This window comes from Impatiens glandulifera, chromosome 5 (genome assembly GCF_907164915.1).
Source record: "Impatiens glandulifera chromosome 5, dImpGla2.1, whole genome shotgun sequence".
NCBI lineage: Eukaryota > Viridiplantae > Streptophyta > Magnoliopsida > Ericales > Balsaminaceae > Impatiens > Impatiens glandulifera.
In genome coordinates, this window is record NC_061866.1 from 4,830,252 (window position 1) to 4,902,340 (window position 72,089).

The 72,089-nt window shown below is 29.4% G+C and overlaps 6 protein-coding genes across 6 annotated transcripts in view; 4 read left to right on the forward strand and 2 right to left on the reverse strand.

Moving 5' to 3' along the window:
* The window catches only part of LOC124939749 (aquaporin PIP2-3-like), a 963-nt gene extending 669 nt beyond the window's left edge, over nucleotides 1–294 (forward strand). The window contains exon 2 of the mRNA XM_047480189.1: nucleotides 1–294. This exon is cut by the window's left edge and continues 263 nt beyond it. Within this exon, the coding sequence (XP_047336145.1) occupies nucleotides 1–279 (279 nt within the window). The 3' untranslated portion in view covers nucleotides 280–294.
* Nucleotides 295–12,119: 11,825 nt separating this feature from the next.
* Nucleotides 12,120–13,215, reverse strand: LOC124938218 (aquaporin PIP2-3-like). The gene is made up of 2 exons (XM_047478618.1): nucleotides 12,884–13,215; nucleotides 12,120–12,808 (listed from the first exon to the last, which is right to left on the reverse strand). The coding sequence occupies exons 1-2, from the start codon at nucleotides 13,170–13,172 to the stop codon at nucleotides 12,264–12,266; spliced, it is 834 nt and encodes a 277-aa protein (XP_047334574.1). The 5' UTR covers nucleotides 13,173–13,215; the 3' UTR covers nucleotides 12,120–12,263.
* Nucleotides 13,216–21,849: 8,634 nt separating this feature from the next.
* Nucleotides 21,850–23,017, forward strand: LOC124938368 (probable aquaporin PIP2-4). Its single transcript, XM_047478791.1, has 2 exons — nucleotides 21,850–22,195; nucleotides 22,271–23,017. Exons 1-2 carry the CDS (start codon nucleotides 21,919–21,921, stop codon nucleotides 22,831–22,833), a joined length of 840 nt encoding a protein of 279 aa, XP_047334747.1. The 5' UTR covers nucleotides 21,850–21,918; the 3' UTR covers nucleotides 22,834–23,017.
* A 15,104-nt stretch (nucleotides 23,018–38,121) lies between these two features.
* LOC124940470 (serine/threonine-protein kinase-like protein CCR1) lies at nucleotides 38,122–41,104 on the forward strand. Its single transcript, XM_047480993.1, has one exon. The coding sequence runs from the start codon at nucleotides 38,425–38,427 to the stop codon at nucleotides 40,765–40,767; it is 2,343 nt and encodes a 780-aa protein (XP_047336949.1). The 5' UTR covers nucleotides 38,122–38,424; the 3' UTR covers nucleotides 40,768–41,104.
* An 11,602-nt stretch (nucleotides 41,105–52,706) lies between these two features.
* LOC124940298 (probable E3 ubiquitin-protein ligase LOG2) lies at nucleotides 52,707–54,473 on the forward strand. Its single transcript, XM_047480807.1, has 4 exons — nucleotides 52,707–52,826; nucleotides 52,915–53,503; nucleotides 53,587–54,088; nucleotides 54,183–54,473. Exons 2-4 carry the CDS (start codon nucleotides 53,067–53,069, stop codon nucleotides 54,324–54,326), a joined length of 1,083 nt encoding a protein of 360 aa, XP_047336763.1. The 5' UTR covers nucleotides 52,707–52,826; nucleotides 52,915–53,066; the 3' UTR covers nucleotides 54,327–54,473.
* Nucleotides 54,474–54,785: 312 nt separating this feature from the next.
* Nucleotides 54,786–58,409, reverse strand: LOC124938052 (dnaJ protein P58IPK homolog). Its single transcript, XM_047478419.1, has 9 exons — nucleotides 58,161–58,409; nucleotides 57,396–57,561; nucleotides 56,636–56,837; nucleotides 56,400–56,560; nucleotides 56,220–56,313; nucleotides 55,924–56,136; nucleotides 55,734–55,814; nucleotides 55,314–55,532; nucleotides 54,786–55,228 (listed from the first exon to the last, which is right to left on the reverse strand). Exons 1-9 carry the CDS (start codon nucleotides 58,288–58,290, stop codon nucleotides 55,055–55,057), a joined length of 1,440 nt encoding a protein of 479 aa, XP_047334375.1. The 5' UTR covers nucleotides 58,291–58,409; the 3' UTR covers nucleotides 54,786–55,054.
* Nucleotides 58,410–72,089: the final 13,680 nt, after the last annotated feature.

The window sequence follows — 72,089 nt, forward strand, 5'->3', positions numbered from 1 at the left end:
CCTAAGAGAAACGCGCGTGACTCACACGTTCCGGTTCTGGCGCCGCTTCCTATTGGATTCTCCGTCTTTATTGTTCACTTGGCGACGATCCCAATAACCGGCACCGGGATTAACCCAGCTCGGAGTTTTGGGGCGGCGGTGATTTATGGAAAAGAAGCTTGGGATGATCAATGGATCTTCTGGGTTGGACCCTTCATCGGAGCGGCCATAGCAGCTTTCTACCACCAAATTGTTCTTAGGGCGTCAGCTATTAAATCCTTGGGATCATTCAAAAGCTGATTGATGCTTATCTCTATGGCAGCGAGTGTTAACGTCGGTTGCTTTGAATAATTGTCTATGGCGAACTTTAAGTTTACTATAACGGTAAAATCAAGTTATCTTGAGGTGGGGAAGATATATGGGTCATTTTTTTCCATTGATTTATAATTAATTTTCAATGTTGGTTCTTGTTTTCAAAATTATTATTGTTCACTATTATTATTTTTTTTGTTCATTTACAATTAATTTGTGACATTTAGAACTGCAGTGTTTAAGATTTCATTATTATTTTTCACATATATTCATATTTTATCATGTTTAACTGAAATTGCATTAATTTGTAATTTTTTAAAAGGAGAATGATTTTTTTTAATACTTCATATGTTTATACATAAAATTTATATAACCCATTAAAGTACTTGTGAGATAGAATGAATACTTACATATAAAAGTCAAATAGGAGAAAGACACAACTTAAATCGTTACACTTTGTAGGTGTATAGATACTTTAGAAAATATTTGATTTAGGCTCAGGTTAAATCTAATTGCGGAAGATTAAATTTAGGAAACAAGATCAAGCAATCCAATATGGAAGGTGTTATATTATTATGATGCTGAGAATTAATTACTCATGATTAAATATGATCTTTATAAATAAAATGAAAATTATTCCTTACATATTAATTAGTCCATATTATTTATATATATATATATATATATATATATATATATTTAAATAGGAAATAAAACTATAATAATTGAAACAGTGTCATGTTTGTAAACTTTAAAATATATTATAAAAAAATGTTAGTAACTAAAACACATTAATATATTATTTATGAATATAATAAATTTTAATTCCCCTATAGAAGTATTAGTTTATTTATTTGTGAATAATTATTATTATATTTAAAATTATTATCCTATTTAATAAGTATTAACTTTAAATTTAGTATTGAGGCATAGGCTAGTTATTTTAGATCAGATATGAATTGACAAATAAATGGATAAAATGTGTATAAAATATTTTATGTAAATAGAAAGAAAAAATATTATGAGTAAACGTTAAAAATAGAATGAATGTTTTTTCTCACGTGTAACCAAGTATTGAACTTCTAAATAATATTTTTTCCAAAGACGTTATTGTTCTATACACTAAAAATATGTATTTTCCTTATTTTTTTATTTTTTCAAACCCTTGCCCGAATTTTTTATTTTTTGTGTGTAAGATTGTTTGAGTGTTAGTTAGGTGTTCAAGAAACTTTTAGCAATCTTTAAAAGGAATTTAAGGCTCACTATAAGTTCTCAATTTGTCTTAATTTCATTTATAAATTTCAATTTGAAATATTTGAGTTTTGTATATTTTATTTATGATATATTTTTTTGAAATTTATATTGTTGATTGAGATTAACTACTAACCTAATTTAAAATTGGAAATTGGAAAACGGATTTGTTGTTCTTATTTTTTTTACATTTAGATGCCTTTTGAACCATTTTATAAAAATAAAAAATAATGTTTTTAATAAAAATAAAACTTTTGGTTCATTTTTAAATATTTGTGTCCCTGATTTAAAACTTAAAAAATCGTGGGTTGATTTCTTTATAATCATAAAATTAATTTATGAATATAATAAATTTTAATTTCCCTTATTTTTTCATTTTTTTCTCACATTCAAAGTAATAGTTTAATTATTTGTGAATAATTAATAGTAGGAACTTCCTAATATTCAGAGAATAGCTTTTAGGTTCTTCTAAACCTTACTTACTTTTGCTCTGGAACATGAAAGACTTTCAGTCTCGGAGCTGCTCTGTCTTCTAGTCGATTGTTCTGTGGGCAGTGGAGACGCTGGAGGTGTTTAAGCAACTATTCCTACTAATGTGGAATACCTAGTGCTCTCAGGTTATCCATTTATCTTGCTGTCTAGTGGTACTTTCTGGAGCTTTGCTGCCATCCAAAGCATGATTTCTGGAAATGTTTGTGGAAAGGTTGAAGTGAGACTTGTGAAGATAGTGTGAGTTACTCATATGTCTTAGGATTTCAGTCCTTTGTAAGCAAGCTTTGAGGAGCGTAGCGAATTCTGTTTACTTATTTAATTCATTTTAGATCTCTTTCCTCCCCTATAGAAGTATTAGTTTATTTATTTGTGAATAATTATTATATTTAAAATCATTATCCTATTTAATAAGTATTAACTTTAAATTTAGTATTGAGGCATAGGCTAGTTATTTTAGATCAGATATGAATTGACAAATAAATGGATAAAATATGTGTAAAATATTTTCTGTAAATAGAAAGAAAAAATATTAGGAGTAAACGTTAAAAATAGAATGAATGTTCTTTCTCACGTGTAACCAAGTATTGAACTTCTAAATAATATTTTTTCCAAAGACGTTATTGTTCTATACACTAAAAATATGTATTTTCCTTATTTTTTTATTTTTTCAAACCCTTGCCCGAATTTTTTATTTTTTGTGTGTAAGATTGTTTGAGTGTTAGTTAGGTGTTCAAGAAACTTTTAGCAATCTTTAAAAGGAATTTAAGGCTCACTATAAGTTCTCAATTTGTCTTAATTTCATTTATAAATTTCAATTTGAAATATTTGAGTTTTGTATATTTTATTTATGATATATTTTTTTGAAATATATATTGTTGATTGAGATTAACTACTAACCTAATTTAAAATTGGAAATTGGAAAACGGATTTGTTGTTCTTATTTTTTTTACATTTAGATGCCTTTTGAACCATTTTATAAAAATAAAAAATAATGTTTTTAATAAAAATAAAACTTTTGGTTCATTTTTAAATATTTGTGTCCCTGATATAAAACTTAAAAAATCGTGGGTTGATTTCTTTATAATCATAAAATTAATTTATGAATATAATAAATTTTAATTTCCCTTATTTTTTCATTTTTTTCTCACATTCAAAGTAATAGTTTAATTATTTGTGAATAATTAATAGTAGGAACTTCCTAATATTCAGAGAATAGCTTTTAGGTTCTTCTAAACCTTACTTACTTTTGCTCTAGAACATGAAAGACTTTCAGTCTCGGAGCTGCTCTGTCTTCTAGTCGATTGTTCTGTGGGCAGTGGAGACGCTGGAGGTGTTTAAGCAACTATTCCTACTAATGTGGAATACCTAGTGCTCTCAGGTTATCCATTTATCTTGCTGTCTAGTGGTACTTTCTGGAGCTTTGCTGCCATCCAAAGCATGATTTCTGGAAATGTTTGTGGAAAGGTTGAAGTGAGACTTGTGAAGATAGTGTGAGTTACTCATATGTCTTAGGATTTCAGTCCTTTGTAAGCAAGCTTTGAGGAGCGTAGCGAATTCTGTTTACTTATTTAATTCATTTTAGATCTCTTTCCTCCCCTATAGAAGTATTAGTTTATTTATTTGTGAATAATTATTATATTTAAAATCATTATCCTATTTAATAAGTATTAACTTTAAATTTAGTATTGAGGCATAGGCTAGTTATTTTAGATCAGATATGAATTGACAAATAAATGGATAAAATATGTGTAAAATATTTTCTGTAAATAGAAAGAAAAAATATTAGGAGTAAACGTTAAAAATAGAATGAATGTTCTTTCTCACGTGTAACCAAGTATTGAACTTCTAAATAATATTTTTTCCAAAGACGTTATTGTTCTATACACTAAAAATATGTATTTTCCTTATTTTTTTATTTTTTCAAACCCTTGCCCGAATTTTTTATTTTTTGTGTGTAAGATTGTTTGAGTGTTAGTTAGGTGTTCAAGAAACTTTTAGCAATCTTTAAAAGGAATTTAAGGCTCACTATAAGTTCTCAATTTGTCTTAATTTCATTTATAAATTTCAATTTGAAATATTTGAGTTTTGTATATTTTATTTATGATATATTTTTTTGAAATTTATATTGTTGATTGAGATTAACTACTAACCTAATTTAAAATTGGAAATTGGAAAACGGATTTGTTGTTCTTATTTTTTTACATTTAGATGCCTTTTGAACCATTTTATAAAAATAAAAAATAATATTTTTAATAAAAATAAAACTTTTGGTTCATTTTTAAATATTTGTGTCCCTGATATAAAACTTCAAAAATCGTGGGTTGATTTCTTTATAATCATAAAATTAATTTATGAATATAATAAATTTTAATTTCCCTTATTTTTTTATTTTTTTCTCACATTCAAAGTAATAGTTTAATTATTTGTGAATAATTATTATGGTACTTAAAATCAGTATCTTATTTAATAAGTATTATCTTTAGATTTAATATTAAGGTATAGGCTAGATATTTTAGATGGATAAAAATTGAAAAATAAATAGTTAAAATAAGTGTAAATATTTTCTAAAAATTGACAAAATATTAGGAGTAGTGGTTGTTTCTAACGAGCACGTTAGACATAGCGCAAATGCCATTTCTCCCTGGTAACCAAGCGTTATTGTTTAACATGCCAAGAATTTTATTTTTTTCCTAATTTGTAAGAAATTTAGGTAGCGACTTTGTAGTCACAAACTGACTTTTAAACCATTCCTCAATTTGATTTAATTGTCTTTCAAAATTTTCAAAGAGATATTAATGAATTAACATTTATCTATTAAAAGTCGGAAAAGTCGCTTCTTCAGGGCATACATTTTTAAAGCATAAAATAAGAACTAAACGACCTCCTTTCGAAATCATTTTGGTTTTCTAAATAGGTAATTTACCTTCCATATATATATATATATATATTAAAGTTAAATATTACAAAATCGGATGGTGCACTTGAAGCAACCCATTATTTTGCGACGAGAGTTGTTGAAACATCTAACACTTAGGTCGGATGGTATGATCTTGTCTCGGGGTATACATATTTTCTCAAGAGTCCTCCAATAACATATATTGAGAGCGAATCCATTATCTATTAATATCATTGGAACGGTCTTTCCCTCCATTTGCACATAAATGTAGAGGACTTTGTCATGATTTGTTTCGGCTAATGGAAGATCCTTTTCTTTGAAGCCAATCATGTTGTGTTATGAACTAGCATATATGATCCCTACTAGTTCTTTAGGGGTGGTGTTGGTAGAGACGTTAGCCTTGTTTAACTCATTAAAGACTGATTTCCTGTGCTTCATAGAGTATATCAAGATTTCCTAGATGGAAATGTTAACATTTGTCCTTTTCAGTTTATTGAGGAGGTTGTCTCCTAGGTTAAGAGTTTTGGGCTCATCTTCTCTTCTGGTTCCTATAGGAAGCTGGGAGGTGGATGACACATTGGCCAGGGTGATTTTTATGAAACTGGGTTAGAAATCTGTTCCACCACGCGTTGTTGTGATGTCTATCGGGGCATAAATGTGGATAGTCATTTTTTATGTCCGCCACTTAGAAGTCTCACCAAAGTGGGCTTTGGACTTCTCTTTGGGTTATGGATCTATCATGTTGATCTCTTGTTCAGTGTTATGGATCAGGTTCAGTAACATATTAAAGTCAAAAAATGCTTCATCAATGGTAAACATGTTGACTTTGTGATCCGGTAGCGGATTCTTTGCTATTTCTTGCTTGACGTTCACATTTTGATCGATCAAGTCCTAGAACAGATGTTTGAGGGCACTACAATTGTCGGTAGTGTGACCCTTTTCTTTGTGATAGTCACACCAAGCGTTATCATACTTTTCCAAGAATGGTTGATCTATTTTTGGGAAAATGAGTTTGACGAGATTTTTTTCTTAAAGAATCTTCATTACCTAACTTAAAAGCATCCTTAGATCGTCAAAGACTCTAGGGGGTTTAGGTGCCTTTGGAGGTGTAGCCTTAGTAGGAGTAGTTGTGTTTACTTTAGGATGTGGATACTTACTTGGGCTCGCCTTTTGATGCGATTGCTCCTACCAGGTAGTGGCTACCTATTGTACTGGTGTTTTTTCCTTTCTCGGGAAACGACTTAAAGGTGGGGTAGCTTTGACTGTTTTCCTTCTTTTCCTTCCTTCTCGATAGCATGATCGAGGTTAATGCCAATTTTTATAAATTTCTTCATAGTTTGGAAAGTTTAACAGCGAGTCCAACAGAATATCGTCAGGTAACGTTTTCCAAAATCATATCGAATTGTTATTGTTCGCTCGGGAGGGAATCAATTTCCTCGGCGATAGCTTTCCAATGTTCGATAAATAGGGAGAATTTCTCATTTTCTACCTATTTGATTTTCTTCAACCTCTTTTTCGTTCGAGGTTGAGATGCATTGAAAAGTGTTCTATGGACGTTGCAACCAATTCTTTTATGCTCTATAGATAGACTATCTTTTGTTGGTGATACCAGCGTAGAGAAGCATCATCAAGATATTAGGGGAATAGTGGAGAACAATTGGTTCTCCAAGTCGTAATGAGGTCATTGCGGAAGCATACATTTTGAAAAAAACGGACATATCGCTTTTTCCTATGTACTTAGACAGTGCTAGAAGTTTGACACATACCAAAATAACTACTCGTTCGATAGATTTTATAGCGTCTTTCCAGTCATGGTGTTCTTCAATGATTTTGCCCCTAAGTAACTTGTTTAGTTGGGCTTGAATTTTCACCTACATGACTTGAACTTGAGCCATTTTGCGTTCATATTTCATTAACAATGTTGATCAAATGCTGGAATTTATTTTTCCTGTGTTCTTGGTGGGTTGATTACCACCTCATGTTGTACCCATGTAGTTTGTCAATATCCTCTTCGGATTCTTCATAGAGAGAGACTTCTTCTATAGCTTGTTGACCAATAGGACGGGTTTAATGGGGGTGAGCATAACTAGGGTTGTCTGGTTAGGAAATTGAGGAGAAGGGTGTATGTTTTATGATGTAGACGGAATTTGTTGATTAGCTAAAGAAGTTGTGATCAATGTGAGTTGCTCTATTATAAGCTACAAAGATTCCTTCAAAAATATCTATAAACTCGGTCGTCGAGACCATTTCAGGTACGGAGGGGTCTCCGGCCATCTAGTGGCGTATAAACGTCTGGTTTTTGGATCTCTTTCTATGGACCTTGTCACAGTCGTGGACTATTGCGATGATAAAGAGGTGAGGGTTTGTAGATGTAACTAAGTACAAATGCAATGCATATACATATAAAATGAATCCTAGAGAGTGAACATCTCTTTTTGTGATTCGATTAAACAAACATAGGGTTGTTGTATTCATACACTCGTTTAGTTTGTTACAGACATGACTCTCTTATTGATATTTTATAGAGAGAGTCTAAAAGAGAAAATGTTTGGGATTACAGACTAATAGTTCTATTGTAGCTTGTTCCTACACTATAAACTTCTTCCTCTTCGTCTTTCTTGGATCTCTTGTATTCGTCAAGAATGACGGTCAGATAGTTCTTTTGTTTTTTGGAATACCCATTTGAGAGGCATTGTGTCATTTCTTGTGGTACCTCGTATAGGCCTTGTGATCAATCGACTTGTCTATAGCAATGGTGTTTCCCATATAAGGGGGCATAAAATTACGACCAACCTATTTGTAGAGGTCGTGACTATAGTAGAATGTGATCCATTCCAAGCCTATAAGTATGATCATGGGTATCATCCATCATGTATGTCATTATCTTGATGGGGTACCATGAGAGTATATCCCTTACTTAATCGTCACTTTTTACGAGGGGTCCGGGCGAAGCTTTCTTCATTCTTCGATATTGAAGAGAGGGGGATAATACGTCTTTGGGACATACGGGTGACAAGCGTCCAAAGACGTATATAGAGGACTAGAGGTGAGCCTATTTTGCTCATAGAAGAGGTTAAGAATGAGTCGTACAAACCCATCAATGTTTCAGCCAAGATGATACCAGAGGGGTCTTTGTTTCCCTACGCATGTGCTATGCTACCTCCATAATTTTGGATGATGGCTTATGATCTTCTAGAGCCATGAAGAAATGGACCAACATGATTGTCATTGTTATTAAGGAGGATCCCATGGTTACAGGGACTTGTACATTCTTGATTTTCATTTTTGTCCATTTCTATAAGTCAATGACATTGTTTTTTAGGATTGTTTTGGATGTTGTTTTTGTATATCAATATTCCTCTTGTAAGATCTTCCTCAGAGACATGGATTTTACACACATTTTAGGTGTAGAACGTTTTTATTATCCACCATTAGGATAACTCTAAATTCTTATAAGTTAGGTATACGACCCTTTCTCTTATGTAATAAACTCGTCCCGTGTGGGCCCATCTTCTTTGAATTTGGATCATGAAGGTGAGGTTTATTTTGAAGTTTGAGGGTCAGTCCGAAAATCCCATTATTCCACTCATTTTTGTGGAAGTTTTCAACCCATGGGATTAGCTCGACATCCGTCAGTATGGACATTGTTTATGATTGAAAATTCAAAATATTTACAATCCGTTTGTTTTGAAGAGGAAGGAACATGCTTAGAATACTCACTTAGACTATATATACATACACATAATACATATATAGTAGTCACATAAGTGGTTGTAGTGACGAGGTCTTTTGGTTGTCTAGGCATGAAAAACAACCGGCTTGGTGATAGTAGACAGGTTTTTTTGTTCTAAGGGTGGAATGATAAGAGAGTTTCATTCACCGATAGTGGAGGGGGTTAATCCATACCATAAACCATGGAATATCTAATCAATTGGGAATTTCCCCCCACCTCCATAATGTTTGTGTCATATCGGACGACTCATCATCAATAGATGGGGTCGATCCTGGGTATTCTAGTTTTTCCTCTCGAAACATCACTCGGTTTGTAGCAAGTTGTCATTCCACATTGACAATATTTGTACATAGGTGTAGAAGTATCAATTCTGATCGAGTACTTCTTTGCAAAAAGAGGTTGATGTACCCTTTACACATAAAGGCTTTAAAATTAGGATAAAACTTATACGTCTTTTAAGGTGTTGTACCTTTTAAGACAAACCTATTAAGTGTTTGAAAACGTGATATAAACGTTTCAAAAAGCCAAGTTTATGTTTTCAAGTTAAATATTTAATCCCCAATAGAGTCACTAGAAAGCTGTAACACGCGAAAAACCCCATAACATCAAGTTTCATGGAAAGCTCGAGGTTCGAGAAGTTCAACATAGTTTTGCGTGTTAGGAATTTTCTCTTAAAATAAAACATTATTTTAAGATGCCATTGATTCCTGGAAACGTTTTAAAATTAATTAATTTCAGGGTTCAATTTTAAATAATTTGGGGATTTATCAAACTATAATTTGATCTTAAAAAATCCATTAGTTTAAATTAATTATTAAACGATTAGTTATTTTGAAACAGAGTCGCCAATTGATTTTAAGAAATCAATAAAAATGGATGTACGTATACAAACGTATTTTACACCAGAGTTTCATTTGGTTCGAAATTTGTTGATACTCGGAAAAGGGCTTTCGTGATATGTCCTCCGTTCCCGTTAAAGAACGATCTCTACTTTATAAACTTGTTTTTTTATAATAAAAAATTAGTTGTATAATGTTTGAGTTTTTAACCGATTATTCTTTCGGTCCTAGTCATGCTTCTAGGTTTAAGTCTTATTTAAAATATTAAAACAACAATATTAAAATTTTGGTATCTATTTTGGATAATCGATATGGAGGATTATACCTGAAGAATATCAGTCTTTTTTAAAAATATTAGGGTTTAGAAATAAACACCAAAGAAGCCTTTATCGGAATATTTTGTGGAAATATCCCAAAAATATTTAAAATGCATTTTCTTATTTTTTCAAGATTTTTAGCAAATGATTTGGAGTATCGCACCCGACCGAGAACTCCTAAATCCAAGACTGATGACTTACATCTATGACCGAGAGATTTGACTGAGAATTCTGTCACCCGACTGAGAATTCTAGCCAAGAAACGAAAAGCCTTAGCACCCCAACCGAGGGACTACCACACCCCGACCGAGAATCCTGAACTCGGACCGAGGGTTTTCTAACATAGGATCGAGGGTTCTTAGCCCTCGACCGATAAAATTCACCCAGACCTATGACACCGGTCCTAAGGCCTATTTGGTTCCTATTAACAAACTCCAAACTTATTTTTATAATTTTGGATAAATCATTTTCTAAAAATCTCAAAACATTATAAAATGATTTCAAAATATATTTGGAATATTTCCAGAAAAACTAATTTGACTAAGGTTTGTTTAGGATATATTTTTAAACCATAATGCCTTCTAAACAATGTTCTTCGGGTATTTTTCCTCACTAGTCGTCATTAGTAACAGGTACCAGCATTTAAATTATTCTTAATACAATTATTTAAATAACGCTAAATCATACGCATGCCTAGAACTGGAAGAATAATCGGTTAAAATAAAACGTTTTATAGCCGATTTTCATTAATTTTTCACTAGGTATTTTTAAAATTATCACTTTGTCTTTCATTTTTTAATTTAGTTAATGAATTATTTATTGTTGATTTTGTAGGTACCCATACACTTCATTGTATATGTTTTCAAATTATTTTGGTTGATTTGCTCGGTTGTTGGTTGCTTTATGAAAATATTTAGATAGATGCGTGATTTTCTATCTCTTGTAATGTAAATATTGATTGTTGATATATTTTTGAATTGATGTGTAATTTATTTTTCATAGGATTATGTATTATTAATTAATTTGTACATGTGATCGATTAAAAATTGTCAAGTTTTGAAATCTTGGGACACTCTTGTGCTTATTTTGAAAAGAAAAGGTAATGTGAGGGAATTAATTTTAAAGTTATTGAAAATTTAAAGTTTAAAATTGAGGCTTTATTGACGGCCACATAACTTATTAATTTGGGAGAGATTGAGATACTTAATGGGAAGTCGTCATACGCCTTCTTTATATTTTTTATATTATTTAACCTCACGACTAGAAAGTTGCCAAATAATTTAAAATTTTATAAAATTAAAAGATGTGAGTTCGACGTTTAGTTATGTGTGAGAAAGAGTTTTGTAGACAATATGTCCATAACGCCTCGCAGGTCTCTAATAATTAATTTTGATCCTTTTTCAAATTTCTTCCGCTTTACATTTTATAATTTTTCATTTTAATATTTTAAGGATTGCATTAGATAATAGGGAAGGAAGAATAAAGAGATAAACAAACCTAGAAGCTCGGAAAAATAATCCATAAACAAAGTTTTTCTAAAGGATTAGATATATTTTATTATAATTTATTTTATTTTATTTTTGTAAAAAGAGCCTAACTCAAATATGTTCTAAATTTATAAAACCCTCAAAGGCGTCCCTATTTTAATTGGTGTCCTACTCCTATTTGAACTTGTTCTATGTAATTAATAGTTAGGATTCTTTCCATCTTAACTATCTTGAATGATGCAGTCAACAAATTTAAAAATCAAACATATCTAATAAATCAAACATATCTAATATTGAAAAATCATTGATTTATATATATTTATATATATATATATATTAAATATATAATGAAACTAGGATGAAAATATATATTTATTTATTCTTCATATTTATAATAGTTATTTTTTTATAATATTTATAATTTTACTCCTAAAGCATGTTATATATATATATAGTATTATAAAAAAATAACTCTTATAAATATGAAGAATAAATAAATATATTGGTGAGAATATATCTTGAATTGTGTTTATCAGAAATACCGACCATTCGATACATAAAAACCGTTCATAACTATACAACTTAGATTTTAAGTTGAAAATCCTGACACAAAATAGAATTGAGATCCCTAAATAAAACCTTAACCAAAAGCACTTACAATAAATTTTATAATTTTAATGTTTATTTTAAATTATAGGCTTATATTTTTTAATTTTTTTAAGAAAAGAGAAAATAATTTTGTAATCAAGAACCAACCTTGGAAATTAATTATAAACAATTTGAGGTACATTATTGAAAAAAAAAAAAAAAAAAAAAAAAAAAAAGTAGCCCATCTTCTCTCGAAGACAACTTAATTTTACCATGTAGTGAATTTACATACAAATACGTACAATTATTGAAAACAACCAACATAAAAACTCGCCGTAGACACAATTTTGTAAGCATGAAGAAGATCGATCAGCTTTTGAATGATCCCAATGATTTAATAGCTGCTGCCCTAAGAACAATCTGGTGATAAAAGGCAGCTATGGCCGCTCCGATGAAGGGTCCGACCCAGAAGATCCATTGGTCATCCCAAGCTTTGTCTTTTCCGTAAATCACCGCCGCCCCAAAACTCCGAGCAGGGTTAATCCCGGTGCCGGTTATTGGGATCGTTGCCAAGTGAACCATGAAGACGGCGAATCCAATAGGAAGCGGCGCCAGAACAGGAACGTGCGAGTCACGCGCGTTTCTCTTGGGGTCGGTTGCAGAGAAAACAGTGTAAACAAGGACGAAAGTCCCAATAATTTCTGCTCCAAGTCCGGTGCCGGTGCTGTAGCCGGTGGAAAGTCCGTTGGCGCCGCCGCCGTATTTGACATAGTGAGCCTTCTGAAAGGCCTTGACCAAGCCACAACCGCAAATGGCTCCCAAGCATTGAGCCACTATGTACAGTACGGCTCTGATCAAGGACACCTTACGAGCCAAGAATAGACCGAATGTGACTGCTGGGTTTATGTGCCCACCTGTAAAATTGTATTTAATTAGTTTTAGACAATCTTAAGGAGACATATATAGTTTTGAAATGAAATGCGACTGACCGGAGATGCCGGCGGTGCAGTAAACGAGGACGAAAATCATGCCGCCGAAAGCCCAGGCAATGCCGAGGATGCCGACGCCGCCGCATTGGTCGGTTTCGGATTGGCTTTTGTAGCCGATGACAGTGAGGACAGTGATGTAGAGGAAAAGCAGAGTGGCTACAAATTCGGCGATGGTGGCTCTGTATAATGACCATTTTGTTAGCTCCTCTAGGTCAAACAGGGGTGCCGGCGGTGGGTCTTGGTAGTCCTTGGCGCTGAATTGATCTCCAACTTCGACGTCTTTACCCATCTCTGGTTTTTTTTCTTTGAGGAAGGAAGAGAAAATGCTGAATTAAGTAAGAGTTATGGGTTGAGTGAGAATCAATGAATCATAAATGATTCTATTTATAATACTTTCCTTTACCCACTCTTCTATTCTAGAGCTATCTTTCTAAAACATTTAAAATATAATAATGTAAAAATAAAAAAAAATAAAAAAGTTAATTACACTGTTCAGAAGCAGACAACCATGAGTGGGGTGGCTAATAGAATAATAATTATTGTTAAAGATTAAAGATATAGGGCTTGTTTGATTCCCTCTTCTATCCTATCCTAAATAGGTAGATATTCTCAGCCGAATTGAGGTCCGAGTCCATCATGCGGCAAGTTCTGCGTTTAATCCGTTGTCATATTTTTGGTTTAATGTTGGTTATTTGAGTTTTTTTAAAATAAAATAAATAATTTATTTGAGTTTTTAATTGATTAAAATCACTATAACAAATTTTTTTATTAAAATTTTAAATTTTATAAAAATAAATATATTTTAATATTTTAATTAATTAGTTGAGATAATTAAAAATAAATAAATGTGATATATAATTTATGAGTAAAAATCCAAAAAAAAAAATGAGATCAATCATAAAGATGACCATGATACCCATAAACGTAATACCCTGAATATTTCTGATCTGGATTGAAGATGGCAATTTAAATTGGATTTAAGTTAGAGATAAAAATACAAATGAAAATACTTTTGGGATCGAATTGACAGATGAGCAATGGTTGATAACTGGCCCAAAATTCTTCATCAATTCTTACACAAAAATAACATATATAATAAAATGATCCAAAAGAATATTTAAAATTTCTTATTCTTCTAAATCTTATCTCTAATTTTAAGTTTAATAAGTTTAATATTACTTCGTTTTCAACAAGATAGAGTAAAAATGTCATGTTACAAAGTATTTAAGATACTTATAAAAAATTGAATATACGAGATATCTCGAGAATGAAAATTGAATACGAGGAATCAACGGAGATAAAGATTGAGAATGAATAACTATATGAATTTTGGGGATAGATAATAGCATATGGTGTTGCCATCACTAATCAATCCACGTCCACCTTAACTATTATTAACAAAAAAAATTATTAATGCAATTAATATTAAATTCCTTATCTCATAAATAATTGAAATGATTATTCTTTAGCCGAAGCTGATCATTGATTAGGTTAAGTCATGGGGTGGCTCCTCTGACCTGTTGGATGGACGGTGTTTGTGTCATTATCTCTTTAATTATTTATGTTTATTTTTATTTCTTTCATTTTAATATTTCAACATATTTAGTATAATACGAAACCAGATCATATTTTAGTTTTTAATATGATAAGTCAAATTAAAATGAATTATTATAGAATTATATTATATAGAATAAAATTATCTTTTTGAGTGGATATATATCCTCTCCGGTCTTCACCTCCCCTTTCTCTGGCAATATTGATAATAAGGACGGTGTATGTGATGTGACGTTTCATCTGATTTTGAACTATTATTTTAAAATAGAAGAAACACAATTAAATATAAATAATTTTGATATATTTTAAAATTGTACAAATTATTAATTTTATATAAGGTTTGATTATGCTCATTTATAAAATGGCCAAACAATCATAGCACACATCCAAAATTCATATTACCGCCCCCATTATGGAATTTAATTTTTTTATACAAAGACTATTGAAACTTTTATTTATCTGAGGATGATATATGAGACGACAATATTGTTATTTATAATTTTAATTTTATTTATATCTTAATATTAATAATTATATCCTTGTATTAATATAATTTATTGTTTATAGTTACAATAATAAATGTGTATGTGTCGTACCATGATTTTAATTTAAAATGTTATTAATAAAAAAAATATGGCATTATAAAATTATTCTGACCTATTGGTAGCCCATAAAATTGGTTAAATTATAAAATATCATTTGATTTTATACAATTTTAGTATTAGATATATAAATTTAAACAACTTTAACAAAAAATTCTAAACAGATTAAAAATATTAGTTCATGCTAAATAATTATAAAGGTAAGTTATAAGAATAAATTGAATCAAAATATTTCTACCAACTAAAAATATAAAAAATGTACATCCTTTTTATAATTATTCTTAAAATAAAAAGAAGAAGAAAATTACAGTAACACATATTTGAACTCATAATCTTGAAGACTTTAAAGTTATAATAAAATCAACATAATGTTTCTTACTCAATTTTTTTTTCTAATTTTATTTGAGTTAGAGATCAACCAAAATTATTATTACTTATCCAAATTGATTATATATAAATGAATACTTAGGAACTAACATGATTTCAATTTCATTATAATTGTTTAAGTAGTAGAACTTGTAACTTTTGATTTTGTATGAACCACTTTTACCATGATCGTCCAATTCAATAACAATAGATTTTCTGGAGCCTTTTAGAGCTCATTTAATTAAAGAGTTTTTGAGATAAAACCTAATTTTTATTTCAAAACTTAAATATCTTATTAACAATCAAATTAAATAATTTATTATTTAAATATACCAAAACTACTATATGGCCTTGTTCTTGTCAGATTTTTATTTTAATCCCCACCCATTCACTTTTCAAATCAATTACTTCTTATTCAAATCATTTCCAAAAAGACAAAAATACTTTTTTATTTTAAATTTATATATTTAAATATTAAATATTTAGATTGAAAAAATGAAAAACTATCATTAATTAGGAAGGTAAATAAAGAAAGAATGAAATTATTATTTTAATATTAAAATAGTACGTACGGTCTTTTGTAATAATTACTTTGGGTCCAAACTATACCTATAATTTTATCATTTCTTTAAATTATCATTCTCTCCCCTACACTATATCATTTAAAATTGAAAGATAAATTAGTCTTCAAATTTTAAAAACCAAATTTTTTCTAATTTTTACCAAACAATAATTTTTATAATAAAACTCAGATAAAACCCAAAAAAAACTCATTTCCTCAAACAAACCCATCATAGGGCAGCCATAAGTATATTCTATCATAAGTTTATTTTGAGGCAGCAAATATCAAGTCTTTGGGATCATTCAAAAGCTTCAATATACAAACTGAATGAATCTCTCTAGGTGTTTTAAGTAAGATTGATGATTAAAGGTTTTAATTAATTGTGTCACTGCAAATCAAGATTGTCTTGTGGTGAAGATGGTTGCCTTTATTTTCCACATTTATGATTGTATCATCTATATTACCTTGTTGACTCACCTCTTTTACTAGTTTGAGAATTGAAATTCATTATAATTTTTTTTTTCAGAAACGGAAAAGTAATCTTATTAAAAAAGTCTAAAAGAAAATTCACATAAAATTAAGGAGAGAACAAATAAAGAAAATGTGGTTTTCTTAATAGTTTTTATTATAAAAATAATGTATTGAATAAAAATGTAGATAATTTGTATTTTTAATGAATTAAATATTATTATATATTACTCAGATTATTTAATAAATTGAAAGATGATATATCGAATCATCATTACTCATGTGATTGAAACAGACAATCTGATGCAATAAGATTTGGGTAAAAACAGAATCCAACATTATAATATGATCATTTCACCTTTTTTTCTTCTTCTTAATTCTTATAAATTATAAGTTTAAATTTAATATAAAAAAATAATTAATAAATAAATAATAAAATATAATATTTACAAAATTAAAATTAACCAGCGATGATTTATATATCAAATTTTATAAACAATTTATAAAATAAAACTGGCAAATCAAGCAATTTTTCAAAAGTTTCTACAAAGATGAATTCATTTGAGTTCTTGAACGACAAAGGTTGAAATAGAGTAAGTCGAACGAACCAATTAAATAGTCTCGGATGAATCTTTATCAAATATTCTGAGCGACATTTAAAAATATCCTTAGTTGAAAGTCAGTAAACAACGCCGGAAAAAGTCATGCCAACTGAAAATTGATCATTTACATATATAACCGAAATAATCTGAAATTCATACACATCATGGGAGGATATTTGTAAGAGATTTTCCATATAAAAGATCAAATCTAGTAACTCTTTATTAAAAAAAATAAAAAAATAACTTCAGATTCGACTATTTAATTTCAATTGCTACTAAGAATGGAACGAATACGAACTCAAAAAATGATCACCAACAGAATCGGAGGATATGATCAACAAACGATCCACCAGCAATTGAGAGTATTATTCAGATTATAAATATTTGAAACAAAAAAATCGATTCGACTAAACAAGATGTCGGGCCGAACGAAACACAACATCAACTCAAATCTGAGTAATGGAAAGAGAAACAATGCATACGTCGATGCTATAAAAGTCATCGAAAAGGTCAAGAAAATTTGATTTCTCAACTTCTTTTTCAAAAAATATTTTTCTAGATAAATGAGAATGATATGTCATTTTCAACGTAATATATATATATATATATATGAAAACTATGAATTTATAATTTTATGATGGTCATTTACCGAGCCTTGTTCATATTAACCGGGTTATTTTAATAATTTAGTCGTTTATTTAATTTTTTTTAATTGAGATTATGAAAATTTGAATTATTTATTGAAAATATTGAAAATATATTAATATATATTATATAAAATGTATTTTAATATTTTTTGTTAATAAATTAATTAATTTGATTGATGATATATATATATATATATATATATATATATATATATATATATATATATATATATATATATATATATATATATATATATATATATATATATATATATATATATATATATATATATATATATATATATATATATATATATATATATATATATATATATATATATATATATATATTGAGATTATTTAAAAGTTGTTTATACAACTCAACCCCGAATAATCACATAATATCTAATAATGGGATTATCAAGATAGAAAAAAATGGGTTTGGTTTATGAGTTTTGGAGAGAAAATAACTTATGGGTATTTGGGTATTAGAAAATGATGAAGTTTGAAAATATCAATTTAATTAGCTTTTCAATGATTAGAAGATGAACAAGGTTGAATTGACTCTTTGTAAGAAGTGATTGATAGTGATAAAGTTGAAGCCACAAAGATGAGATCTAAAGTATTTGGTTTTATAATGTACATTGTATTTAAAAGTATGTTTTTTGAATTTAGTTTTGCTACTTATGTTACTACTTTTGGGTCAAATAATATATTTGATTATAGAAACACTTATTTTTATTATTTTCTTAGTTTAATTTTCTATAAATCGTCAAAAAACCAATTAAAAGGTATAAAATAAGAGAACATTTGCTCTCACCTCTTATTATTTTATTAATCATGTTTAACACAATACATCATTTGCAGAGTTTGACATCAAATATTCTAACATAGAATTATTCACAAGTAAATAAGAATTAAACACCCTAGTTGCAATATTGTATGGATTGACATAAAAAAAAATGAAGTTTGGTTGTGGCCAATTATATATATTTTTTAAAATCATCTATTTAATAAATTAATAAATGTTTAAACACACCTAAACAAAAACATAATATGAAAAAATAAATAAGTTAAAAAATAAAATAAAAATAAATAAATACAATTAATTGGCTCGAAGGCTAAAAAATAATAAGGTCTCATACACATTCAAAAGTTTTCCAAATCTAATTATCGACATCGTATAATAATTTTTAACTAGTAGTTAAATGTTTTTCGATTTTTTCAAATGAGATAGTTCATCATAAAATTATAGAGACAGAGATAGTGTAAGTCTAAACAAGTTCACATATTTTTTTGGTCGAAAATATAAGTTAATTTTAGAGAGTGATCAACTCTATTTTTTCTTTTTAAAATCTATGACAAACTACATTATTAAATATGGTCTCATTATAAAAATGATTCAAAGAGGAAAAAAGGAATATTTATTATCGACAATTCATGAATCATGACCGTCCATTCATTGCATGATTGACAAGTGGCAGAATATCTACCACAAAACCCTTCATTTTCCAATTTCGACAAAAAAAAACGTTTGGAAATTATTTGCCTAGGAGTGATCTAATGGACACGTGGAATAGTATTAGTGGACAAATTCATAGGAAGAGAAATTTGAGTGCTCTTTGTTGTGGTCTAGGTCGGATGGACGGTGGAAATCGTCGTCCTTTTCTTTTTCATTTTTTCTATTCAATTATTTGTTTGAGTTGATAATACAAATAATTAAGTTTATTATTAAATTGTAATAATATTGTTTTCCCTTAAATTTATTGTAATAATAATAATAATAAATTAGAGAATATATATATATATATTTAAATAAGACAATATTGAGATTGGGTAAAACAAAAACCTATAAACTAAAGTTTAAAAATTATATTGGTTTGGTGCAGATGACGTGGCATATTATTTTTTACAATTATAAGTAAATTTGAGTATCAATTATTTTTTTTTTGTAAACAAGTTGAGAAAAGAAGGATGGTCCCATTATTATCAAATAGAATCTATGTTCAATTTGAGAGTGTAATTTATTTATTTATTTTTTATAAATTGAGACCAGACGTGTTAACTTAAATGAGAAAAGGAATATTACAATTCAAAAGAAACAAAAGTCACATGCATAAGTTAGGTGTCTATATGGGTGCATCATTTTCAAGGTTGGTATAATTTTGTCTTATAATTTAAGCAATTGATAATTAAAAAAATATATATGTTTTTTAAAATTATATAATAAATATATTGAGAGTCTAAATATATGATGATAATAATAATAATAATAATATATATCATGTTTTAGGATTTGTTTGATTGTACTTATAAACAATAATAAATTTTGATGGCGTAATAAATTATTATAATAATTTTTGTAAACAAGTTAGAGTGTACAGTATGTATAAACTCAAATATACATGAGCGTTAAAGAATAAACTAAATGATTTAGAATAACTAAAATAAATAAATTAAAATGATTAAATTTATTAAACACAAACAACATTAACTATTTAAATAAATGAAATATATCAAATATACACTAACTCTAACGAATAAATATATTAAATATACACTAACTCTAACGAATAAGTTGTCTATTAACTTAATATGTTCCTATTTAGTATTTTGGTTAATAAACTAATAAAAACTTTTAACAAAATTTTGAATTATTTCAAATTAACAAGTTATAACCATTTAATTTTATATAATGATTATTATTTGTATTATTAAAGTGTGTTTTAGCGATAAATATAGTATAGTTTTTAAACTGGTTCGGTCGCGACCGGACCTGCAAATCCGGTGAACCCGTAGCAAAATCAGGATTGATAAAAAAAAACATAAATGCAATCAACGTAATTAAAGTCGGCAACCCGTAGGTTGGACCAGAAATCCAGTAGCCTTCATCCTATTTTTTTTAAAAAAAAACTTATTTTCTTTCTCATTTATCACTCTTTCATTTCCCATTTCCCCGTTTTTTGGTTCTCATTGGGTTTACCTATTTATAGTTCCATGTAGATAGATTATCGATTTCTAGTTCTAGACACTGAGAATGATAAACTCTTTCATTCACCTCAAGCTCCACCTTCTACCCGAACTAGCTAATTTCGTTTTACTAGACTAAAAAACGATTTAATATGGCATTGTAAGTTATAACTTAAAACTAGTTCTTCTCAACATAAGAGTATAGTAAAAAATCGGAGGTTGTAATTTGATTTTGTCCATCACATAATCTAATTAGTCTCTTTTATTTCAAATTCTTTGAAATTCTTGTATCATTTTCTTTTTAAAATTTTGCTTATTTTGAGGTTCATTTTTCATATAGTTGATGACAGTAGTTTGATGAATATATTGTAATTGCGAAATAATATTTTGAATTTTAATCTCTATTTTGACTATTATTGTATAAAAAATTTGATAATTTTTTTTTAATTTTTATATTATTTTATTATTAAATGAAACTCACTAGTGAACCAGTTAATCCATAGTTAATCCATTGATTGAACTAGTAATTCAGGGGGCTGAGTTTCAAAACTATGGGTAATATAATACAACAACTACATTTTCATTACAAAATTAGAATAAAATTTTGTTTAAAAAGATAAAGATGACAGGTTAAAAAAAAATAGATGATAGTAGGGTTAAAAAAGATAACTATTCATATAAGAAGTGATAAGTACAAATTAAATATGTATACAAATAAAAAAAAATTACAGTGGAGAACAGTAAGTGGGCATGCCAGTAGCACTAGCACCGTCCAACACTTATTGGCCTCATTTTAAATGTTTTTTTTATTTGTTCGAGAATTCGTGGTGTCAAAGCAATCAAAGAAAAAAAAAACATTATTATTAATAAAAAAATTCTTTTACATACATGTGTTCTAAACAAGAGTTTGTTAAATTAAGTTTTCACAAATTTTTAATTTTGGATTTTATTATGTCATATACTATGCTTAAACTATTTCTCTGTCTTTATTTTAATAATTTATCTCCTATACAATCTAAAGGGATAAGTCTGACATAAAAATCAATATTTTTTAAATTTTATAAAATTAAATTGAATCAATCTAGTCATAGAAAGCAAAAAAAGAAAAGTTTGTATAGATTGGGGGCGGTGGTTAATACTTAATACAGGGACAGCACAATGCTTTCTCTTCATCTATAAATAGACACTAAAAGATTTTATCTTTATCACTCAACCATCACCAATTAATCCCTTTTTCTCTTTGAAAAAGAAGCAAGATTTGATCATGGGTAAAGACATTGAAGTTGGAACCAAGGATTACCAAGACCCACCGCCGGCACCCCTGTTTGACCTAGAGGAGCTAACAAAATGGTCATTATACAGAGCCACCATCGCAGAATTTGTAGCCACTCTGCTTTTCCTCTACATCACTGTCCTCACCGTCATCGGCTACAAAAGCCAATCCGAAGCCGACCAATGCGGCGGCGTCGGGATCCTCGGCATTGCCTGGGCTTTCGGCGGCATGATTTTCGTCCTCGTTTACTGCACCGCCGGCATCTCCGGTCAGTCACATTTCATTTCAAAACTATACATGTCTCCTTAAGATTGTCTAAAACTAATTAAATACAATTTTACAGGTGGGCACATAAACCCAGCAGTCACATTCGGTCTATTCTTGGCTCGTAAGGTGTCCTTGATCAGAGCCGTATTGTACATAGTGGCTCAATGCTTGGGAGCCATCTGCGGTTGTGGCTTGGTCAAGGCCTTTCAGAAGGCTCACTATATCAAATACGGCGGCGGCGCCAACGGACTTTCCACCGGCTACAGCATCGGCACCGGACTTGGAGCAGAAATTATTGGGACTTTCGTCCTTGTTTACACTGTTTTCTCTGCAACCGACCCCAAGAGAAACGCGCGTGACTCGCACGTTCCGGTTCTGGCGCCGCTTCCTATTGGATTCGCCGTCTTCATGGTTCACTTGGCAACGATCCCAATAACCGGCACCGGGATTAACCCTGCTCGGAGTTTTGGGGCGGCGGTGATTTATGGAAAAGACAAAGCTTGGGATGACCAATGGATCTTCTGGGTTGGACCCTTCATCGGAGCAGCCATAGCTGCCTTTTATCACCAGATTGTTCTTAGGGCAGCAGCGGTTAAATCTTTAGGATCATTCAAAAGTAGCGGTAGTACTGCCTACTAGTTGATCAAGATCTGAAAATTAAATTATGAATAAATTAAGGAGTGTTTAAGACCCTAAATCAAAATGTCTGCTGTTTTTTTGAATGATGTACTCAAAATGTAAATTTCCTCCTTTTTCTTTTTGCTGTTGGTTATCCTATTTCAAGTAATTTAATTAAGTAAAACCGAGATAATAGACTTTTTAAGTTCATATTTGAACCATTATACATAAACACTAACAAAATTTCCTGAATTTTCTACCATTTTGGGTAAAAGAGTAAGATGTGTAATAACTTTCTCTCTTAACTAATGTGGGTTGGTTTATTTGCTCTTGGGTCAAAGTGGGTTTGTTTTGCTTAAAAGTAAAGGCTACATATTTAAAATCTAAATTAGTTAGCTTTCCGAACTTGTTTACTAACTTGGTTTTTAAATAAAGGGCTTATATTTATTGTTTTGTTAAGAAAAGAAAGAGATTCCACTAGGCTTTCATCCAAAACTAAAAACCAACTCTTAGAAATTCAAAATTTGGGCTAGTTTGGCAATTGAGAAGCAACATTAAAGATATCTAACAATCGAAAGTGATATTTTGTCATGCAACTTTATAATTTTTTTATCGAGATATCTAACAATCGAATATATATAATAATATGTAAACTCTGAATTAATTTAGTTTTGTTAGAATTCTAGAAATAGAAATGAATTGATAGGTAAGTTATTGTTAAAATGCACCATTTATCATTAACAATCAAAATCATATAATTGGTTACAAATCAATTTGAATACACTGGATGCACGCTTCTTTTTGTCTTCACTACTTAATTTAGTTTAGTAATATTTTATTTGATGCATACAAATCAATCCACACACTTGCTCTTCACTAATTAATTTATTATTACCTGATATTTGTCTTTTGTTTTTACTTTTTTTTTGTTTTTTGTTTTTGTGTTTATTTACTTATTTTCACTTATTTTCACTTGTGTGTCATGTTTAAACGAACTTAATCATTTTTTACTATATATGCATCATTTTTTAAAAATAAACATAAAAATAAAACTAACCTAATAATAACTATTTGCTAAGTTATTTAACTGTTAAAGGGTTTGTTTGGTTGAAATTATTTAAATAATCGAACATAATCAAACATCATTTCATTTCATGTTTAATCCATCCTATCACTCAATGTCTAAGCATTAATATTCATTTTAGAAGATGATTGTTAGACTAAGTAGTAAAACTCCTTCAAATTAGAATATAGATTCGTTAAGTAACTATATATGTTATTCGTAAATGTAATTGCTAAGCTAAGTAGGAATATTCATTAAAATCAAAGTATATTGTTAAGCTATAACAATATTCTTTCACAACAAAAATTAATCGTTAAGCTAAGTAACAATAATTATGCAGACCATAATATAATCATTAAGCTAAGTAATTATATTTATTTAACACCCGAATGTAATTGCTAAGCTAGGTAGGATAAAAGTTCTCGTGTTCCCTAACTTAGCGGTATTCCCGAGAGGTTCGTTAGGTTTGTCTTCTCTCATCCGAAATAAATTATAAAATTGGAAATTTTCAAAACGTAGTGCCTATGTTGAAGCTTGGACATGCATTTTTCTAAACCGAGTGATTTCTACAAATTTGTCCTAGAAGGGCATTATGTAGACACTTATTTTTAAGTTCGAATTTTTATAGTTTATAAAAAATTATTTTTGAAATAATTGAATTTTCAAGAATAATTGATGTCTAACTTCAATAAGTTAAGGTAAAAAAGTTTTTTTATATATACAATAACGAAAATTTGAATTATTAATTGTTTTGTTTATTTAGATTAGAGTTTAATTATATTAAGACAAGTCTTTTCCCTTTATGAAATCATTTATTATTTTGATAAATTAATTAAAAAATTTCTTTTCAATAATAATAATTTGATTAATTGTTTAAAACTAGGAATAATTATATTATATCTACACTTTTAATTATTTTGTTTAACCAAAAGTGAAAGTACTAAAGCCTCTAGCAATAAGCAAGAGGAAAGCAATAATAAGACATTTTTGAATTAAAAATTCAAATGACCAATTAATAATGACAATAAAATCAATAGATTATTTAATCCTATTGCCTGAAAATTTGACATGTCAATTGAAGATTTCTCCCTTTTAAACCATTTTGACATGTTAAGAGTGGAATTCTTTTCAAAAGGTGTAGGTAGTTGTAAATGGGCCTTGGGCCTAGAGCTTCTCCTATCAATTTCATATATAAACACTATTCACACATGCCTTTAGGCTGCTCTATTAAAAATCACCCTAAGCAAACACCAATTTGTGTTGAGTTGTGTTTCAAAATAGTTGCTTAGGGCTCACGATTTTAACCTCAGTAGAACAAGATCGTAGCTGCATATTGTAAGCTTCTTGATCTACTTTGTTGTCTTTGTCTTTGTCTTTTAACTATATAAAAAATGCATTGTTTTACTTTTTTATTTCTTTATGTAGATGCATGTTTGCTTTCTAGTTTATGTTTTAAATCTATATTTTGTTATGTAAATATGTAATATATAAACTGACTTGTAAATAACAAAAAAAAAAAAAAAATAGAAACTAAACGAATCAAGGATCTCTTGACCCAAAAATAATTTTAAAACCAAAATCAGCCATTGAAATGACCATTTGAATGACTATCGGTCAAAAACTTTCAATTCATGAGCGAATATCGTTCCAAAAACCTAAAATCTAACCAAGAGCAAAATATATATATTATTTTGCTTTATCTGTTTAGATTTTAATTTATTAGAGATTAGATCTAAGATTTTCTTTTATATAACTATTTATATGCATGTTACTAGCATATTTGTCAAGTTTTATTTAATTTGGGTTCGATTTAGATTTGTAGACTCTCGTTCTTGTTCCCCAAATTTATATTTTTATATAAATCTAGAGTGTAACATTTTTTTAAAATAAAATATTTTTTTAAAATAAAATTATTTTGGAGAAATATTATCGTATCCATTATATACAAAAATAAATTTTATATGACTATTATTAATAAAATAAAGTGTAAAATAAATAATATTTTGATAAATATGTTAAATTTTAAATGATTTAATCTATTATTAAAAATGATATTTTATTTATATACTAAAATAAATAAACTAATATATATATATATATATATATATATATATATATTAATGTTAGTTTATTTGGACAAATAAATAGACTAAATAAAATAAATAAATATTAATTTTTTTTTTGCAATTAAAGAAAATAAAAAAAAAAAAGATAAAAATAAGAGATTATATGAAGCAAAAAATGACCGAAATTGCATGACAAACTAGTAGAGGTGTTTTTTACTGTAAATAAAATATACCGATTTCAAATGTATGAAATTGAAGTTTATAAATGGAATTAACACAAAATGAGAGCTTACAATACCTTAAAATACCTTAAATTCTTCTTAAAATGTTAAAAAAAAAAATGAATGGATAACTAACTCTCAAACAACTCACGTACGAAAAATAAAAAAATTTACACAGAAACTTGAAAATTAAAAATCGTGAATATATTTCAGCATTTTTCTTATTTTTCTCTCTGTTCTTTTTTCTTTTGCTTGTCTTGGTTTAATATAGTGGTCTAAATACTCTTGTTCACGAAGAATTTTGGCTTTCTTTCCGGGAAATGTTATTTTGGAATTTATAGTTGTAAATAGAACTTTAGTTTGCCTAGGTCATTTAGGTCATTTTTTCCTTCAAATCTACATTCTTTTTCTTTCTTTATTATCTTTAATCCTGTAAAAAAATCAAAATTAATATTTATTTATTTAATTTAACTTATTTATTTGCACAAATAAATTAGCAATAATATATATATATATATATATATATATATATATATATATATATATATATATATATATATATATATTAATCTATTTATTTTATTAACACATATAAAATAAAATAATATTTTTAATAATAGATTAAATCATTTAAAATTCAACTTATTTATTAAATTATTATTTATTTTATTTGCAACACTTTATTTTATTAAGAATAGTTGTATAACTTTTTTTTCTTGGATATATAATATTATTTCAAAACAATTTTACTTTTATAAAATATAATTAGGTAGGTTTTAAATTTATTTTAAAATATAAATTTAGGGAACAAAAGTGAGAGTGACTTTAAGTTTCTTAAATCATAATCCTAAAAACACACAAACAATTTATCATATGATGAGAGTGACTTTAAGTTTCTTAAATCATAATCCTAAAAACACACACAAACAATTTATCATATGATAATGGGTATTAAATTATATAAAATTAAATAAAGGTTTGTTTTCAATCTTTATTGGTGCATTATTTGTGTAAGTTTATGCGTGGAAGTAAATATGATGTTATAAAGTTTAGGTAAAAAAAATATTGTAAACACTTAATTTTTATATCTCAATTTATAATTTTTAATAATCTTTAATCACCTGAATTATTTTCTAATTTTTTTTATAAGGTTTTATTTCAGGTGATTTAAAATAAATACTTAATTTGGAAATGTTATTTATCTACAAATTTCTAACATAATTAAAATCTAACTAATTTTAAAATAAAATAAAAATACAAACAAATATAATTAAAAGAATTGGCGATATATATTTATTTATCACTAATATTATTTATATTTGTTTAGTAGAAAAGAAATTAAAAAAATAAAAAGTTGGTCGGATACGGGTTTTCTTCCAGATTTTGTGTTTCATTATGTACCACATTTACAAAAATATGTTAGATTTTTCATTCTCTTTTCATTACTTTTGACTCATTTAATAAAATAATATTTTGTTTGTGAAGATCATACATAATGAAACACAAAATCTAAAACATCAAATTTGGTGTCTCGTGTGCAGACATTGGACCACCGCCAGAGCCAATCAAATGGGAAAGGATCAAGTCAACTGAATAAATGGTTAACTCAAGCGTGAACCTGGGCAGGCCCAGACCAAAGTGTGAAAGCCTGAACACGGAACACCAACAGGTCACCTACACGATCACCCTACGCAGTTTGTCTTCTTCCTTGTGTAGGCATCAATGCCAACTGAAGGCAGGGGGCTCATTTGGATAAGGTAAACGGAATCCCAACTTCAGTCATACTCAATCAAATCTAATAAATTAAAATGAAAAATGATCACAATGACAGTGTGGTCATTTCTCATATCCTTAAGAGGCATCACAATAACTAGAGAGAAGAGGAATTTTGACCAAAAAGTGATCGACAATTAATGATTGTCTACCAAAACTGAAGACCATGGGCTAACATCCCGAGTTCGGGCTGCCTATAAAAAAAATCTTCGTCATTCTAAAAAGAGAAGAGAAGAAAGAAGAAAGACATTCACACGAAAAACTGTCATTAACAAGTTTCTTCAAGCTTTTGTGTTTTTTTTTTTTAAACAAAGACATTACTAAGTCAAAAGTTTCTTAAAGTTGATAGAAGTTATCCCAAATCATTGTAAGTTATCAATTTAAGTATAATATAAGTTTTAAACAAATTTAAAATTTTACAAATTTGAGTTTTTATGTTCTTCAATATTGCGTTGTTCTTCATTTGGTTGATTGAAAAACATTCCTTACATCATTTAGAAGTTTTTTTTCGATTTGTAATTGATCCATTCATTTTAAATAAGAAATGCTCAATTTGAATTTTTTAAAATGGAGTGTTTTCTTGAACTCTAAAGCATCCTAATAGCTTCTAAATAATATAGGGAGTATTTTTTTTAACCAACCCAAATGATTTGATTTAGTTTTTATTTGGGGGAAAACGACTTATAGTAATTTCATTAAAAACTCTCAAAAATGGAAAAAAATCCAAGAGTTTTGTGAATCATTCTAGACAGGTCGATCTAGAGATGATTTTAGTTTCGTAACAGTCAAATGAATTAAAACGAAAAATAAACGCAAAGTGTTATCTCACAATCATGTTTTCTAAACTAGTGACTTTATTGACTACTAAATTCCAGTTTCTATAGATATTCCAATTCTGCTATGTCTTTGAAATCCGTCTCCACGTTCCCGCGAGTGCGTCGCAATCTAAAAATGTCCTTCCATAGCTCATGCACATTCCTGCGGACCCTTCCGTAGATTCTGGCATTTCTTTCCTACCAAATATTGTAGACCGATGCTTTAAATCCACACTTGTATAGGTTCGAATTGAATCTGATGTTTTGGCTTTAAGAATCTGTAAGAATCGTTGTTGTTTTGATCTCTTCTAGTTCTTCGGGAAGCTGGTCAACTCCAAGCTTCTAGCGAATCTGTCCCAAAATTCTGAAGCGATTTGGAAGCTACCAAATAGGTGATCGGTCGTTTCTTCATTCCTATTGCACAGAAGACAGCTCACATCCGGGATACTCATGTATTTTCTGATTCGATCTATAGTGCTAAGCCTTTCTCAGAAAGTGAGCCATAGAAACTGATGTCGCGGTATAATCTTTGTCGACCAAACTAGGGGAGCCCAGTCAACCTTCTGTTATTTTTTTCAAATGGCGTCCCACACCCTATTTGAAACCAATTTTCCATTTTCTTCAACATTGATTTTGAGTTAAATATTTTCTTTAACGATCAACTCATACCTTCATTGATTTTGCTGGTCCAGATGCTCGATTCCTACTAAATAAACCTTGAGTGCACCTACTTGATCCACACCGACTCTTAATTGTGTTCGATGGCCCATAGATGTTTGTAGGTTAAAGTTTTATTCCATTCAATGTAATTTTTAGCATGATGCCTCCTTCTTCCTTTGGTTTACAGAGAGCGGTCCATTTAATCTTTTTTCCTCCCCTCCCGTTGTTGCCCCAAATAAAAATCCTCATAAGTGTGTTAAGATCCTTCATTAACTTTTTGGGGAGAACCATTTGCTGCGCCCAATACCTTATGATTCCCATGACGCCGCTTGGATTAATATGTGCCTAGAAGTCTGAAAACCCATTACCTATAAATCGAACAACCTGAACCATTGGACTTATTTACATGTCGCCTTTAGTATTTAAATATTTTTTTATTATGTTTAAAACATTATTTTATTTAAAAAAATTCTAAAAATATATAAAATGATTTTAATTAATTTTTAGAACAAAAAAAATACTTAGGACCAGTTTGGTTCCTTTTATTTCCTTTCACTTGACATTTGTACATAAAATTTAAATTTATAAATTCCAAAAAAAATCATTTTCTCATGCTTACTAAATAAAAACATATGATTTATTTGAAAATTAACTTTTGTTGGTTTCTTCTTCAAGTTGTAGTATTGATACAACCATATCTATAAGCAAGTTTTAAATTATTAAATTTTAATACTTTTTAATATAGAATTTGGATAAAAAAATTTTAAAAAAAATTAAAACAATGTTTTCAAAATTAGGCAAATTAAAATATTTAAAGTAGAGGTTGTCATTCTGACGGGCATAGAAGACAAAGCGTGAAAGTCATTTCCCGAAACTAAGTCTAGAGACGAATCTATGAATTAGAGTTAGAGTATGCTTAAATTTATAATATATATATATAATAAGATGTTATATTATAATATTTAAATAAGTTAAGTTCTACCGAGATTTTACAAATAAAAATAAAAGTAATTTATAATAAAATCTATTTTTATATACTTAGTTAAATCTTGTTTAATGTAAAGTGTCAAGCATTCGATAAAAAAAATCATCCATTTTATTGGGAAGTTTCGTATTCACTTATTACACTTCTAAAATGTTCACTTAGTAATAATAGTATAAATAAATAATATTAAAACAATATAAATCAATCTAGTCTAACGTAACACAAATTTTGATTGTTCACTCTCGATCATTTATTGATACAACTCAACAAATTATGCGTACATCAAATTTATAATATATTAATTCATATTTCAGAGTAACGATGTCTTTATATGTAAAATCTTCTAGATAAATTTTGTTATAATGCTAAAACAATATGTTGTCATGGTTGTACATTCAATCAAACATAGGTACACATATTTATTATAAACATTATATACATAAGCTAATAAAAAGATGAAAACTACCCAAAAAAAAAAGTTAGAATTATTTATAAGGAAGTTTGAATTCCATATTTTTGGGATTTTGAAAAATAAATATCTAAAATTTAAATAAAAATAAATAGAAAATAGGGAATTAGTGAAATAAAAATAAAATCTAGTTACTTGATTGCAATTAATTACTTACAAAATAAAAGAAAATGAAGCAATTGTAGATTGGAGGTATATATTCAATGTATAATATATTTGTAGAGGAAAGAGAAGTAGTTGATTGATTGATGATTGATGATTGATGATGAATATAAAAGAAAAAAATTTAGGGTAGAGTCCACCTCAACTTTCCACATATATAAAATCAAATTTAAAAAAATGTGTTTGAATACACCAAATATTTTCATAATTTACCTAGAAAATTAAGTAAGAATTCTTATTCCAAAGCTTAAAGTCGATTCTCAGACTATTTTATATTTGAAAATTTTATTTTAATTTATTAGAAGGATTGGTCCGGCTTAGGACCGAAAAAAAGCGTTGCAGACTTAAATGGAGGTCTTCCTATGGTGGTGTATATATGTAGAGTGGCCCTACCCAAAGACATAGATTTGACTGGAAATATTTGCGGGTTCCTTAAGGGTCCTAAACACCAATGTTTTTGTGAGCACACAATTGCATAAAAACAGTAAAAATAATATTTATTGCTGGAAAAAAGAGGGTTTAGAAGCAACCGAAACTACAAGTAAGTTCCGAAAGTTACTTTTTTTTTTTTTTTTTTTTTCTAAGCTCCTTTCTTTTCCCCTATTAGTTGGTTTCGGCTACATCCTAGTTTATTTTATTTTATTTTTATTATTATTATTTTTAGAAAACGATGTAATATCATTAAATAAAAAAAACTCGAAATTGGTACAAGATTACAAGAGTTTAGAATTCAGGCAAAAAGATTTTTTTTCAAATATAATAAACCAACAAAATAAAAATAGAGATACAACCCGAATGAGAACAAAATACTAGGATGTAAGCTAGGGCTACATCTTAGTTTAGGCTAACCCTAGTTGATTCTTGACTTACTATATATATCATGAAAACAATACAAACTAATGTGAGTGTCAAATCAATAATTAACTTGAAATTAAGTTTAAAATATGAGTAAAACATCATGAAAGAGTTCTAATTTTTAATGTTAAATAACCATATATGAGGATAATTCCCTAAACGAAGAATCAAATAATATATTTAGGATATTAATAAATAAATTTGCAATTTCAATCAACTATGTAAATAAATATATATGGTTTTATTCCCTAATTTAAATATATAAAAATACACCTCACCCAACATCAATCTTAGCCATAATTTCCCATGTCTGTCTGATCTTTGTCTATTAATAATTTTCTAAATAGTTTTTAATTCCAAGATGCTAAGATACCCTATGGCCATGGCTATATATAATCATGTTATGTTTCTAAGATAAGAATAAGAATAAATATATATTTCATTCAGAATATCTTGCTGCAAATGTGTTCTTGTGTCGGATATAAGTAATTTCATTATTGAACTCTCAAAAGATGAACTAAAATCTCCATAAAATAAAACCGTTTTTATTATTCTAACTTCATTTCAATTAATTAAGACATTCTATTAATTAATAGTATTCAAACTCAAATAAACATAATATAATTAAAATAAAAAAAAAAGGACTTCATTAATTAAAACATTAAGTTACCAAATAGAAATTGAGGTCAATTAATTAATGAATAGACTATATAGACATAGCACATGCATGATGAGTCAGCAACGACAACAAGTGGGCTCCACAGCCTGATATATACATCCATCCATGGGATCTCCATTTCTCCGGCTCCGCCGGCGCCGGCGCCGGCGGCTATTCATTTGCTTAATTATGGGACACTGTCTTCTTCTATATATGTAATTCATCCATTTAATTGAGCTTTAAGATCGATTTAAGGGGTCTTAATGTAAACATGAATTAATTAATTTATCTTAATTATTAAATGTTACTCTAAGTCTAGGTATATATAACGTAGGTGCATTCATTTAAGAGAGTTATATATTTGGTTGAGTTGTCGGTTGCTTTTTGATTATGTCTTTACATATATACTTAGTGCAATTAACTTAGATGATTGTGTTGTCGTTAGAACTTAGAAGACTAGAAGTGGGTCCATGGGATTTTGTGAAAATCTTATGATATGATATCAAAAGGAAAAAAAAAGATGCAATTTGCAATATTATTATTATTAATAATAATTATTAGATTTGGAGTTTTCTGATTTGTTTATATATGTTTTGACTGATGAAGATGACAGATGAGACATGCATGCATGAATAATTCATTATTGTGTATTTTTTACTGTATTATATTAATTATTATTATATATATATATCTTCAATTGGATACTTATATATATAAAATACATGTGCAGCAGCAGGTATACTGCTAACCCTTGCCCATCAAATTTACAGTCCATTTCTAGAGATAGTGAGAAGGACAGACAAAAAACAGACAGACAGACCAAAGCAGATCGTTTGATGGGGATTTTTAGGTTTTTTAATTTTTTTTTTTTTTTTACAGATTTTTAAAAATTCATAATGTATGACATTCTAATTGAATCATTAATTTTATTTGAGATTGAAACTTGAGTCGTTTTCATAAAATGAAACTCGATAGTTGAATTATGTGCATCAAATTATCACAATTTTAAATTTTTTTCCAAACAAACTAACATATGTATTCTTGTCGTATTATTTTTCTTTTTTTTAATTAATTTATCATATAAAATAGCAATTCTTTTTTATAACTATTTACACACGTTACATACTCATAAGTTATTCAAATTGCATTCAAAATTTGAAACTCATATATCTCAAAAATATATTTAATTTAAAAATAAAATTAAATACATTCAAATTGCACAAAATTATGTCATTTCAAAGTTTTACAAAAATTAAATACCTTTTTCGAATTTTATTAAAAATATCTTTTATCACACTTTTCTTTTGTCACACAAATCATCTTCGATAAATTAGCAATAGTATAGGTAGATCTCAAAAAGATACTCAATTTAGAAAATATTCGTTTAAAATGTTTATATATAATATTTTTTTAGAAAAAATTAAAATAATAAATTAGAATGACATTAGACATTTTGTTTATTAAATAAAAGTCAAAATGACTAAAATGGTAATAGTTCGAGTCTCATATTTAAAATCTCATTAATAAAAACGACCTAAATTCAAACATCAAATAAGAATTGAGCCAATAATCCAATTATTCATCTAGTCAATTTAAATACTCATAAAACGTTTTAGTAATGAAACCAATTAAAACTCAAATAAATTATTTTGTAATGAAACAAAGTTGATTTATTTTTAATAAAACCCTTAAAGAAAAAACTCAAGAAACCAAGATCAAACAAGCTCCAAACAGCTAGGTAAGCCATGTGAATGCATGTGAAGCATCCGGCGGATCTTAAGATGAGAGCAATTTTAGGGTTCTGTCCACCAATCTAAATATATTTCTTTCCCTTTCTCACTTGTCTCTTTCCAATTCCATGTACGTACACCATCCTTTCTTGTCCTTTTTAAAATAATAAAAAAATTAATTAATGAAAATTTTATTTAAATATTGAAGGAAGCAATTATTGTAATTAAACAAAATCTTTTACTATTTACATGTCTATAATCATTTTCATTTGCATGTAGTAATTTTTTTTCATATATTACACTTTAAAGGATAACATATGGTTGGATTTATTTTATTAGAAACTTTTATTTACTATTTAATTTTAAAAATTAATTCAATCTCGTATTGAGAATACATCATGACAAACTCTACTATTCTACTAAATTTAAGATGTTTTAAATTAGAATCTCTAACATTTGATCTAGTTATCTAATTTATTTGTTTTTTATTTGTAAGATTTTTAATACTCAAATTATTTTAGTAAATTATTGTTAACATATATTAATTACTTTCATCATTTTAAAAACTTAAAACATATTATAAAAAATTAATGACTAACTTACCAAATATAGTTCGAACATTCAATTATATCATATAAGTATCCAATTATCAAAATTTTAGCTACGTGAGGTTTTCCTAAATGGTCAAAAACGTTGTCTTCTTATTTTAATGTATTATTTTTGTTTTTCAAATTATTTTGTCACATTTTTAAATGAGTTGTTATTTAAAGACGGTTTGAACGGTTTTTTTTCAAATTAAGTATTGTTTTCGAAATTTACACATTTTAATTTGTTGAAATTGGTTTTTTTTATTACAAAATGTGTAATTTAAAGAAAGATTTGAAAATAGATAAATTTGGCGTTTATTTAAAAAAAAAAACTTTATAACGACGTAACTTTGTGTATACTCTACCAATTTGGATGTATTTATTTTTTTAAATTAAATATTTTTCAAAATATACGCGTTCAAATGGTTAAATACGGTTTGAATGTCTTAAATTGTAATGTATAAGAATAATTGGGATTTTTTATTTTTTTTTGTTTTTGTAAATGTGGTAAATTATTTAAGTAAATGAAAATACTATACTAAAATAAGAAAATTAAATGATTAAAATTTTGATAATTTATAATATTGTCTCATTCAAAGCCTAACCATAGTCATAAAAACTAGCAGCATGTGCATTTGTACGAGTAATGATATAAAAAATTAAGAAAAAAAATACGTTAAAAATGTGAATTTATAATTAAATTCAATATTTTTTTATCTAATTATTAAAAAATATGACAAAACATACTTTTATCCACTCGTTTTATTTAAAAAAAAATTGTCATTTTTTAAGCTTACCCAAAATCATATAAATTGAAAACATTCATTATATGTGAAAATAAAAATAGTTTCGATAAAACAAATCTTCAAACATTAAATTTTGGATCAAATTACCAATCAAATATAAAGTTATACTGCGGTCAAATATTACTTATTATTATATACTTATTTGAAAAAATAAGAATATTAAAAAAATTATCTAACCAATTCATTTAAGTTTTATAATTTTAATATATATTATGATTTTGCTTATTTAATAACCAAATTCGAGAGTGCATTCTTAAACATTCAATTACACCTTAGACATAAATCCTTGGATTTTTTATCATCAATGTTTGTGTTACTCAAGCCGACATTCCCTCCATGGACGAACCCTTAGGTTTTCTCATCAGTATTTACATTACTCAAGCGGACATTTCCTACATGGACAAACCCTTAAGTTTTCTACCAATGTTTGCGTTACTCAAGCCGACATTTTCTCTATGGACATCCTTAGATTTTCTCACCAATATTCGAAACATACATATATAATTTTTTATTTTATTTTTAATCGTTTTAAGTTTATGGGTGGGTCAACCCACAATCCGACTTAAATATCCATTTACTCTCACATATATATTCAAATTAACCACAGCTCTCGACCCGGCAATCTGAACACTTTGAAAATTAAGCATCATTATATATATATATATATATATATATAAATTAGTTATTTAAAAAGTTGAACTTATATTGTTAAAAGAATGTTCCGCGTTCAAATTTGGTGTTGAATTTAAAATTTAAAGTTTTATTATCCTTGTTAGTTAAAGATTTGTATTTGTTTTGATAGGTTACAAGTTCGAAACATATATATAATATTTTTAATTTTATTTTTAACCGTTTTAAGTTTTTGAGCGGGTCAACCCAAATCCGACCCAAATATCCATTTACTCTCACATATATATATCCAAATTAACCACAGCTCTCGACCCGACAATCCGGACACTTTGAAAATTAAGCATCATTCAAGTCAACATTCCCTCTATGGACGAACCCTTAGGTTTTCTCATCAATGTTTACATTACTCAAGCCAATTTTTAAAAATTTGCATTCTAAAAGGCGAGAACCCCTAAGAATAGAGCCGGTAGGGGCGACAACAAGCAGAAACACTATACTTTCTCCATGGACAAACCCTTAGGTTTTCCACAAATGTTTGCGTTACTTAAGCCGACATTTCCTCTATGGACAAACCCTTAGGTTTTCTCACCAATGTTCGAAACATATATATATCATTTTTTTTAACCGTTTTAAGTTTATGGGCGGGTCAAACCACAATCTGACCCAAATATCCATTTACTCTCACATATATATCTAAATTAACCACAGTTCTCGACCCGGCAATCTAGACACTTTGAAAATTAAGCATCATTCAAACCGACATTCCCTCCATGGACGAACTCTTAGGTTTTCTCATAAATGTTTACACTACTCAAGCCAATATTTCCTCCATGGAAAAACCCTTAAGTTTTCCACTAATGTTTGTGTTACTCAAGCCGACATTTCCTCTATGGACAAATCCTTAGGTTTTCTCACCAATGTTCGAAACATACATATATAGTTTTTTATTTTATTTTTAACTGTTTTAAGTTTATGGGCGGGTCAACCCACAATCCGACCCAAGTATCCATTTACTCTCACATATTTATCCAAATTAACAACAACTCTCGACCCGACAATCCGGACACTTTGAAAATTAAGCATCATTATATATTATATCGATTAGTTAGTTAAAAGTTGAACTTATATTGTTAAGAATATCCCACGTTCAACAAATTTGGTGTTGATTTTAAAATATAAAGTCTTATTAGCCTAGTTGGTTATAAAGTTGTATTTGTTTTGTTAGGTTGCAAATTGAAAACATACATATAGTATTTTTAATTTTATTTTTAACCGTTTTATTTTTATGGGCGGATCAACTCACAATCCGACATAAGTATCCATTTACTCTCACATATATATCCAAATTAATCACATCTCTCGACCCGACAATCCGAAATTTTAAAAATTAAGCATCATTATATAGAGAGAGATTAGTTAGTTAAAAAATTGAACTTATATTGTTAAGAATGTCTCGCGTTCATCAAACATCAAATTTAGTGTTGAATTTTAAATAAGAAGTCTTATTAGCCTATTTGATTAAAGAATTGTATTTGTTATGATAGGTTGCAAGTTAAAAACATACCTATAACATTTTTTATTTTATTTTTAACATTTTAAAGAAGGTATGTTTATTTAAGATTCAGTTATAAAATCTAGTAAATTTGAAACAAATATTAAAAAAAATTCATTTCCACTCATAAACATCCAAAAAGACTTATACATAAAAGAAGTTGAATGATAAGTTTTGTTTTATTTTAATAAACAACACGATTCATTCTCATTATAATTGTCAAGATTACTGTTTTCCCACTAGAAAGATTACAGTTTTTAATTGTCTCTTCCTCTACACCAGTGCTGTCGGCCAAATTTTTTTATTAATTGTTTCTTAGAAAGGTATCAATCGCTGATCTTGACATTGATCAATCGCTGCCATTCCAAAACAAGCAACATTTCTTTTTCTTCTTCGACGACGACGACTTCTTTCTAATCAGATTATTTTGCAGAAGTTCTTAAACAAATTAATGGATTCAAGACTAAGTTAAAACCACGAATCAAAATGGAGACACTACCCACGTTCTTTAAATTAGTATGCACGAAACTTCCACTATGTTAACTCCTCCAAAGAATTTTCAAGATTCAATTAGTTATCAATGAAGGAAAACCACGAAACTCATTATGGGTTCTGTCTGATCATCAATATCATCTGTCTATCCTTCATCAAATGGGCATCTGGGTTCGGATCAATGGGACCTCTTTCAGGAACATTTGGGGACAAAAGTTTCTTCTGCGCCATTGATGCTAGTGGAAAACAAGAACTCATCTGTTGGGGAAAAAACTCAACTTCAAAGATGAACACTTCATCTTCTTCAAACCCATCTGCATCTCTGTTTTTCTCTGCTACTATTCCTCCTATGGCGGCTCTTTCCGGTGGGTATGGTTTCATGTGCGGTATTCTAGCGAACACATCTCAGGCGTATTGTTGGGATTCAGATGGAACGAGTACGGATCTAATTCCTTCAACGTTTCAAACCACAGCTTATTCTCATATTGCAGCAGGTAAAGATCATGTTTGTGCAGTTAGAGGATCTTATTTCTCTGAGAATGATTTAGGTACAGTTGATTGTTGGGATATATTTCCTAAATCAAACAATAGTTTTGGGTCAAAACAGAGTTATCTTTTTCATGATTCTATAATCAGTAATCTTGTTTTGAAGAATGTTGTTTCCGGCGATGGGTTTAGTTGTGGATCGGTTAGAGAAGGTGGGTTTGTTTGTTGGGGACCAAATTCATCTAGATTGAATGTTTCAAATGTATCCGACAATTTCCTTTCGTTTGCTTCTGGATTAGATTCTCTTTGTGGAGTTTCTGAAACTTCCGGTCAAGTTAACTGTTGGGGGAATAACATTTCATTTCTTTCTTCTTCGATTGGATTACATTCACAATCAGAATCACAGTTCATATCAATGACATCCGGTTCTCAACATTTCTGTGGGATTCGACAAGATAATCATGGGATTGAATGTTGGGGGAATTTCAATTCATCATCCGTCCCAAAAGGTCCTGGCTTTTTCGCGATTGCTTCTTCCGATGTCATTACATGCGGTATCAGGGAAGAAGATTTAGTTCTTGATTGTTGGTTCATGAATGCATCTTCTCAACCGGAGTACGATCCGCCATTACAGCTCTGCAGTCCTGGATTATGTCAGCCTGGTTCTTGCGGCGGAGATATGTTCGCTTTCAATGCCAGCAATCTAAATGAACAAGATTTAACGAGTTTATGCATTCGAAAGGATTTAAAGATGTGTTATCCTTGTGGGTTTAATTGCTCAGATGGGTATTTTCTTTCAAGTTCTTGTTCTGAGAATTCCGACAGAGTATGCACAGCTTGTTCACTTTGTCAAAACAGTTCATGTTGGGATGTTTGCGGTCTTCTTCCATCAAATTCAATAATTTCTCAACAAAAACACATGTCTCCTCAATTACACAGATTATTACTCATCATAATCGTATCGTCTTCATTCGGACTCGCTTTGGTTCTAACCGGTCTGCGTTTTTGTGTCGTCAAAAACAGAGACCCGAACGCTAAAAAGTTCGGGTCCTGCATTAGAAACGAGCCAGAAAACAAACCAAACATCGATCATATACCCTCCCCGGTGTCCCAATTCCCCGGAATTGCTCAAGTTTTTCGCCTTTCAGAGCTAAAGGACGCGACAAACGGGTTCAAGGAATTCAATGAACTTGGACGAGGAAGTTATGGTTTTGTCTATAAAGCAGTCCTCGCGGATGGAAAGATTGTCGCGGTGAAAAGAGCGAATGCAGCCACGATAATCCACACCAACAGCCGAGAATTTGAGACAGAACTCGAGATCCTCTGCAATGCTCGCCACAACAATATCGTAAACTTACTTGGTTATTGCACCGAAATGGGAGAAAGGATACTTGTTTACGAATTCATGCCAAATGGGACACTAAACGATCATCTCCACAACGGTTTGTCTCCTCTAAATTGGAGTCTAAGGTTGAAAATAGCATTGCAGGCCGCGAAAGGACTTGAATACCTTCACAACGACGCGATCCCGCCTATTGTTCATCGCCATTTTAAAACCGCAAACGTTTTTCTCGATGCTGAATGGAACGCCAGGGTGGCGGACTTCGGACTCATTGCCCCGAGTGAGAAGGATCTTAGTGGAGATGTTCGGGATGATGTGTATAATTTTGGGATTGTGCTTCTTGAGATTCTTAGCGGAAGGAAAGCTTACGATAGAGAATGCACTCCCCCGAGTATTATCGATTGGGCACTTCCGATAATTAGTCGAGGGAGAGCAGCCGCCCTAATCGATAGGTATACCGCACTTCCGAGAAATGTGGAGCCTTTACTCAAACTTGTTGATTTAGCCGAGCTCTTGTTAAAGGAGAATCCTAGTGAACGTCCGAATATGTCGGATGCTGTACTTGTGTTGGAACAACTTGTCAAGGATGGGCTGATCTTATAATATTTCGGAAATAGATTGATATTTTTTGCAACACGGTTTGTCAAATAATGATTTTCACAGGCGAAGAAGCTATCGATACCGATACCGATGACTAAGGTTATTGGCCGAGGCAATTGTACATTTGGATGTGAGCTTCTTGTACATTATATTGAGTACAACATTTTGTTTTCTATTCTTGTATTAATTTCAAATTCAATTTCTCTTTAGGAAATGCCTTCTTTTTATCATTTTAGTTTGTGCAAAGAACTTGCTAGGGTGATTGATAGTTTAAGTGTGGGTGGATAATCTTTTGTATGTGTGGTGTATGAAGAATAAATTGTTGATGCAAATGTAAAAGACTCTCGAATTGTATGTCTTTATGATAAGTGAAATAAAAGATAAGAATAAATTTATTTTTGTCGTTTACTATACTTCAAACTTATTTTTTGAATTAAAAAAGAACTAGCATGACACCCCAGTGATCCCACAGCAATAGTCCCCCGTTTAAACTCAAAACGCTTCTATATTGAATCGAACCCGTGACCTTTTAGTTAACTCAACTCTTACTACTGGGCTACATTGGTGGGGGTAAAATATGACAACGGATTAAGTATGTAGCCCGTAAAAACATTTAACTATTTAATAAAGCGCAAAACTTGTCGCCTGAAGGCTGACGGGCACGAACTTAGTATAGTATCCACCTCTTATTGCCGCTAGGGCTGTAAATGAGTCAAGCCGAACTCAAACTAGCTTTAGCTCGAGCTCGACTCGACTCGATTTAGTATTTATTAGCTCGACTCGAACTCGAGCTTGAACGAGTTTATAAATTTGAGCTCGACTCGACTCGAAAAGTTTGAACAATAAATAAATTTTCAAACTCAAGTTCAAACTCGAATTTGAGCTCAAACTCAAACCAAATTTATTTGCAAAATTAAAATATCAAATTTATATATATATTAAATATTTAAAACATGATATTTCAAAATTAAAATATGAAACAATCATAATTATTTAAAATTTCAAAACATAATAATCCAAAACATTAAATCACCGTTACTAATCAAAATTCTAAAACATAAAATTCAAAAATCAAAATACAAAACTATATAAACTATTTCAACATTCAATATATTAATCTTTTTTAATTCATGTTCTTCTATAATTATCTGCATTAAATAATATGAAATATTTAATCTTAAAAATAATTTATATAAAAAATAAATGTTAAAACAAATAACTAAAATTTAACTTACGGCAACCAAATTTCTTGATATGTATTCTCTTTCTGAAAAAGTGAAAAATCAATTAAATATATTTTATATCCATAATATTTATTTTTATTATATATAATATATTAACCTTTTTATTTATCTATTTTATTATTATATATAATATATTTTTATTATAAATAATATATTAATCATTTTTATTTCTTTCTATAATAAACTAATTATTATATCTTTAATATTTACTTTTATTATATATAATATATTAATTTTTTTTTATCTCTTTCAATATTATATATAATATATTTTTATTATATATAATTTATTAAACTCTTTTTTTTTATCTCTTTTATCATCAATTTGTGTTATATTAATCCAAGCATATGTATAGAATAATGAAGCATGAGTAAAAATGATATATAAACATAAGTTTATTTTAATACATAAAATAAGTTTTTCATTTTTTTGTTGCTAGATATTATTAAAATAAAAAGAAATCAAAGTTATCTAAAAGAAAAAATAATAGTTATTATAAAAGTGAAAATAAATTTTAATTACCTGCGGTAAGACTCTTGTGAATGAATGAGATAAATGTGAAGACTAAAAAGAAAAAAATAAATAAATAAAAATTTAAAGAAAATTTGAAGACTAAAAAAAGAAGAGATTAAGAGTTAAAGAAATGGTGTAGAATGAATGAAGAAAAAGATGATGAGTGAGTGAAAGAAATGGTGAATAATGAAGAGAAAATGAAGGAATAATGAAAGAATTAAAAAAGAGACACGTAAATTAGATTAAATGAAGAAGATAGGTTAGATGAAGAGTCATTTAAGTATATATGTTATGAATTATGGTTTGTTTTAGTGGCCCTTCATATGGCTTTAAAAAGAAAGAGAGAGAAACAAAAAGTATTATTTGAATTTTGAGTTTTAATATTAAATAAATAAAAATATATATTATATATATGAGGCTCGAAAAAACTCGACAAGTCATCGAGTAAGTATTATATGAGCTCGAGCTCGACTCGAATATTAAACGAGTCGGCTCGAACTCGGTCAAAGTCAAGCTCTAGTCGAGATTTGACTGAGCGGCTCGCGAGTGACTCACGAGCAGCTTGACTCATTTACAACCCTACACCCCACAACCATGGTCCCCCGCTTAAACTCAAAACGTTTCTAGATGGAATCGAACCCGTAACCTTTTGGTTAAGTCAACTCTTACTACTGGGCTACATTGGTGGAGGTAAAATATGACAACGGATTAAGTATGTAGCCCATAAAAACACTTAACCATTTAATCAAGCGCAGAACTTGCCGCTTGACGGGCTCGAATCCAAGATAGTATCCGCCTCTTATTACCGCTAGGGCTGCAAATGAGTCAAGCCTAACTCAAACTAGCTTGAGCTCAAGCTCGACTCGATTTAGTATTTAATAACTCAGCTCGAACTTGAGCTTGAACGAGTTTATAAATTTGAGCTCGAACTAGACTCGACTATTTATCTACAAGTTTGACTCGACTCGAAATGTTTGAACAAAAAATAAATTTTCAAACTCAAGCTCGAACTCGAGTTAGAACTCAAGCTCCAACTCGAACTTGAGTTCAACTCAAACCAAATTTATTTGCAAAATTAAAATATCAAATTTTTATGTATATTAAACATTTAAAGTATGATATTTCAAAATTAAAATATGAAACAATTATAACTATTTAAAATTCCAAAACATAATAATTCAAAACATTAAATCACCATTACTAAATAAAATTATAAAACATAAAATTCAAAAATCAAAGTACAAAACTATATAAACTATTTTAATATTCAATATATTAATCTTTTTTTAACTAATGTTTTAATATTACAACTACTTGTATTCAATAATATGGAATGTTTAATCTTAAAAATAATTTATATAAAAAATAAATGTTAAAACAAATAACTAAATTTAACTAACGACAACAAAATTTTTTGAAATGGGTTCTCTTAAAAAAAAAAAAAAAGTGAAAAATCAATTAAATATATTTTATATCCATAATATTTATTTTTATTATATATAATATATTAATCTTTTTTTATCTCTTTTATTATTATATATAATATATTTTTATTATAAATAATATATTAACTATTTTTATTTCTTTCTATAATAAATTAATTATTATATCTTTAATATTTACTTTTATTATATATAATATATTAATATTTTTTTATCTCTTTCAATATTATATATAATATACTTTTATTATATATAATTTATTAAACTTTTTTTTTTTAATTTTTTTTATCATCAATCAGTGTTATATATACATAGAATAATGAAGCATATTTAAAAAAATATATAAGCATTAATACATAAAATATGTTTTTCCTTTCTTTTCCTTTGTTACTGAATTTTATTAAAATAAAAAGAAATCAAAGTTATCTAAAATAAAAAAATAATAGTTATATTAAAATAAAAAGAAATCAAATAAAAGTGAAAAATAATTTTTAATTAACTAGAGGACTCTTGTGAATGAATGAGATCAATGAAAAAGAAGAAAATGAATAAATGAAAAGTTAAAAAAAATTTGAAGACTAAAAAAAGAAGAACTAAAGAAATGGTATAGAATGAAGAAAAGATGAAGAGTGAAAGAAATGGTGAAGAGTGAAATAATTGAAGAAGAGACACGTAAATTATATCTCGAGCTAGGGCAGCCCACTTCCCAAGGTAGCCCAATTATTTCAAGTACTGAGATGTTTATTCCAATTTATTGCATTTTTTTAAAAAAAGATTATAGCTTAGTGGTTTAATATAAAATTTTAGAGTTTTTATTTGGTTATGGGTTCAAACCTCACTAAAACCATTATTTTTTATCAAAATTTTAAACTATACATAGGGCAATAAAAAATATAGACAAATTTTTTCTTCTGTGGATGGGGTAGCCCAAAATTCAGGGTCGGCCCTGATGAAGAGTCACGTGATATGTTAGGAATTATGATTTTATTTTAGGGATTGTGGGCCTTCATATGGGCTTTAAAGAGAAAGAGGGAGAAACAAAAAAATATTATTTGAATTTTTAGTTTTAATATTAAATAAATAAAAATATATATTATATATATGAGGCTCGAAAAAACTCGACAAGACATCGAACAAACATTATATGAGCTCGAGTTCGACTCGAATATTAAACGAGTCGGCTCGAGCTCGGCTCGAACTCAATCAAAGTCAAGCTCAAATCGAGCTTTGACCGAGCGGCTCGCGAGTGACTCACGAGCATCTTGACTCATTTGCAGCCCTAATTGTCGCTAAGGTACCCCAAATTTACCGTTACTTGATGAATGTAGTTAGGGATGATCCCAAATTCGAATAACCTTAGTTCGGCCATCCTTGTCTAATTTAGAGTCCCTATTGCATCGAAGTTGACATTGGTGTGAAATTTATGTAACAAGATTTTCATTTTGACTATAGAATTACTTTGAATAAGGGTTATGTCAAACTTCATAACTTTTTGTTGTCTCAAGCAATATCACTCATTGTTAGTGTCGGTCCTGAGATTTGGGCTGCCTCAGCCTCGGGTAGAAAAAAATCAATATTTTTGTTGTTGCTCTAAGTCTAATTTAAAAAATGGATTAAAAAAAAAACTTTGGGTGAGATTTGAAATATTTACATATGTTTCACCACTAAGGTACAACACTTTTTGTTTAAAATTATAACAAATTTAATAAAATATCTTACTAATTTAATAATTGGGCTGCCCTGGGAGTGGGCTTCCCTAACCCAAGAGCTTGTCGGGCTTATCCCGGCCCTACTCATTGTGAATGTGTTTGATGAAATGTTCTCTTATATGATGCTTAGTTTGAAAAATATTTTCTTCAGATTTTTTGTTCCTTATGTGAAGTCAATTAACATCCACATTTTAAAACTAAGTCTAATCTTACCCACATTCACATACAAAATTATTAGTTTTTTTTTCAAATAAATATAACTAATTAGCTATTTATCTTGTGACGAGGGATCAAAATTTAACATCCACATGAGAATGGATTAACCAACCTGAAGTATTTTAATCTTTGTCATTATAAATTATAACTCTCTCGGGTACTCTATGACCCAATTTGAAAACGTCCACATCCGAAACTAGATCTGAATTTGAGAAAAAAATATTATATACTTTAATTATTTATATATTAACAAATTTAATAACATTTATCCTTTTAAACATTTATTCCGATTTTAAGTATTTTCAAACCTTCTTTTATATATTTTTTTTGTTTTACTTTAGCTTTCTAAAGACATATTAATTAAACTGATTTCATTTAATTTGGTATTATAAACAAGTTGAGGAGTTTGCTGTATTATATATATTGTATATGCTCTTTTATCTTCATTATAAAAAATGTCCACATTTTAAGTGAATGTGCTGTCCTTTTCCAAAAATATAAATTTTAATAAAATTACAGGGGTTGGTATTTTTTTAAATTGAGATTCTCTCTAATAAGTTGGGTCATTGTGCTTGTGCCATAATACCCTCGTGAGAAGTCAAAAGAGACACAGACCCGACCCGACCCGAATGTAACAGAGGAGCTGATCTGATTTTAAATGGACCACAGAGATAATGATGATTAAAAAAATATATTTACATCCGTGAGAAGTCACAAGGGACTTAATTCAGTATCTGACTTTTTTTCATTAACATTGATTCAATTATCATATTGTTATTTAAAAATTACATAATATTTGATTTTATTCTTTTTATTAACAAACAAATTTGAAATACATCTATAGTTAACTTTATAATTTAATATATTTAAGTTAAATATAGTTTTAAAACTTTTTTAATATAATTTTTGTTTTTTAATTATTTTTAATATATTTTGACTAAAATATTTTTTGTTTCAGTGTTTTTATTCAATATTTAATTTAATAATATATATTTTAAATAATATAAACATTTTTTATACAGTAATGTTATAAATTGAATATAATAAAATATTTATAAACTACTTAAAACATATTAAAATACAATGTTAAATAAATTATTGAACTAATAATATTAAAATAAAAGACTAATATAACATGAAAATAAAAAATAATTAATTAATTTAACACTATATTTTAAATAGTTCATTAATATTTAAAAGTTTAATTTATGATATTTATTGTATATTAAAAAATCATTTATATTATTATAAGAAATATATGTTATTAAATAAATAAAAAGTTAAGCTTTATCATGTGTAAATTTTAAATTGAGTGAAATAAAAGATAAGAATAAATTTATTTTTATCGTTTAGGATACTCCAAACTTAATCACTACTGATCAGCAGTGAATGTAGTTAGAGATGATCACAAATTCGAATAATCTTATTTCGGTCATCCTTGTCTGATTTGGAGTCCCTGTTGCATCGAATTTAACATTGGTGTGGATTTATGTAACAAGATTTTCATTTTGACCATAGAATTACTTTGAATAAGGGTTATGCCAATCTTCACAACTTTTGGTTGTCTCAAGCAATATCACTCATTATGCATTTGTTTGATGAAGGGTTCTTTTATTTGTTGGCTTAGTTTGAAAGTTATTTTCCTCAGATTTTTTGTTTTTATTACGTGAAGTCAATTAATATCCACATTTGAAAACCAAGTCTAATCTTACCCATATTCACATACGAAATTATTAGTTTTTTTTTTCAAATAAATATAACTAATTAGCTATTGATCTTGTGACGTGGAATCAAAATTTAACATCACATGAGAATGGATTAAAGAACATGGATTATTTTAATTTTTGTCATTATAAATTATGATTCTCTTGGGTACTTTATGATCCAATTTGAAAACGCCACGAAATCTGAAATTGAGCCAAAAATATATTATATATTTTAATTATTTATATATTAACAAATTTAATAACATTTATCCATTGAATCGTTACTGGATTTCAGATGTTTCTAAACCTGTTTTTATATATATATATATTTTTGTTTTATTATAGCTCTCTAAAGACAAATTAATTAAACTGATTTCATTTAATTTGGTATACTTATAAATAAGTTGAGGAGTTTGTCGTATTATATACTTGTATATGATCTTTATCTTCATTATAAAAAAAATGTCCACATTTTAAGTGGAATGTGCTGTCCTTTTCCAAAAATATAAATTTTAATAAAAATTACAGGTACGGTGTTGGTATTTTTTTTAATTGAGATCCTCTCTAATAAACCGGGTCACTGTGCTTGTTCCCTAATAAATACATTTTTACCCTCCCATGAGAAGTCAAAAGAGATACAAACCAGACCCGACTGTAATAGAGGAGCTGATCTGATTTTAAATGGACCACAGAGATAATAATGATTCAAAAAAATTATTTACAGTTTTACCTTCCCTGAGAAGTCACTGTAGGAACTTTTAATAGAGTATCTGACTTTTTTTTTTTCATTAACATCAATTGTCATATTTTTATTTAAAAGTTAAATAATATTTGATTTTATTCTTTTTATTAAGAAACAAATTTGAAATACATCTCTAGTTAACTTTATAAATCAATACATCTAAGTTAAATATAGTTTGAAAAATATTTTCTTCAGATTTTTGGTTCCTTATGTGAAGTCAATTAACATCCACATTTGAAAATTAAGCCTAATGTTACTTATATTCACATACAAAATTATTAGTTTTGTTTTTCAAATAAATATAACTAATTAGATGTTGATTTTGTGATGTGGAATCAAAATTTAACATCAACGAACATAGAGTATTTTAATCTTTATCATTATAAATTATGGTTATCTCGGGTACTCTATGACCCAATTTGAAAACGCCCACATCCGGAATTGGATCTGAATTTGAGCCAAAAAAATATTTTATCATTTAATTATTTATATATGAACAAATTTAAAAACATTTTTCCGTTAAAATATTTACTCAGATTTCAGGTATTTCACGGTTTCAGGTATTTTCAAACCTTCTTTTATATTTATTTTTTTTACTTTAACTTTCTAAAGACAAATTAATTAAACTAATTTCATTTAATTTGGTATACTTATAAACAAGTTGAGGAGTTTGTCGTATTATATACATTGTATATGCTCTTTATCTTTATTATGAAAATTGTCCACATTTTAAGTGTAATGTGTTGTCCTTTTCCAAAAATATAAATTTTAATAAAAATCACAGGTGTTAGTATTTTTTTTAATTGAGATTCTCTTTAATAAACTGGGTCACTGTGTGCTTGTGCTCTAATATTTACATTTTTACCCCCTCCCGTTAGAAGTCAAAAGAGACTCAGACCAGACCCGACTGTAATAGAGGAGCTGATCTGATTTTAAATGGACCACAGAGATAATTATGATTCATAAAAATTAATTACATTTTACCTTCCCGTGAAAAGTCAAAAGGGACAAAGACCCAACACTACTGGTAACAGAGTACTGTTATGTTTTTGAATTGAAATCTTATGTTACCAATAAAATCACTCTGCCCTCCCACAGAGATAATGTTAAAAAAACATTATTTACATTTTTACCCCCTCCCTCCCGTTAGAAGTCAAAAGAGACTCAGACCAGACCACTCAGATCAGACCCGACTGTAACAGAGGAGCTGATCTGATTTTAAATGGACCACAGAGATAATTATGATTCAAAAAATTAATTACATTTTTACCTTCCCGTGAAAAAGTCAAAAGGGACATAGACCCGACACTACTGGTAACAGAGGAGCTGATCTGTTTTGGAATTGAAATCTTATGTTACCAACAAAATTACTCTGCCCTCTCACAGAGATAATGTTACAAAAACATTATTTACATTTTTACCCTCAGAAGTCACAAGGGACCCATTGTGAGAAGTCACAAGGGAGAAAATGACTCGACTGTTAATAGAGGAACTGATTTATTTTCATAAACATTGATTCAATTATCCTATTGTTATTTAAAAATTAAACAATATTTGATTTTATTCTTTTTATTAACAAACAAATTGAAATACATCTCTAGTTAACTTTATAAATCAATACATTTAAGTTAAATATAGTTTTAATACTTTTTTAATATAATTTTTGTTTTTAGTTTTTTAATTATTTTTAATATATTTTGACTAAAATATTTCTTGTTTCAGTGTTTTAATTCAATATTTAATTTAATAATATATATTTTAAATAATATAAGCTTTTTATACAGTACATTATAAAGGAATATAATAAAATATTTATGAAATATTTAAAACATATTAAAATACAAGGTTAAATAAACTATTTAACAAACAATATTAAAATAAAAAGACTAATATAACATCAAAATAAAAAATAATTAATTAATTTAACAATATTATTTAAATAATTCATTAATATTTATTAGTTTAATTTATGATATTATTGTATAATAAAAAAACATTTATATTATTTTAATAAATATATATTATTAAATAAAAAAAATTAAACTTTATCATGTGTAAATTTTAAATTTAATGCCACCTTAGTGTTTGCAAACTTATTTTTTGATAATTAATATTTGGTTTATTAGCAGAAAGAGAAATAAAATAATAATGCAACATATCGTTGTCAATTATATTAGACAAAATTAGATTTGTGGGGATTCAAGTACTGGAATACACGTGTAAGTCACTTACAATTTTCAGTTTCGTATTATTATTCTCTACGGTCACATTTATTGATTTTTATTTCTAAAGTTTCAAATATACAGTTTTATGTGTAACATCATTTTTTTAAAATATAAAATTATGTCATATAATGATTTTTTTTGCCTTTTGAAATGTATTTTTTCATTTTTTTAAATAAAGGAGTTTAAATAATGATAAGAAAAATAGTCAACATTTTACATGAGTTGTATTTTTTTTCATTTTAATTAATTTAATAAAAACCACTCCATAATTTATATTAGGATCCATAAACAATTTTACAATAAATATTTTTAATTTTAACTTTAACAAATTTTAATAAGATTGTTATTCTTTTTTCTTAAATGATACTTATTTTATAAAAATAATTAACTAGATCATTCATACTTATATGAATTAAATTAAATTATGATATTTTTATTGATAATCAAATTTAAGATCTTTATTTTTCGGATAAAACTATTCGGATAAAACTATTTTTAGTTGAACTAATATGATGAAATTTAATTAATAAAATTAAAATTTAAGACTTTTAATTTTTTAGATAAAATTTGACAGATTATAATCTAATTTTTTTATGTAAAAAAATAATCATATAGCTTGCTTAATATGGATTATTTTATTTTAATTTAAATAAATTATTTTTATATTAATAATTAAACAAATTAAATAACTTAGATCTTATTTAAATTAATATTCAAAATTAGATCCATAGAAAAAAAACATTAAGTCACGACTAATAAATTAAATTTATAAGATATTTTAAGTTTTAAATTCACATAAACAATACATTTTTTCATCAAAATTTTCATCAAATTTTCGAAGAATTCTATGCGATCAAAATAGTCTTTGTACTTATGTGCCCTCACATCGGGAGTTTGATGTAGTTCTTTTAGTTACATCAAACCCTATTTAGCACATATATCCTTTTGATCATAGAAGATCCGTACTCCAAATTTTCTCCCAAAAGAACTACATCAAAGAAGCCATGCAAATGGGTATCAATAAAAAAGGATATGGGTATCAATCAAAATTCTTGTTTGGATTTGTACTAATAATTAATAACATTTTAAATGAAAAAATAATGGTGATTTTGTACTTTTTTATCTTAAAATAAATAAGTAAAAAAAATGATAGAATGGATTCTTAAAAAGAATAATAATGATTATATTTTTGATTCTCATCATCAAATGTGAGAAGAAGAAGATAGATAGATTTTGAGTGGAGTGGGCATAACAAAATATATATGGTGGCTAGTGGGTCATCAAATTCCCACCTTTGGTTAACTATTATAAGAATGGATTTACAACTTTAATTATTATTAATTTATTCCCTTAATTCAGCAACATTATCTTTGCATTTCCAATCCCAATTTACTTTCCTACTTACACTTAGGGCATGTTTTGATTATGATTTTTTAAATAAATTTGAATTATTTAAAAAGTAAATTTTTTTTTTTATATAAGAATATGAAAAATATTAATATACAATAATAAAATAAATTATTTAAATAATTCTAATGGAACACACCCTTTTTGATTATTTCACGGAGCACATACCTCAAATCACCGATTGATTAAACCAATTTTTGTAGATAAAAAAGAATCCGTGTTACGAGATTTTCCATTCCCCTTTACACGGAGAGACAATACGTCATATTTAATAAAAAAATGTATATTTTTAACCGTTTTGCCCTTTAATGGGAAGTGAAAAAGGAATCCGTAACCAATGATCCTTTCTTATTTGATATTACCTAATTTGTAAAAATTTCAACCACAAACTAACTTATTATTCTATTTGATTAAAATGGTAATTATTCTTTTAATAAAATTAATTATTTATTAAATATTTTAGAAATTTTATTTAAATAATTTCCATTTTTTTAATTAAATACTAATATTGATTTTATAATCAAACTTCTACCAAAATATTTACAGAAAAAAAGTCCCGATTAACTAAATATCTTAAAAAAGATATGATTATAAATAAAAGTATGGTAAATGAATTGAAATTAATAATCACAAATAACTTAATTTAGGTTTTTGTTCGAAATTACAGTAATCAAGAAGAAACAGTAGATGCTTTGAATTCGATAAAGCAGTGTGCTTTATTGAGCACCCTCTCTTCTTTGATCGATATGGTGTAGAGGGTGGAAGCTTTACGCTATTCCATTATAAGGGTTCTTCCCACTCTCTCTCTCTTTCTCTCTCCCCATTATTGCATTTTCTCCATTTTTCTTTCCATCAATTGTATGTAATATGTATTTATATTCCTTCTTTTACCATCTTTGAGCTGTTTGTCTATTTGGGTTTTGATCAAGTTTGTTTTCTTTCACAGATCACAAGTTTTCATCTTTTCAATCGGAAGAAGAAAGAATATAAATCCTATATGAATAGGATTTACGATTGGGTTACTTCATTTCGATTCAGAATTTCGTCTATTTAACTCAATTTCTTTTACGGATCATACGAAAGGAGGAGAATTTCTAGATGGGTAACATCGGAAGTAACGCAAGTAATGGTCGTCGCCGTCAAGGAAGCCGGCGTAACCAACCTCCACCACCTCCACCGATGCAACCCTTACACGATACAATGACGAATCGTTATATGTACTCTGCAACGCCTTACCCAAACCCTAATGGTAATAATCCATATTATCAATACCCTGGTTACCCACCTCCTCCGGCGATCACGATGCCGATGCCGGCTCCTTATGATCATCATCACCACCAACATCATCATAGACCTCCACCGATGTATCCTTGTCCAATGGTGCCTGCACCTGCTCCATATGTTGAACATCAGAAAGCTATGACCATTCGTAACGATGTTAATCTGAAAAGAGAGACTTTGAAAGTTGAACCGGATGAGGATCATCCTGGTTCTTTCCTCGTTGCTTTCACTTTCGATGCCATGGTTGCAGGAAGGTAAAATTCTCATTTTTTCAATTTCTATATCAATTTATCTCTGTTCTTTGTATGTCTAACAAAAGGGTTTCAACTTTTCACAGCATGACAATTATCTTCTTTGCTAAAGAGGGTGATGATTGTGATCTAACTCCGACCAAGGAAGAATCAGTTCCACCAATTATAGTCCCTTTTGAACAAGGGTTAGGGCAGAAATTTAAGCAGCCATCTGGAACTGGTATTGATTTCTCCAAATTTGAAGAATCCGAGTTACTAAAGGAAGGTAACTTGGAAGTATTTCCTCTAGCCATCAAAGCTGAGACTGCTGTTGTCTCGTCAACCGGAGATGATGATGCTAACCAACCATCGTCGAATTCACAAATAACGAATGCAGTATTCGAGAAGGACAAAGGACAGTTTCGAGTGAAGGTGGTTAAACAGATCTTATGGGTGAATGGAATGAGATATGAACTGCATGAGATATATGGGATAGGAGGAAACTCTGTTGAAGGTGATATAGATGATGATGGGAATGATCCCGGGAAAGAATGTGTCATTTGTCTTTCTGAACCTCGAGATACAACCGTTCTTCCCTGCAGACACATGGTATATATAAGTAGTAGTTTTTCTTTGTTTTGGATCATAAAAAACAGTAATGCTGAAACATGATTTGCTTTTGTTGTTGTTGTTGTTGTTGCAGTGTATGTGCAGTGGATGTGCTAAGGTTTTGTCGTTTCAAACAAATAGATGTCCGATTTGTAGGCAGCCTGTGGAGAGATTTTTAGAGATCAAGGTGAATAATGGACCAGAATTGGAAGGTGAAGAAACAACTAATAATCATTGAAATGAAATGAAATGAAAGGTTGTTCTTATTGTTATTGCTGTGGTGGTTTTAAACTCTCAATTTGTTGGTTTTCAATTGCATTCTACTTGTTTGAAGAAGACAAATAAAAAAAGGCTTTGTTAACTATTGTTGGTGTTTCTAGTGTGTCTATATTGTTGTGCTGGTGTTTGATCTTGTGGATTAGATTGGTAAAATTAGCTTAAAAGAGATTTGGACCAAAGTCTCAGTTTGATTCACATTCATACTTGATTAAGCTGATGGAGGTTCGGTTCGGATTAGTAGAGTTGTGCTCAAACTCAAACTGTCTGTAAAAAAACCCTCTTTTGTTTATCATTAGGTAACAGGAATTCAATCATTGTCAAACTGTTTATGTTTTGCTCCAAAGAAGTTGTTCATAGACCATGAGTTATTCAATTTTGAATATAATGTCAATCAACCTTATGGCCCAAAGACTATATCTAACCAATAAAATACTTATAATCACATATTAAAATGACTCAATTTACAAATTCTGTCTCAAAATAGAAAATTCAAATTAACTCAATTCACAAGCAAAATCTGATCAAATTAGACAGTGGAAAAAGAGAATTGAGGTATGTGTATATTCGAGTAATGATGGTTAAAAAACTATACCAACTCCTCAATATGGATGGATCATATATGGAAAATTTGATTATCGGATGATTCTTCTTCTTCTTCTGTCATTTCTATTCCCAACAATCACAATTTCATCCAAAATGGAATCCGCCTCCTCCTCCCCCAGGGAAGCCTCCTTCAAAATGAAAGTTGAATTGCTGTCCACCACCACCAAATGGGTTGAACCCACCACCACCTCCGCCACTCATATCTTCACTATCTTCTCCTCTGTCATATCTAGTACGTTTGTCTTCGTCTCCAAGAATCTGGAATAAATATAAGAATAAGAGAATCATCAAACAAAAAATCCTTTATGCAAATTTATATCCTTAGATTTCAGAAAACACCCACCTCATACGCAGCAGCAATTTCTCGGAATTTCTCTTCAGCTGCTTCTCTATTGTCTACGTTCTTATCTGGATGCCATTGCAGTGCCAGCTTCTTGTATGCTCGTTTTATCTCTGCCATTGATGAAGTCTTTGACACTCCCAAGATCTTGTACCAATCTTTTCGTTTACTTATTTTCAGTGCTTTCTCCGCTCTCATTAATGGCTCACGAATATTCATGTCCTGAACCAATACCAATATATACTGCCATTACTTCTCAAGAACCAAATTATCCCATTTGAAAACATATTTTTAGTCTTGATCTCTTATTGGATCCATAAGAGAAGTAAATTATTGAATCTGTCTCTCTAATCAATCAAAGAGAATAATCGCGATCCAGTAAAGAGAATATTTCAAAATGTTATAGTTAAAAAAAGGTCAAACCTGAGGTGATCTTTCAGCAGCAGATTTTAGATCTGCAACAGCTCCCTCCCAGTCTTCTATTAAAAGTTTTGCTTCACCTCTCTGGAAATCATGTTCATCAGTTAAACTTTCGAGAAATATGTATTTAACCACTCAATCGCAACTCTTAGATAAATTGTTGTCAGTTGTCGAAAAATGAGATGAAGAAAACCTGAACTAAAGCATCAACAAGCTCTTCATCAATGCTAAGAACTTCAGTGCAACTGTTAATGGCATCCTTTCCTCTACCTAGTTTGACTAGGACCTTGCATAAACCAAGGTGAAGGTGTACATTATGTGCAGTATGATTTGGGTCCATGGCAAGAGCTGCTTTATAATCCTCCACAGCAAGACGCAGCTTGCCCTTATCTACATTATCTTCTGCCTGTAAAAGGGATAGACATCAGTTTGTCAGGAGGTCTTACAGACTAATAAGTTCATTTGAGCTCCATTGGCTTTAGTGATTACACTTTTAGTCTTTTTCAGCAGATTCTTTAACCCAAAATAAGCTTTCTTCAGTTCACTATGCTCTGGGTCTGAACGAAGACCTTTTTGATAATGCCTGATGAACCAATGAGAGATTTAGAGTTAGAAGACAAACAAATTATCGTAACAAATAAATTTGTCAAGACAGAAGAAAACACAAACCTGGATGCAACATCATGATCAGCTAAATAATAATAGGCTCTACCACGTAGAAGTAAAGCATCCAGATTATTCTCATCCTCCTTGAGAAGGAATCCAGCTTCAGAGATGACTCTTGAGAAATCTTTAGATGCGAGTAATAATCTAATCTTCAGAAGGTTTGCCTTCACCAGGGAGATTAAATAGGTAAATATAGTGTAACACAAAAGAAGAAATATTCAAGAGCTTATAAGAAATACCCTTGCACATGAAGGGGAAAATACGAGAACAATTTTCTCAACATAATCCAAGGATTTCGTGAAGTCCCCAGAGTCAAACAGATTAGTAGCTGTTTCCAACGCATCCCGAGCCTGTAGTAACTGAGAAAGTTCTTTTTCTGCAGCCGAATTTCCTGGCCTCATCTCCAAATATCTTTTGTAGTTCATCTCTGCATCTTCGTATCTATAATAAGGAATCACTCCCATGAATACATAATCCTTTTTGGTTCATGGACTAAGAGGTAAACACACACACGCGCACAAAATATGGAGAAGGGCAATTGTGTTTTTGATGTCACTAAACAGAATAAAGGCCCGATAAACAATATATGTGATGCATCTAATGTACAAATATTGAAGCTGGTAAAAAATATCCTTGTGATCATAGCGTGTTGACCTTCCCTCCTACGAGATGGATTCCGCAATTTTCCAACCTATCCATCAAACCAAAAACTCCTCTTTCCTACCCTGCCTTGTCTTACGCCTCCTCAAAACTAAGAAACCAATATTGATTCCATTGGCCATGCCAAATACAAAGGTTTCCCACAAAAGAAAGTGAAACTCACTGGCAAAACTTTTGAGTAAATTTCTCATCACATTGACATTTTGAATAAAGTGCATGTCTCAGAGTGCTAGCAATACCAAATAGATATTCTTTGGTAATGTCATGCTATCTCCTAAGACACTCTATTCATATAAAAAAGAAAATACTAAATACAAATTAAGTGGTTGTAAATAAAACCTGCAAAGTTGACGAAGAATAGTCCCACGATTCCAATATGCCTCCGAAAATTTTGGATCTGCCTCAATAGCAGAATTTAGATCATCAAGTGCCTCAGTGTAGCGTTTCATCTTTATGCTCTGTGAAGCTCTTTCAAAGAGCTCAGAAGCCTCACCTGTCTTTCCATCTACAAGAAAAGATATATTAGTGGAGATGTAGAAAATCAATGGGTAAATTTATACCATCTTCAATGTAGGTCAAAATCTTCAGAATTCAACAACTCTATTAATACAAACTTTAACATTTCACCCTCCAAACTGAATATTCAGGAAAAAAAAATTGGTAGGAGACTTATAGACAAATGATGTAATCTGAAGATTTGCAGCTCACTTAGAAGCCAGATTAAGTTAAAATTTATGTCAAACAAAGACAAAAGGGAGTCAGGATTTCAAATTAAGCATTAAACCGTTAAGAGAACGAAATCTGCTTGAATGATACAACACCGATCAATCATGAATTAGTGACTGTTGCGGGTTCTTTCAAGACAAATCAATGTAAATCAACTTTGACATTGTAGCAAAATTGAAAGCTTTCAAAATGCCTTGCAAATTTGTGGCCATAGTTACCATCGTTATCTCAATGAATAGCATGATTTAAGGAATTATACACTTGTAACTCCAAACAAAATCAAATAACGCGAGGAACACATTCAGCTGAATGAATGAGATGAAATGATTAAGTTGGATAAGAAGCAAAAATAAAACAGATTAAGTGATCATTCGCTACCTGGGGCAGAGACAAGAGGCTGGAGTAGCAAAATCTGACAAACAAAAACGAAGTGAAGGATGAAAATCGAGCAGAAGGTTCCCCTCCAAGCTACAAAATCCATGGCGGCTACGAAACCTAAAAGCTTCATCTATTCTTCTATATCCACATAAAGATACGGCTTATTATGTAAAAATTACAAATTCGAATCTTCTTCGAGTAATTTGAACTAGGGTTTGATGTTCTTTAACAAAAACAAAAAGAGAAAAACAGATCTGTTCAAATTTCTCGGAATAACAGTTCATAGTGGTAGCGGAAAATGGAAAAACACTTGACATGTCATTACACGTTACACAGCCTGTAGTATAATTACACGTGTACGATTCCAACGATAATCATAATGCCACGTCGGACTTCTACCTCAAATAAGAAATAGTCTGGTTAACTACATTATTATCATTAATCCATAATAAATGTAAAATAATGGAGAAATTCTTACTATTAAAAAACATAAGTCATTAAATGACTAAACCCACAAATTCGGTGGTGGAGATATGATTAGGGCTACAAATGAGTTGAGTTGAGTTGTTTAAAGTAGATTGAGTTCGAGTGAAATTAAATATTTATTAGCTCGAACTCGAGCTCAAACGAGTTTATAAATTTAAGCTCGAAAAACTTGAATTGAAATTAAATTTTTAAGCTCTAACTCAAACCAAAGTTTATTTTCAAAACAAAAATATGAAACTTAGGTCTAGTTCGATTTGAGTTATTTTAATAACTAAAACAAAATCAAACATCATTTCACTCTCCTCTCATCCATCACATCATTCAATTCATTAACCAAAATACTAAAATACCCCATATTTTAAATTATTATATTTTATTTATTTATATATATTAATGCCTTTTAAATCTTTTTACTAAAAATAATTATTACCTCATCAAAATCATTAACACTCATTATATTTTTATTCCTCTAAGTTATTCAAATAACCTCAATCCAAACATGGTTTTATATAATTGAATTTATTAATACTCGAATGAAATAATATGAAAAAATGAAGTGACGGAAGATTGTTTGTAAATAAATGAGAAATGGTGAAAAGAGAATAATGCTTATAAATAAGTTAAAAATATATGATACGATTGTTATAATATATTATTATTATTATATAATATATTCATTAGATATATTTATGAAATAACAATAATATAATATATTCTAACAATGAGGAATAAAGTTTTTAATTTTGAATTTTTGGGACAATAGGATATTAATGTTATACAAAATATTTGTTATAGAGTTTGAGAGTGTGAGATGATACAGCTAAATCTAAATGAAAAAAAGGGAAAAAATAACTTTTGTTCATAGATCCTCTTAAAGAAATGGTTGATAAATATTATTTCCCACTAATTCTTAGGCTTGGTTGGTATCAATTTTTTAAATAATTCATAAATTGTTTAAAAAATATTGAATAGTGGTGATTTTATAAAATGAATAAGAATATTAATATATAATTATATAATTTTTAAAATAGAATTTATTTTAATAATTTAATTTATTAATTAAGTGATTTAATTGATGAGAGATTAATTAATGAAATTATATATGATTATAGTTTCATTTATTAAAAAAAAATCCAACCAAACCTACCTTAGATAACAAACATTACTCGTAATATAATTGTTAGAGGTTGATATGAAATTAGAATAAGAGGTCTATTATAGAAAATCATGCCATATTTATTGTATCAAACTTTAAGGCTATATTATCCTTTTAACCAAGTTTAGCAGTTAATATATATATTCTTTAATTACACACCATGTACATTTTTTATGGTTTAAATTACTTAATGCTCCATATCAATTTTGCAAGATTTCAAATGGATTTTGTCAATTTTGTCAACGGTTTTCTTTAATTGTTATAAGCTAATTTAGCAACATGGTCATCTTTTTCATTTTTACAAGTTTTTTTTTTTTAACTTATAACATTTTTAATTAATCTATTTAATGGACCCGAATATCATAATGAAATTGTGAAACAAATCCAAAAATAATATTTCAGATACGACTTGTCATCCATTCTCAAAATGAAGAAAAAATTAAAAAAATTATATAATAACTATTTGACTAGCAACACATAAAAGAAATGTCACATTCAAACTAAAAATGTCATAAAACTAAATGTAATTAGGGAAATCAGAAATTGAGGAACTAAGAATTCTGCTTCAATTTCTTAGATTGTCCGTCTTCTCGGTCAGTCCCTTTCAATCATAATCAACATCATTACGAAATTTGTACGCTTGAGAAGCGTATATTTTCATAATCTCCTCGCCTTTCTCAAAACATTTTATCTGATCCTCAACATGCGTTCTTGAAACGTTCGGATTGTATGTTGTTATCATATTTCTCAGACTAACAAGCTCCCGATTCCAGCCATCTGCTTAAACTGCGTCTCAACTTCCACCCATGTGGCTGTAAATCCATCATTCAAGGGGATATAAACACCAATTCAATGTCTGAACCAAACAGACCTTATATCACAAATTTATCATTACTCGTTATATAATTATTAGAGGTTGATAAGAGAAATTTATTATAAAAAATCTGGCCATATTTATTGTATCAAACTTAGGCTATATATGTTATCCATTTAGCCGTCAGTATCTATTCTTTAATTACACATCATTTACATTTTTTATGGTTTAAATAAGTTGACGCCCATATCAATTTTGCATGAAAGATTTATCTGTGAAACCAATCCAAAAACATATTTCAGATAAATTTTCAAAATAAAAAATAATAACATAAAATAAATATAATCACTGTATTCACTTGCAAAAAATAAAAGAAATTAACAATCAAATATCACATCAAAACAAAAAAGTTATGTGCTTCAACCTCAAAATCCCGTATAATTCGGAGGATCAGAAACCGAGAAACATTATTTTTGCATCGTTTACTTAGTATGGCCCGGTCTATCATTATTGCGAATTTTGTACGCTTCTTTTAAATGTATGTTTGGGATTTACGGACTGACCCATCACGATGTTCACAAACTTTAATATAAATCACACCTATTCAAATGCAAAGGAGGTGAAGCCATATAGGACGAGTTTACTATATGGGAGAAAGACCCATATGCCCACCTATAGAGGATTTCTGATCTATTCTAATGATGGACAACAAGAACACTCTGAATCTTAAATCACGTGTATAATCAATGTCCTCAAGGAAGCTCTTGCAAGAGGAATACAAATATACTAAGACAACATCCAAGACAATCCTAAAAAAGAACATCTTCGACTTCCAGAAATGGACGAAGATGAAAATAAGGAATAGAAAAGTCACCCTAACTATGGGATCCTCCCTGATGACGATGACAGTCCTGTTGGCCCATTTCTTCATGGCTCCAGCGGATGACATGATCCTCCAAAATCCTGGAGGTAGCATACCACATGTGTAGTGGAAACAAAGACCCCTCATGTATCATTTTGGCTGAAATGTTGATGAGTCTGAATGACTCGTTTTTAACCACTACCGTGAGCAGAAGAGGCTCACCTCTAATTCTCTACATCTGGCTGCTTGACAAACTAGGACGCCTATCGCCAGTATGTCCTAGAGACATCTTGTCCCCTTATCTTTAATACCGAAGAATGGGAAAGGCTTCGCCTGGACCCCTCATAGAGAATGACGACGAAGTCATGGAATTGCTCTCGTGATATCCTATCAAGAAGATGTCATACATGATGGACGATGAACCCATGATAATGCTTATGAGCTTAGAATGTGTTACCTACTACTACACTCACGACCTCTACAAACTGTTTTGTTGCGACTTTATGCCCTTATATAGGATATGCCATCGCTATAGATAGGTCAATCGATCACAAGGCATATGTGATCAAAAGTTATAACCTATGTAGTTTTTAAATTTGTATCAAAGTTATAACCTCTGTAATGTAGGATCAAATCAAGAACAGTCGGTCCCCGATGACTGAGTTCTATAGGATCAGGACCGAGAAACAAGACCGAGGATCTTCGGTCTAGACCGAGACTAAGGATCTGTGTTCTTGCGTCAGGACCGAGACCGATGTTCTTGAGTTAGGACAGAGATTGATGATTGATGTTATTGAGTTATGATTGAGACTCAAGACCGGTGTTCTTGAGCAAGGATCGATGAATCTGACCAATGTTTCTAACCTGGGACCGAGCCTCCCAAGTCCACGACCAAAGAAACCTAGACGTGGGACTGAGCCTCCCGGACCTAGGAATGAGTAGTCCGAGTTTGAGATCGAGCCTCTCGAACCTAGGATCAAGACTTCCAGTCCCTTGACCCATGCTCCTGAGCCCTAGTCCAGACCACCCCAATTTAGACTAAGCCCAGATCACCGAAAAGAACTCATTTTCTTCCTACACCTTCGTAATCAAGGAAGATCGTCCTGGTGGGGTACACTCAAAATCTGCTTACGGCGAACCTAGACCCTAGAACTCCGGTCATAAGGCCTGTTTGGTTCTACTTTTCAAAATTAAAAATTATTTTTATAATTTTGGAACCCTGAATCATTTTCAAATAATCCCGAAAGGTTAGAAAGAGATATTTAAATATTTTTGGGATATTTCTTAAACAAATATTTTGTCTAGGCCTTGTTTGATATTTATTTTTAAATTCTAACACTTTTATGATATTTTTCATGGGTTTTACTGAGTTTATATCAACGCAATCACATGTATACTCTTCTAAATAATTTAGTATAATTATTTATGCAATCTAAACTTATCCTTGTTTAGGACCCCCACACTACTAATTAAAGAAAATAAATGTTATAAATAAATCTTAAATAGCCAGACTTTGTTTATTATAAAAATTGTAAACCATCTTTTGACGGGCGCGGAAGACATAGCGCGAAAGCATTTTTCCGAGCATAACCAAAAATACAAACCCCTTACAGAAATTCTGGTATAAATACGATTATACATGTATCATTTTATTGATTTTCCTAAAAATAACTTGGTGACTCTAATTTCAAATAAACAATCTTTTAAATTAGTTATGTTTAATTAATTTAAACCGGGTTCAACCAAATTGTTATTTGGTACGTAGATTATTAAAATTTGAAAAAAATTAATTATTTTTACTTGATTAATTCCAAAGCTCCTAGATATTTCGCACTTCATCCTCCGTACCCGTTTTAAAAACGGTATCTACTTATAAAGTTAGTTTTTGAAAATAAGTTGTATAATTTTAACAAATTATTCTTTCGGTCCTAGTCATGCTTCTAGATTTTAGCGTTATTTAAAATATTGAAACAACAATATTTAAATGTTGGTAGTTGTTGCTGATGATAACTAGGGAGGATTATACCTGAAGAACATCAATCATTTTTAAGGGTGTTAGGGTTTAGAAATAAATACCAAACAGCCTTAGTCAAAATATTTTTTGTGGAAATATCTCAAAAATATTTTGAAATCATTTTCTAAACTTTTATGATTTTTAGAAAATGGTTTGGGGTTCCAAAATTACAAAAATAATTTTAAGTTTTGAAAAGGGAAACCAAACAGGCCTTAGGACCGGAGTCCTAAGAATTGGATCCGTTTTTATCAATTGAGCTCTAAAAACCCTCGGTCTAGGTCAAAGAGCCTCTCGATCGAGGCTTGGAATATTCGATCGAAGTTTCAAAGTACCTTAGTCAAGGTGCTAAGGACTCTCGGTCCTTGACTGAGATTACCAGTTTGGGTGTATAAATCTCATTGTACTAGGTTAACTCTAGGCTAAGTCCATTGGTCTCGGTTTTAGGAATTATCAGTTCTAAGTCGGACCACTTGGCCCTAGGTTGGACCTATTGGTCCTGGATAAAAATCTTCAGTCAGACCTCTCGGTTCTAGCTCAAGAACATCGGTCGAACTTGTCGGTCCTAGCTCAAGAACATCGGTCGGACCTCTCAGTCCTATTAAAATTCTCGGTCCTAGGTCTTAGTCCTAGGTTCGAATTTCTCAGTCTTTAAGAACACAAAATGCTGATTTTGTATTTAATCTTGGATTCTTCGATCCAAGAGTTTGGGTAGCTTCACAAAGTTCTCATGGACATGATGATCATTATCTCAAGGTATCAATCAACCTGAATGATGATCAAATTGTTTAAAACAATACGTGGTAAAATTTTGATTTTTTTATTTTAAAATTGTTTGGAGGAGAAATGATCTATCCAATAGCTTCCTTATATCTCATATACTTGATTGGTGCCAAAACAAGAACACTGACGGTTCGTTTTGACTAAATCAATAACTCAAAATTTTCAATTATTTTGACAAGCAGGTGACCAGCCTTTTTATTAAACTATTATTAAACCCAGCTGATGACAAGCAGGTGACCAGCCTTTGTGTTAACCCATGCCAATGACAAGCAAGTGACTAACCCTTTTATTAAACTATTATTAAACCCAGCTGATGACAAGCAGGTGACCAACCCTTTTATTAAACTATTATTAAACCCAGCTGATGACAAGCAGGTGACCAGCCTTTGTGTTAACCCATGCCAATGACTAGCAGGTGACTAACCCTTTTATTAAACTATTATTAAACCCAGCTGATGATAAGCAGGTGACCAACCTTTTTATTAAACTATTATTAAACCCAGCTGATGACAAGCAGGTGACCAGTCCTTTTATTAAACTATTATTAAACCCAGCTGATGACAAGCAGGTGACCAGCCCTTTTTGTTAACCCATGCCAATGACAAGCAAGTGACCAGCCCTTTTTCTTAAACCCATGCCTATGACAAACTGATGACCAACACCCTTCATCATTTACTTAGCCATCCCATGCTTATGACCAGCTGGTGACCAGCCTTATTAAGTACTATATATATTGCACCCCTTCATTCACTTTATCCTTTTCCTCCTCATCTCTACTAAGAAAACCGAAGGCACGCTTTAGGAGCAAGATCATAACACACTTTAGAAGCAAGATCATAACATAGAAGCAAGATCATCTAAGGCAAGCTCTTTTCTCAACTTATCTTTAGAAACCCACACTTGTTTATATAATCTATTTTTGCAAAGTATAATCTGTTTTCAAAGGTATGATCTGTTTTCAAAGGTAAGATCTATATTTCAAATGTATGATACGTTTTTGTGAACAATGATATATGGACTGGACGGATCTGGGAAGAAGGCTAGTTAGGGTGAGCTCCGGTAGTCTGATCCAAAAATATGTGCTGAAGTTCTATTGGGACTGGACTTCTGGGACGAGCTCTAGAAGATCCTACCCACATAGACAAGTGTCTAACCAGGTTGTGGACTTTAGGGATAGACTCTAAAGAGTTCCCTTCCAACTATGTGCTCAAACCGGATTCCTAACTTTCAGGATCAGCTCTAAAATGTAAAGGGCCATTATTTGCTCAAGATGTTTATGTTCCAACACTTTGATAAATTGTTTTTATATACTCTTTTAAAATGCTTGCTGGGTCTTTAGACTCACTATGCTTGTGTGGTGTAGGTACACAGCCATAGATTTCTGTTGACATAATAAAGGGAGGCTTGGAGAGTGGGCAGATTGCAGGTGAGGTGTGTGTGGGAGGAGGGACAAATGAAGTTCAATCACTTTTTAAGGTCTGGCACTTAAAAGACCACAGTTTTTGTAATAATGAACCATCTTTTAATTGTTTTTGATGTAAAGGACTAGGTCTTCTTTTAAAAGACCGAATTTTGTAAAGCCACTTATATATATATATAACTCTTCCGCAAATGTTTCTATTTTTCCGTTTATGTATGTAACATTTTAAAAACATCCAGCACTCGGTCTAATAAATTTAGGAATCAGAGTTGTTACACTCCCAGTCTATGTCACGTTCCATAGTTTAGCATGTATTAAGAGACACGTGGCAATATGGAGGGACTACAATGAGGAAGCTCGAGGTTCGATGCTTTTCAACCTTGGTTTGCATGTCAGACATCTTTTAAAATGAAACATTTAGTTTTTAAAATATTTTCAAAATACTTGGAGCGGTAAGAAATTAATTATGTAAAAATAACTAATACTTTGTTCAAATTTTAAATAATTTGGGAGGCTAAATAACAATTTAACCTGAATCTAATTTAAATTAATTAAACATAATCAATTTAAAGATTATTTATTTGAAATTAAAGTCGCCAAGGGATTTTATGAAAATCAATAAAATGATACGTGTACAAACATATTTATAACAAAGTTTCTGAAAAAAAAGGTGGTTCGTTGTCTGTTTACGCTCGGGAAAGGGCTTTCGCGCTATATTCTCTACGCCCGCCTAAGGATAGTTTTCAAAATCCTTCTAAAATAAACAAAGTATGGTGTCTATAAATCTAATTATAACATTCATTATCTTTAATTAGTAGTCTAGGGATCCTAAATGAGGATAGACTTTAAATAATTGTACAAAATTATTTAACCAAGAGGTGTGTACATGTTGCGTCGATGTTCTAATTAAACCTGAAAATATCAAAGGAGAATGTCAGAATTTTAAAATAAATTTCAAACGGGTCCTTATCCAAAACATTGGTTTAGGAAATATCCTGAAAATATAAAAAAATCAATTTATGACCTTTCGAGATTTTTTGAAAATGGGTTAGGGTTCTAAAATTACAAAAATAATTTTGGATTTTGAAAAGTGGAACCAAAGAGGGCTTAAGATCGGAGTCCTAGGGTTTAGGTCCGATTTGGCCGATCTAGGCTCGGTCGAGTTCGGTCAAGATCGGTAGGGTTCAGACCATGGATCGGTCGTATGGGTCAAGGGACCTGGGAGCTCGGTCCTAGGCTCTAGGAGCTCATTCCTAGGCTCTAGAGGCTCGGTCCTTGGTCAAGTCTACCGGTCTAAGTGCTCGGTCCTAGGGTTATGTTTATTGGTTCTAGGTTTAGTTTATCGGTCTTATGTCAATTGAGGGCTAGGTCATATGGTTAGGCTTATCGATCCAAGGCTAAGTGAGGGCTCAGTCGTATGGTTAAGAAGCTTGGTCCTAGGGTTAAGTTTATCAGTCCTAGTCCTCGTTCCTAAGGTTCAAGGCTGTCAAAATCGAAAGTTTACGTAAAATCGTTGTCGAGTTGTAAACTCATAAAATTTAGAGTTTACTTGAAATCGTAAGAGTTTAATTTGAAAAAATAATAGTTATATATTATTATTATTATTATTTATACATATAATTAAATATTTTATATATTTAGTCAATTTTAAAAATTTATATTTTTAAATATAAAATTATTTAAAAAATAATAATAAATAAAACACTATAAAAAATTATACTTAAAAAATTAATTAATTAATTTGAATAAATAATAAATTTATTTTCAATTTTTAAACATAAATTTATTTTTTAAAACGTTAAATCGTAAAATCGAAATTATTTATAATGTCGTAAAATTGTAAAATCTTATTATTGTAATTTTAAAATCATAAGAGTTTACCTATTTAAGAGTTTATTTAAAATCAGACTCGTTAACCTAATGTAAAATCGTAAAATCGTAAGATTTTAAAAGTTAACTCGAGATTTTAACAGCCTTGCTAAGATTAGAGTGATTGGTCCTAGCTGAAGAACACTAGTCATACTCCACGGTCTTAGCTGAAGAATACCGGTCCTCCTCCATGATCCTGGTAGAAAATCGTCGGTCATGCTCCACGGTCAAGACATAAAATCACCAGTCCTGTTCCACGGTCATAGGTCTATTTTCTAGGTCATAGGCTAAAACCTTAGGGCCGGGTGTTCTTATTTTGGTCCAAAACTTCAGAAGTCCATAACTTTTGATTGGGATCATGAAATCATGATCCGTAAGATATAGTAAGTTCATATGATCATGAAGAACAAAAGTCGTAACATAAATCACTATTTTGAAGCCCTTACCATGATCATTTAAAACACTATTTCTAGGTCAAATTTTGAGATATTTTAAATTAGGTCATTTCAAGGCTTATTTTTGTTTCATTAGTTTTGAAATGATGAATATAGTTGATCTAAACCAAAAATTAACATCATAACATCATTAAAATAGTTTTTGAAGATTGAATCAAAATCCAAACTTTTCAAAAACTCAATTTGATCAAACATGATCAAAGTGATGAAATAATTGCTTAGAATTCATCCTAACATGTTAAGAAACATGTATAGCAACTAATTGGATCAATAAATTCAGAACAAAGCAAGAACACTAATTTCAAAAATTCAAATTTTCAAGATTTTTTATAAAATTTCAGTTTGATTAAACATGATCAAAACATGATTACAGTTGTTTGGAAATCATTCAAACATGCTTACAAACATGTATAGCAACTATCTAGATCAAAAAATTCAAATTTAAACCAAGAACACAAATGTTTTAAAAATCTTGTTTTCAAACTTAAATTTTCAAAATTTTGATTTTGGTGGATTTGATATGGTTTCTTTCTACATAAATCTTATACATGACATACATAATGATTCTCAACAAAGAAAATAAATGATAAAGCATGAGAACAAGATCAAAATGATCAAACAATAAAAATTAAAAACATTCAAAATTTTCAATTAAAATCAAAATTCAAGGCTTCTAGATTCATACCAACAGTTGGAGAACACTCCTGTGAGGTGTTGGAAGCTATCTAGAAGCCTAGATTGAAGCTTGGATCACCGGAGAAAGTTTTGACAAAAACTGTTCTTGACCGGAATCTGTGGAACTTCGTTCGGGGTGAATTGAGGTGTAATTCTCGGATATTGTTGATGATTTGGTCTACAGACCTTGGGGAGTATTTATAGCAGGGGAGGTCGGTTGAGGAGGGTTAATTTGAGATAATTTTAACCTGTGACGAGCTTATCCCTAAAATCCTATCCGGCAGCTGACAGCCTTATCTACATCAAGATAAGATTGGAGGATAAAAGGGAAACATATGCGCTGACGAGAGTGTCACATGGCCAAAAAAATCAAGAGATTTAATCGCATATGGAGGAAGATAGAGCTTAAAAAAGGTTGGACGCTGGCGAGGTCGCGATTCCGGCGAGGTCGTGATGGCGTCGTTTCGTGTAATGGGACGCCGATTTCCATCCGCGGTCAACCTTGTTGACTAACAGGGTTAGTCTGTCTAGTTGATTCAAAGGGCGCACGCGCGTGGCCTTGTTACATCTAGCTGCGTGGGAGCGTCTTGACTGTTGCATTAGATCTGGGCGCTCATCTGATTGTCCATAATCCTGCGGTAGAGATTTAACATAATTTCAGTTACACAGGATTATCATATTTTATTTTTATTTAAAAGGTTATTAAAAAAACGAATTTTAATTCCTTTTAAATTCATTTCTTCACCAACAATTGCACAAAAAATATTTCTGAAACCATAATAACAATTATGATCATATTTTATTTTTTGGTATTTTTAGGAAATTTTGGGGTATTTTATTTAATTGGTTTAAGTCATGAATTAAACATAAATCATGAATGAATCACAATTAAATATTTTTAACCCCTTCTTTGGTCTATTTTGGGTAAAATAAATACAATATTTTATCCTCAAATTATTTTTGGAATTTTAGAAAATTTCCTTAATACAATAATTAACCCTTAATTATGTTTTAATTTCTTCTTTAAATTATTTTAAATATTAAAATCCAAAATATTATTTTAATATTATTAAAAATATCAAAATTATTTGACAATATGGTAAGTCAAATTTTAATGTTTACAAAAATCCAAAATTATTTTTGTAATTTTAGAATCTTAATCCATTTTCAAATAATCTCGAAAAGTCAGAAAATGATATTTAAATGTTTTCGGTATATTTACCAAACAAATATTTTGACTAAGACCCCATTTGGAATTTATTTTTAAATTCTAATACTTTTCTAATGTTTTTCAGGTTTTTACTCAATCTTATATCAAGCAATCCCAAGTCCACCTTTTATATAATTTTGTACAATTATTTACGTAATCTAAACATATCATTGTTTAGTGTCCCGGACTACTAATTAAAAGAAATAAATGTTATTAATAAAACTTTTGATAGCCATACTTTTACTTTAAAAATAAAACCGTCTTTAGTCGGGCGTAGAGGACATAGCGCGAAAGCCCTTTCCTGAGCGTAACCAATGAACGAATCACTTATGGAAACTCTAGTATAAAATACGTTTATATACGTACTTTTTACTGATTTTTTCTAAAATCATTTGGCGACTCTGTTTTCATATAAATGATATTTTTTTAAATTAATTATGTTTGATTAATTTAAACTGGATTTCAAATCAAATTATCATTTGATTACCACAAATCCCCATATTATTAAAATTTAAATAAAATTAATTATTTTGACATAATTAATTTCAAAAGCTTAAGGGTACTTTAAAAAAAATTAAATAATGTTTTCGTTTTAAAAGATGAATGGCACGTAAACCAAAGTTGAAACGCATCGAACCTCGAGTCACCCCATGATTCTCTTTATTGTAATGTATTTATGACAAGTGTTAAGCTACAAACTAAAGGAAACTTCCCGAGGGTTACAAATATAATATAATAATGATATTATCACAATTTATAATATTGTGATAATATCTTGCATATTATTATATATTATAATAGTGTGAATAACATTTATGCTTTAGATGGTATGTTTTCACGATCCAACCTTGAAGTGTTTTGTCTTTACTGGCAAAAAAATTCCACAAACAAGCACCACTCACACACTTGACCCTCATTCGATTAGAGTCTTATTTCAATCGTTATAGACTAACGCGACAATCATATAAGCATAAATTGTAATTACAACTTTAATGGCTTTTTTACTTTCAAAATACATCTTAGCCATTAATCTTTCTGAACCATTAACTAGTGATGCAATGTACGATATACTCACACTAGGTCATCGATTTGTTTGATGAGATATCACATTGTCATCAAAATCTTTATAGTCACTAATATCATCATCTCATATGTAACTACCAGGATCACTCTCATCAATATATTCTAACAACTAATTATCTTTAGTCGTTTTACTATCATTTCCATTTTCTTTACCATATTCACGAATCTTTTTTCTTCAGATCCAACCTATTCATCAATATTATCTTGTTAGTTCTCATCAATACCCTCTTCTTCAGTGATAAAATGTTTCTCTACACGAATATCTTCACCTACAACCTCTTTATCAATAATATGTTGATTTTTATCAATATCCTCTTCTTCGGCAATATAATGTTCCTCTACACGAATCTCATTAGCTACAAACTCTTCATCAAAATCTTCTTCAACAGTAAAATATTCCTTTAAAGTCTCAACTATAATCCTTTCTTCGATATTATATTCAAAATCTTCTTCGAAATCTTGAGACATTTTATCTTTTTCCATTGTTTTAACTTTAAGAGACTCTTCTTCATCTTCAAAATAAGTCTCTTCTTCACTATCATCTTTAAGAATTTGAACTTGTAAGGGTATTTGGTTTAAAGCTTGAACTTGTAAGGTATTAGGTTCAAAGAAGGCCTAACTTGGTTTAAACCATCATTGTGGTCAAGATCAATAGTAAACTCTAGACAACTCTTAAATAGTTGTACAACCTCCAACACATGTTGATCAATGTTAAAGGGACTTAAAGTATCATCACCCTCATGATACAAAAAACTAAAGAGAGCTTAATTTTTATGGACCAGTGATTCAACAAACTCCATCAAATCCCAAATACAAAATTCATCAGTATTTGTAATAACCAATTTGTAAAAATTCAAGTGTGATGTTTGAGAAATTACACAAAGAGAAATCTTTACAAGAGAGTAAAAAATTCTAATGTCTTACTTATCGTATAGGATTTTGAGGAAGTTTTTATTTGCTTAGTGAGGTGTTTAAAGTGCTTATTTTTCTTGGCTAGATGTTTTCCTTAATTTTTTTATTAGAACCTAATCAAACATGATTATCAGAATTAATAATAAGAAAAATGTATAAAACACTATTTCAATTAAAAAAACAACAACCCTAC

Coding starts and splice junctions, on each gene's coding strand:
- LOC124938368 (XM_047478791.1), top strand. CDS start 21,919: ATGGGTAAAGACATTGAAGTTGGAACCAAGGATTACCAAGACCCACCG. Junction 22,196..22,270: donor CTGCACCGCCGGCATCTCCG/GTCAGTCACATT, acceptor ACAATTTTACAG/GTGGGCACATAAACCCAGCA.
- LOC124938052 (XM_047478419.1), bottom strand. CDS start 58,290: ATGAAGCTTTTAGGTTTCGTAGCCGCCATGGATTTTGTAGCTTGGAGG. Junction 57,562..58,160: donor GCCTCTTGTCTCTGCCCCAG/GTAGCGAATGAT, acceptor CTTTTCTTGTAG/ATGGAAAGACAGGTGAGGCT. Junction 56,561..56,635: donor TTTCCCCTTCATGTGCAAGG/GTATTTCTTATA, acceptor TCCCTGGTGAAG/GCAAACCTTCTGAAGATTAG.
- LOC124940298 (XM_047480807.1), top strand. CDS start 53,067: ATGGGTAACATCGGAAGTAACGCAAGTAATGGTCGTCGCCGTCAAGGA. Junction 53,504..53,586: donor GATGCCATGGTTGCAGGAAG/GTAAAATTCTCA, acceptor AACTTTTCACAG/CATGACAATTATCTTCTTTG. Junction 54,089..54,182: donor TTCTTCCCTGCAGACACATG/GTATATATAAGT, acceptor TTGTTGTTGCAG/TGTATGTGCAGTGGATGTGC.
- LOC124940470 (XM_047480993.1), top strand. CDS start 38,425: ATGAAGGAAAACCACGAAACTCATTATGGGTTCTGTCTGATCATCAAT.
- LOC124938218 (XM_047478618.1), bottom strand. CDS start 13,172: ATGGGTAAAGACGTCGAAGTTGGAGATCAATTCAGCGCCAAGGACTAC. Junction 12,809..12,883: donor CTGCACCGCCGGCATCTCCG/GTCAGTCGCATT, acceptor ACAATTTTACAG/GTGGGCACATAAACCCAGCA.